The 62,131-nt window shown below is 43.2% G+C and overlaps 3 protein-coding genes across 19 annotated transcripts; all 3 read right to left on the bottom strand.

The window, feature by feature from the left end:
• Positions 1–1,744: 1,744 nt before the first annotated feature.
• LOC139534134 (putative nuclease HARBI1) lies at positions 1,745–10,640 on the bottom strand. 6 transcript variants are annotated; one of them, XM_071332947.1, is made up of 12 exons: positions 8,099–10,640; positions 4,966–7,673; positions 4,602–4,672; positions 4,338–4,514; positions 4,186–4,247; positions 4,017–4,103; positions 3,646–3,929; positions 3,531–3,566; positions 2,878–3,432; positions 2,693–2,808; positions 2,485–2,596; positions 1,745–2,390 (listed from the first exon to the last, which is right to left on the bottom strand). In XM_071332947.1, the coding sequence occupies exons 9-12, from the start codon at positions 3,347–3,349 to the stop codon at positions 2,020–2,022; spliced, it is 1,071 nt and encodes a 356-aa protein (XP_071189048.1). In that variant the 5' UTR covers positions 3,350–3,432; positions 3,531–3,566; positions 3,646–3,929; positions 4,017–4,103; positions 4,186–4,247; positions 4,338–4,514; positions 4,602–4,672; positions 4,966–7,673; positions 8,099–10,640; the 3' UTR covers positions 1,745–2,019. The 6 variants fall into 6 exon arrangements, with proteins under 6 accessions (XP_071189048.1, XP_071189047.1, XP_071189046.1 ...); XM_071332951.1 differs by lacking the exon at positions 2,693–2,808 and having other exon boundaries at positions 1,750–2,390; positions 3,646–3,819; positions 3,888–3,929; XM_071332946.1 differs by having other exon boundaries at positions 3,531–3,929.
• A 122-nt stretch (positions 10,641–10,762) lies between these two features.
• Positions 10,763–33,052, bottom strand: LOC139534130 (lamina-associated polypeptide 2, isoforms beta/gamma-like). 12 transcript variants are annotated; one of them, XM_071332929.1, is made up of 15 exons: positions 32,454–33,052; positions 18,967–19,084; positions 18,612–18,761; positions 18,263–18,372; positions 17,114–17,239; positions 16,571–16,648; positions 16,294–16,449; positions 15,840–16,007; positions 14,204–14,305; positions 13,692–13,787; positions 13,406–13,471; positions 13,048–13,254; positions 12,576–12,707; positions 12,120–12,223; positions 10,763–11,911 (listed from the first exon to the last, which is right to left on the bottom strand). In XM_071332929.1, the coding sequence occupies exons 1-15, from the start codon at positions 32,682–32,684 to the stop codon at positions 11,551–11,553; spliced, it is 2,205 nt and encodes a 734-aa protein (XP_071189030.1). In that variant the 5' UTR covers positions 32,685–33,052; the 3' UTR covers positions 10,763–11,550. The 12 variants fall into 12 exon arrangements, with proteins under 12 accessions (XP_071189030.1, XP_071189029.1, XP_071189028.1 ...); XM_071332928.1 differs by having other exon boundaries at positions 12,576–12,704; positions 16,288–16,449; XM_071332927.1 differs by having other exon boundaries at positions 16,288–16,449.
• Positions 33,053–33,360: 308 nt separating this feature from the next.
• Positions 33,361–51,885, bottom strand: LOC139534135 (serine-threonine kinase receptor-associated protein-like). The gene is made up of 9 exons (XM_071332952.1): positions 51,341–51,885; positions 50,921–51,056; positions 48,871–48,952; positions 48,596–48,668; positions 48,411–48,510; positions 47,933–48,070; positions 47,497–47,633; positions 43,298–43,447; positions 33,361–34,087 (listed from the first exon to the last, which is right to left on the bottom strand). The coding sequence occupies exons 1-9, from the start codon at positions 51,450–51,452 to the stop codon at positions 34,020–34,022; spliced, it is 996 nt and encodes a 331-aa protein (XP_071189053.1). The 5' UTR covers positions 51,453–51,885; the 3' UTR covers positions 33,361–34,019.
• Positions 51,886–62,131: the final 10,246 nt, after the last annotated feature.

Consider the following 62,131-nt stretch of genomic DNA (forward strand, 5'->3'; position numbering starts at 1 on the left):
CATTCCATATGAATATAAAAACACAATGTGTAACATTATGTTCCTTTATTGAATAAGGACAAAACAAAGCAGGTAAACCATCAGCTCCTTTCGAAACTGAAGTCACAGTGACTCTACAAGATGGAAAGCACAGAATCCAAGCATATTATACAAAATGATACATACAGTGAGGGAAAAAAGTATTTGATCCCCTGCTGATTTTGTACGTTTGCCCACTGACAAAGAAATGATCAGTCTGTAATTTTAATGGTAGGTTTATTTGAACAGTGAGAGACAGAATATCAACAAAAATATCCAGAAAAACGCATGTCAAAAATGTTATAAATTGATTTGCATTTTAATGAGGGAAATAAGTATTTGACCCCCTCTGCAAAACATTACTTAGTACGTGGTGGCAAAACCCTTGTTGGCAATCACAGAGGTCAGATGTTTCTTGTAGTTGGCCACCAGGTTTGCACACATCTCAGGAGGGATTTTGTCCCACTCCTCTTTGCAGATCTTCTTCAAGTCATTAAGGTTTCGAGGCTGACATTTGGCAACTCGAACCTTCAGCTCCCTCCACAGATTTTCTATGGGATTAAGGTCTGGAGACTGGCTAGGCCACTCCAGGACCTTAATGTGCTTTTTCTTGAGCCACTCCTTTGTTGCCTTGGCCGTGTGTTTTGGGTCATTGTCGTGCTGGAATACCCATCCACGACACATTTTCAATACCCTGGCTGAGGGAAGGAGGTTTTCACCCAAGATTTGACGGTACATGGCCCTGTCCATCGTCCCTTTGATGCGGTGAAGTTGTCCTGTCCCCTTAGCAGAAAAACACCCCCAAAGCATAATGTTTCCACCTCCATGTTTGACAGTGAGGATGGTTTCTTGGGGTCATAGGCAGCATTCCTCCTCCTCCAAACACGGCAAGTTGAGTTGATGCCAAAGAACTCCATTTTGGTCTCGTCTGACCACAACACGTTCACCCAGTTGTCCTCTGAATCATTCAGATGTTCATTGGCAAACTTCAGACGGGCATGTATATGTGCTTTCTTGAGCAGGGGGACCTTGCGGACGCTGCAGGATTTCAGTCCTTCACGGTGTAGTGTGTTACCAATTGTTTTCTTGGTGACTATGGTCCCAGCTGCCTTGAGATCATTGACAAGATCCTCCTGTGTAGTTCTGGGCTGATTCCTCACCGTTCTCATGATCATTGCAACTCCACGAGGTGAGATCTTGCATGGAGTCCCAGGCCGAGGGAGTTTGACAGTTATTTTGTGTTTCTTCCATTTGCGAATAATCGCACCAACTGTTGTCACCTTCTCACCAAGCTGCTTGGCAATGGTCTTGTAGCCCATTCCAGCCTTGTGTAGATCTACAATCTTGTCCCTGACATCCTTGGAGAGCTCTTTGGTCTTGGCCATGGTGGAGAGTTTGGAATCTGATTGATTGATTGCTTCTGTGGACAGGTGTCTTTTATACAGGTAACAAACTGAGATTAGGAGCACTCCCTTTAACAGTGTGCTCCTAATCTCAGCTCGTTACCTATATGAAAGACACCTGGGAGCCAGAAATCTTTCTGATTGAGAGGGGGTCAAATACTTATTTCCCTCATTAAAATGCAAATCAATTTATAACATTTTTGACATGCGTTTTTCTGGATATTTTTGTGGTTATTCTGTCTCTCACTGTTCAAATAAACCTACCATTAAAAGTATAGACTGATCAATTCTTTGTCAGTGGGTAAACGTACAAAATCAGCAGGGGATCAAATACTTTTTTCCCTCACTGTACACATTCAAAGGTCTGTATATAACACACCCTGCATGTCTGCACACTAAAATAAATGCAGGACAAATCCATACACATCAACTGAACAGACAAATGAATGGATGCAGTAGCCTCCCTGCAGCCTTGTATTACACACAGTATACCGCACAAACATCATAAGAGGCCAAATTCGTCAAAAAACGAACCCAAAAAAAACCAAATTCCTCTGCCACCGCAGGACATATTTAACCAAAATTGAAAGCACACATACTAACTAAAATAATTCAACACATATTGGTCCCTCAGCAGCCGACCACTGTCGTCATCAGGGAAGATTGCCGGATTGTCCCAGTCCATGGCTGGTGGCACTCTGGGGGCCCTCTCCTTCCTCAGGCAGGCCACATTGTGGAGGACAGCACAAGCCACAGTAATATCACATGCCCTAACAGGGCTGACCCTTAATTTGTGAAGGCAGTGAAAGCGTGCCTTCAGGAGGCCAAAGGTCATTTCAACTCTGGCCCTGGTCCTGGCATGGGCATGGTTGTAGGCCTGCTGTGCTTCCTGGGGGTCTGTGAAAGGTGTCAGGAGAAAAGGCTGGCAGCCATACCCCCTGTCTCCCAGCAACACACCAGAGAATTCACCTGTCAACACAAAATCTCATCATTACTACCTCATAAACACAGTGATATTCTTGACACAGCCATGATGGTTATAAATAGGGGTTGTGTGGCTTACCTTGTGATAGGCACTGATAGATTTCAGAGGCCCGAAAGATTCTGGAGTCATGGACTGAGCCAGGCCATTTTGCCACAACATTGCTGATCACACAGTCAGCATTGCAGACCATCTGAAATCATAAGATGAGGAATATTACACCAATCAATGCACATCACTGGCAATGCAGAGTGTTCGTCAATGGACAATATCAAAAAGTTATGTTCACCTGAACATTAATGCTGTGAAAGGATTTCCTATTCACAAAATCGGCCTCATGGGCACCTGAGGGGGCTTTTATCCTTATGTGTGTGCAGTCCACTGCACCAATGACATTGGGGAAACCTGTCACACAAAGTAATGAGTATCCTACTATGTGTTAACAGTTGTCCTGTAATTTGTAGATCCTCTTACCTGCAATCCTATAGAACTCCTCTTTGATGTCACAGAGTCTTCTGTGGCCAGGGAAGGAGATGAAGACATCTGCTAATGCTTTGATAGCCAGACACACACTCCTTATTGTGCGGCAAATTGTGGCCTTGTTCAGCTGTTCTGCATCCCCCACTGAGTACAGGAAGGCTCCACTAGCAAAAAAGCGCAAGGCCACACAAACCATTTGCTCCACACTCAGTGCATGGCTCCGTGCAGTGCGGTGCTTAATCCTGGGACCCAGTAGTCTGCATAGATACCTGATGCCATCTGCAGAAAACCTGTATCTTTCATATAGATGGTCATCAGGGAAGGCCAGTGGGTCCAACCGGTCCCTGAAGACCCTTTCTCGCCTGAAGGCTCTCCTCAGCACAAGTGCTTCTTCATCCACCACATCTCGCACGAATGGGCATGCCATTGTCAGAGCAGAAAGGAACACACAATTTTGGGCCTTCATATAGGCTAGTGGCCACACCTGGTGCTGGGGGGGTGGGCAAAAGAGGGCGATGCCTTATAACGATGACTTGGTTGTACTGATTGCTGGGAAAATAAAAAAAACCTTAGAAAGATGCCACCGTCCTGTGTGCTCACAATAAGAGCTCATATGTCATGGCTCACTTGACTTTACGAGAATATACCTAATTTTTATTTTGAGCTGTGTCATCTTCTTGGAGCTGGGGGAGGAAAGAAAAATAATGATTAATACATTTGTGTTACAGTTAGCATACAGTGTACATTGAAGGCATATCTCACCTCCCTCTCAAGTTTTTTTATTTCAAGGTCCAGTTTCCTAATTGTCCTCTTTTTTATTTCGGACTCCAGTGCAAGATTTTCCATCTTTTTCTTCTTGTACTGAATGTCTATGTCTGCCAGTTCTATTTGGCGCCGGAGGTGGTTGCCATACAACTTTCTGATAGCTTGTGAGCTCTGTGAACACAATACAATTAGCGCAGCTGGAATTTGGCAGGATGTGGTGTCCTTTTATTAATACGCACTATGTTGCCAGGCTGGTTTTCCCACTGTATAGCATCTGGGTCCTGTAAAAGAAATTAGATTTTTTGATTTTGATGAGGACTCCTCACCATTGTAGAGTAAATAGTACTTTCACAGTCTTAACATGATACCTCATGCCTTCTGGAATCCAGAGAGATGGTCTCCTCCTCATCATCGTCTCTATCATGTGCTGTTGCTGCTGCACTGGGGCCTTCACCCTATCACATTTAATCGGATTCATATTGAAGCTAGTAGACAAGACATGCCAGGCCTACAGTATGCCTTTGATGGAGTACTCACTGGATCAGCATCGTCTGGTGCTTGTGCTGGTGGCTCTAACAGGAACACAGTGCTGCCAGACACTGCAAGGCAATAGGTAAACCAAAGTCAGACAGTCCAAATTGATTCAATATGAATGTGGTTGTATCCCATGTAGAGATGGAAGGACATACCTTGAATGAAGCGGGTGGCATCTTGGGAGGAACCTATGCTCGTCTCTTTCCCCCCAGGGATCCCCTCTAAGACGGGCCTGCCTTTATTTAGCTCCAAGGCCATGTCCTCTGCTGGGGTAAGGTCAGCCTTTGGTGACCCACCACCCGTGCCTTGTCTGTGGGTATTCTTTTTCACTGCTAAAACAGTACAGACAATGTGTGAGCAGGCACCTTCTGGGTACAATATATGCTTGTGCTTTGTTAAATATTAGTCAGGGACCATACCATTCTGCAGAATGTTCTTGTATTTGATTTTGACCTGCTGCCATGTCCGTTTTGGCCCGTTCATGTTTAATCTACACACACACACACACACACACACACACATTTAATGGAGTCACACTGCAAAAAATGACTTGGTATTTTTGTCTTGTTTTCAGTAAAAATATCAAAAAATTTATCATAGCTTTATACAGTGTGATGGAGTTACTTTACACAATTTCACTCATATCTGCAGTCCATTTCAATTAAAAATTTAACCGTTTCATAATTACAGTACAACTGCATTTTTGGAGATGTGAATTAAATATTTGAATTGTAATTGTGATGTTTCAGCGGAGCGGTGAGTGTGTAATTGTGCACTACTTACGCATTCAGGCGGTCTGCAATACTTTGCCACGCTTTTTCTCTTTGCTTTATCACTGTGGCGGTGTTGCCTTTCTTCTTAATTATATCTTTTACCTCCTCGTATGCCTCCATGAGGATTTGTGCTTCCGACCGGGAAAAGTACGCGGCTCTAGTTGCCATGGTAAATCAGTTAATCTGTGATCTGTGGCGGGGTCTATTTGAGTGAGCCGTGAGCGCGCACCTATCCAGGATTGGTTTCACCTGGCTTAATGAATCCGTGTCTGCTCATCCTGGCTTGGTCTTTGTGCAACCAATTAAGCCTGGACGCACATGTTTTGGCTTCATTGAGCTCAGCTGAGTCATTTATCCCGGATGTCTTAATTCTACTTTTGTGCAACAGGCCCCAGGACAGGCTTCATCCCTGCAGGTCATCAGTGTCAGGGCAGTCTTGACTTTTGCGGCATTCACGTGCTAGTCGGAACTAGGAAACTCTGACATTGCCAACTTGCTAAGGTTGTAGTTATAGACATGTCACGTTCAACCAGTTAAGTCAGAAATGTCAGAATGTCCTAGTTCCCGAGTAGCATGTGAAGCTCTTATCAAGTGGACCCCTGAATGATTGGACCAGTTTAATAAATATCAAATCAGAGAGCAGAAACCACAGAAAATGCCTTCAAGCCTCTACTACAACTTATATTTAACAATCCTTTGGCAATGGTCAGTCAGTAGGAAGCTCAATCCTGCTTCTGGCTGACTGTTTGTAGGTGTCCGGGTGAAGTTACAATTAGCATCAGGGTCCTATATGAGTGCAATAGGTGAAACTATTCCTGATTTCCACTCTGGGCTAAGTAGAGGGTATTCAGTGGAGCCTGTATTTTTTCATTGACACCCTTACAAAAAAAGACTGCTGTCAGAGTGCAGTGTAACTGCAGTACACTGAAGTATAACTGCAGTTAGAGTCCATTATAACTGCAATATGTTGCAAATACTGCATCCAAAAGAACAGTGTTTTAGAGCTTTTTGCTCTAAACTCCACTCGCCGTGTTTGGAGGAATAGAAGGATGAGTACAACCCCAAGAATACCATCCCAACCGTGAAGCATGGAGGTGGAAACATCATTCTTTGGGGATGCTTTTCTGCAAAGGGGACAGGACGACTGCACCGTATTGAGGGGAGGATGGATGGGGCCATGTATCGCGAGATCTTGACCAACAACCTCCTTCCCTCAGTAAGAGCATTGAAGATGGGTCGTGGCTCGGTCTTCCAGCATGACAACGACCCGAAACACACAGCCAGGGCAACTAAGGAGTGGCTCCGTAAGAAGCATCTCAAGGTCCTGGAGTGGCCTAGCCAGTCTCCAGACCTGAACCCAATAGAAAATCTTTGGAGGGAGCCGAAAGTCCGTATTGCCCAGCGACAGCCCCGAAACCTGAAGGATCTGGAGAAGGTCTGTATGGAGGAGTGGGCCAAAATCCCTGCTGCAGTGTGTGCAAACCTGGTCAAGAACTACAGGAAACGTATGATCTCTGTAATTGCAAACTAAGGTTTCTGTACCAAATATTCAGTTCTGCTTTTCTGATGTATCAAATACTTATGTCATGCAATAAAATGCAAATTAATTACTTAAAAATCATACAATGTGATTTTCTGGATTTTTGTTTTAGATTCCTTCTCTCACAGTTGAAGTGTACCTATGATAAAAATTACAGACCTCTACATGCTTTGTAAGTAGGAAAACCTGCAAAATTGTCAGTGTATCAAATACTTGTTCTCCCCACTGTATATACTGTATGTTACAGGAGAAGGTCAATTTGGGAAATATATACGTTCCCCTTAACAAATTTGAAACAGGAAAGGAGCCAGCATATATTACAAGTTAAATCAGTTGACAGACGGTGAGCTGGTATGGGTCGTATCAGGACAACTTATCTGGGAAACAAATAACACAAAATGATTCAAGGGACCTTATATAGACAGGTGTGCGCCTTTCCAAATCATGTCCAATCAATTGAATTTACCACAGGTGGACTCCAATCAAGTTGTAGAAACATCTCAAGGATGATCAATGCAAACAGGATGCCACTGAGCTCAATTTCGAGTCTCATATTAAAGGGTCTGAATACTTTTGTTAATAAGGTATTTCTGTTTTTGCTTTGTCATTATGGGATATTGTGTGTAGATTGATGAGGAGAAACATGAATTTAATACATTTTAGAATAAGGCTGTAACGTAACAAAATGTGGAAAAAGTCAAGGGGTCTGAATACTTTCCGAATGCACTGTAGACCCCAGACCCGATGACCATCAAACAGGACCCGACCTGGACCCAAGGAAAAAGTGAGAATTTCAGGTTTGGGTGGACCCGTGAAGACCACTAGTCTGGACTACTGCGGTTCTAGTACGTCCAGAACTCCGTTGCCAGGGTCCTCTCACACACCAGACCCTCAGAACACATCACCCCCACTTTGCACTACCTTCACTGGCTCCCAGTCAAATTCTGCATTACCTACAAGATCTTAGTCCTCACCTACAAGGCCCTCCATACCCTTGCAACTCATACCTCTCCGACCTCCTCCATACACACACGCCTTCCCGCTGTCTCCGCTCCCCTGACTCAGGACTACTCACCATCCCTAAAACAAGAATGGGTGACTGGGCATTCAGTACCGCTGCACCCAAATTCTGGAACTCTCTTCCCCCAAGCCACCCACAACTCTGACTCCATCACCACCTTCAAAAGCAGACAAACATTCCACCTGTTCAGTCTGGCTAAGTAAAGAAATAAAAACAACAGTAAAGACAGTGAAAAACAGTAGCGAGGCTATAAAAGTAGCGAGGCTACATACAGACACCGGTTAGTCAGGCTGATTGACGTCGTATGTACATGTAGATATGGTTAAAGTGACTATGCATATATGATGAACAGAGAGTAGCAGTAGCGTAAAAAGGGTTGGCGGGTGGCGTGACACAATGCAGATAGCCCGGTTAGCCAATGTGCAGGAGCACTGGTTGGTCGGGACAATTGAGGTAGTATGTACATGAATGTATAGTTAAAGTGACTATGCATATATGATAAACAGAGAGTAGCAGCAGCGTAAAAGAGGGGTTGGGGGGGGGGGCACACAATGCAAATAGTCCGGGTAGCCATTTGATTACCTGTTCAGGAGTCTTATGGCTTAGGGGTAAAAACTGTTGAGAATACTTTTTGTCCTAGACTTGGCAAATCCGGTACCGCTTGCCATGCGGTAGTAGAGAGAACAGTCTATGACTGAGGTGGCTGGGGTCTTTGACAATTTTTAGGGCCTTCCTCTTCCTGTAGAGGTCCTGAACCTCTTCCTGTAGAGGTCCTGGTCTATAGACCTTCCTGTAGAGGTCCTGGCAGGCAGCTTAGCCCCAGTGATGTACTGGGCCGTACGCACTACACTCTGTAGTGCCTTGCGGTCAGAGGCCGAGCAATTGCCGCACCAGGCAGTGATGCAACCGGTCAGGATGCTCTCGATGTTGCAGCTGTAGAACCTTTTGAGGATCTCAGGACCCATGCCAAATCTTTTTAGTTTCCTGAGGGGGAATAGGCTTTGTCGTGCCCTCTTCATGACTGTCTTGGTGTGTTTGGACCATGATAGTTTGTTGGTGATGTGGACACCAAGGAACTTGAAGCTCTCAACCTGCTCCACTACAGCCCCGTCGATGAGAATGGGGGCGTGCTCAGTCCTCCTTTTCCTGTAGTCCACAATCATCTCCTTAGTCTTGGTTACGTTGAGGGATAGGTTGTTATTCTGGCACCACCAGAGTTTAGCCCTAGCTTAAAATAAGTAGCTTTTATTTATATTTTAATTTCAAATTAGCAGTCTCACTTAAACCCTCATATCCGCCGCCCCGTTTGACCTAGAGACTTAAAACTTTGTATGTATGTGTTTTCTTCATACTGAACAAATTTACCTCAAAGACCCATAAGGTCCGTCAGGATATATTCTCCTACATCTTGGACATTTTTTGAAAACCTTTGAACCATATAACACAAAATTCCAGTCCAAATAACCCCAAATTCGGTATGTAGGCCCACTTAAGAGACTGGTTAAGAGATGGCTATTGATAAAATCAGGAAATCAGACTTTGTGTCCATTTAAATCCACTCCACAATGGCCTGTCAACTTGAAACTTTTTAGGGTCATCAAAGACATGAATCATGTTACGTTTGGCATTGATATCTTATAAAAAAGGAATCTATTAATAATTAACTTTGACTATGTGACACTAAGTAATCAAACAAAATCTTCTTCTCATGGACTAAAAGGCAGATTCACTCCAAATGTGGTCTTTCGACTCATCACAATAGTCCCTAAACAGTTTGAGAAAATAACATTGATGCATTCAAAGATGGCCACACTATAGCAGTGGATACGCTAATATGCAAAACATTCTTGCTCCTATGTTTCTTCTTATGAACCATGGGACCAAATGACACCAAATTTGGAATGTAAGCCCATGGTACATGGTTTGAGTAAAGCTAAGGGATTGGTAAAAAGATGGCAGAGTTATTGACAAATCACAGATTTCACGTGTCCATTTAAACCACTGTCAATTCACTTAATCTGAAACTTGTCATTATCACGGACGTCCCAAAAATGAGATGACTCACTGAATTTGGTATTAATATTTTTTTTAAATAACAAGGAAACTAATCATTCTGTGCATATGTAACGCTAATGCTCAAAATCTGCAATCATCTTTTTCTCATGAACCATACGTCAGATTCACTCCCGATTTTGTATTTAGACTCATTACATCAGTCGAATTAGTTGCTGCATTCATAGTCGGTCACGCTACAGCACTAGATGGCATATCACACCAGGGCTAGAAGAACTAAACCGATGGACATGGGGCAATGAAATTTGGTATGTAAACCTCATGTATACATCTCTTAGAAGCTGTGCGAATATAAAGTCATTGCAACCTTAGACGGCTGCACCAGACCAATTGGTGGCACTAGTGGCGCCATAGGATACTAGAGTAATACTATTGATCAGGTGGACTTGGTCTAATGCAAATGAATGTTAGATTTCAATTATGCAGACACACAATGTGAAATATCATTATTAGTAGATCTGTATAATCACATATTGTTGCCCTAGTATGTGGTCTGAACATAGTGAAATGTGGATATTGTATTTTTGGAAATGTAGAAACCGGAAGTCCTGCCGGTTGCGCAGTCAACGTATTACAGCCGAGTGTATTGACACATTTTGGAACACTAATGTGGAGTGTACCAACAGACTTAAATCATTTACACAAACAAATATTTACACTAAAGGCTGAAAATATTTAACTTACCCTTAACATAAACCATTAGTCAAATTGACCCCAGAATTGGCATATAAACAATACATTATTAATGATAAAGAATGACTACCTGCTGCACTCAAAGATAACCAACCTACAGCACTAGACTAAACTTCACTTGCGTCATTCAGAGATAAACTTGGTAATACTTTCACTGATTCAGAGGGGTTGGGTTAAATGCGGAAGACATTTCATTTGAAGGCATTCAGTTGTACAACTGACTGGTACCCCACCCTTTCCCTTATTGCACATAAAGGAAGATTATCATGTAGAAACAGAGTGCTTGCTTTATAATCCAACCGATCTTGTTTCCTTTCTGTCACGCTGGGAACCCTGTTCATTGCTGTTCACAGCTAATATTCGTTTTGTTTTTACTCTTTGCTGTAAAGTGTCCTTGGGTTTTTTGTATGGTGCTTTAAAATCACATTATTATTGTTTCAAGTTTAGTAAAAAAAAACGTTTAAATCCTCAATAGACATATTATCCTTACATATTACAACAGTTTTATTGAGAGGATATTACATGATTTATTACAATGAATACATACATTACTAAATAGGCTCCACAGACAATTTAAATAAAAAAAAAGACAAAAAAACAGCATAAGAGCTATATGTGTGCATGAGTTTTAAGAATCCCTGTCTCTCACACATAACCGCTGTATAGTTGGTTCGATCAAGAAATAGCTGTTTACAATTGGTTGAAATTCCTTCAGTCTTTGCCTGACTGTTTTTGCTAATAACTGCATTAGATTACATCTAACTGCATTAGATTATAGTGACAGCATTACAAAAGCAAACCGTGTGAAACACAGACACGCACACAGGCAATTCTCTTTCACAGACTCCGGCAAATGCAATCACACGATTACATCATGCAGAGATATAAAACAAAAACATAGACCATATAAAGCAAGTTCACATAATTTGGAAGCCACTGTTTCGGTGTATGTACGTGATCTGTAGATTATTGGTGCGACTGGCTTTCTCTCAGCCTCAAAGATGGGGAAAGGACGGACTGAAACAAACAGAAGACAGTATTGTCATTTTAGAATGAGAAGTGGTCATCTTCAACATTCAATATATCATTTTGGACATTGTCGTCTCCAGGAGGCACCGATACAGATTAGGCTCCTGTACCAAACCATTTAACCAATTATAAGTGACGGAAACAGAAAAAAACAAAAACAAACAAGAATGCCAAGGAAGCGAGGAACGGTGAAAGTGGTGGCAGTAACATTATGCTGCCAGAGCACTGTCATCCAGGCTTCACTTGCGGACCTCATGGCCACTGGTCTGCGTGGAATCTGAGGACCCTCCGAAGGGGGCCATAGCGTTGGTCTCCATGGTCTGGTAGATGAAGAATATGAAGCCAGCTACAATGCCGAGGAGCAGCAGCTTCAGCCAGACAGGCAGGCCATGGGGTGGTGCTATGGTCTTTCCAGCAGGGGGTGCCACTGACGTTGCCTGCCTGGTAGAGGGGGGCAGGGTGGTGACTCTGTGGACGGTGGCGGTGCGGCTCTCTGTGTAGGAAGAGTGAGAGGAGCGCAGGAGGGTCTCATCTGTCCACAGGTCACCAGACTTTAGGGGCCTGCCGGCTGCCCCTCGGATGGGCCGTCGACAGGTGGCGCTAGAAGGATGAGAGAGGAAGAAAGTTGAGATTCATTGTGACATTCCACACATGAGTTGCCATCAGGCAAGTATTATGATCAAACTCTTAAATTAGTTACAGGACACTGCTTTACAGGAATGACAAGACTGGGTGGGAGTCTGCCAGATATAGCAAGGATTTATTAAAGTTGTTAATGTATGCCAATAGAATAAGGCGTATGTATTACTTGATTCCTGTTGGAGTGTTGGTCTCGTAGGGGAACATCTCCTTGAGGACATCCTTCTCATCCACCCTGTTGGGTGTCTGCTCACCAGCTGCTATCTTCTCCACCTGCAACACATATTTTAGTACACATTCCTTAGACTTTGAGGCCAACACGGAGCGATTAAGGTGAGGACAAGACATTTTTCCATTTGCGCGTTACCAAGTCAATGCCAAAACCGCCACCTTCACATAAGGGCTAGAGGGGTATTATTTTTGGGATAGGCTAGAGGGTGTACTCCTAACGACCACTAGATGGCCCTGTTGCAGTCCTATGCCCATGTGACCAAACCACCACTAAACCCAAGGATTGTGACAAACACCATTACCTTGTCTTGTGAATAATACCACCTTGACAAACAAACCAGCACAGACCCTAGGTAATACATGCATAAGGCATAGCAGTGAATTACTTTCGTACCCATGGCTCCTTAGAGATACTCGAGGAGACACTGTCCTGCCCCCTCACTGGGGTCACAGAGGAGAGCAAGGGGATGTTTTTCTGCTGTTTCCACTTAGGTTTGAGATCATTTTTAGACTTACGCTGATCCTGCTGGTCAAAGAGAGGTGAGTGCGTGTTAGTAAGAGTGAGACGGGGGGGGGGGGGGGGGGGTATTGGGGTTAGTCTTCTTTCCCTCCCCTCACATCTTTCAATCTTTCATGCAGCTGTACTAGACAGCTGTGCACCACACACACACACTACAGTAGCCCCATTCATAATCATCACCCATATGTTTACAACTATACCATGTCTGACAAAAAACAGTGTGATCACTTTCACTCCCCAACAACACAATTAAGTTCCAAATTCCAGGTGCCACCACAACAAACCATTGTGAAGAGAACAGAACTCTTGAGGACAACTATAGGACAAAATACTTTAAACTGTATACCCGAGTAAAGCGATTGGACAGCGTGTCAAACTTGGCAGAGAGAGATGGTAGGGATTCCAGTTGTTCCTTCAGGGATGGAGATGAGGGGGTGTGTGAGACGTAGCTTACAGGCCTGACGGTGAAGGAGGCAAAGGGGTCACTTCCAGACAAACGAGGTAGTGGGGAAGGGCTGGCTACTAGGAGCGGGCGGACTTCCTGTGGTACCCCCTTTAACAGGGATAGGGTAAGTAACACACTGGATCAGTATCCTATACTAGAAGAATCTGGCCATCACTTACACAGGTGCATTTAAAATCCAGTGAGCAATATTACAGTAGTGTGTATCCTAAGGACAGTGTGATTAAGATCATATACCCACCAGAGGCCATTGTTTCAGGGGTCTTATGCTCTGTCCTACTGGAGCATGGACACTTGGTGCAGGTTCCTGAGATGACCACAGATATGGATGAGAAATATCAGTTATAGAAGAGGTTGGTTGATATCCATACAGACCCAGGAGAGAGACTGACGGCAAGAGAGTGAGACCAAAACAAATAGCCAGTGATCAGAATATTGAGCAAATTGTGAACAGATCCAAAAATCAGACAAAAACACTCGATACAGAGATGTCCCAAGTACTATAGCACATGAGAGATGTCACAAACCTCTAAAAGAGCTGTATTGAGTAGGGAGTTTAGCTCATGACTGGGAGCTTTAGTAGTCAGAGTGAGAGGAAGACCACCATCCTCCTCACAGCACAGCTAGAATACAAGAGAATGGCTTTATTTCCTCCAGAGGGGAAAGAACAGTTGTGGCTTTCGGATTAGATAAACACACACACAAGAAACAAACAAGAATTGATTTGAGAAGTGGATGAAAAGGTCTTTGTGGCAGATTTTTTCCCCCAGGAAGTTCTTCTTACACCAGAGGTCAAACTTGTCCACTGCATTGAAACAGTCGAGATGTTTGGCTTTGTGCTGCACTCGCCGTTTACACATGGTATGTATTGTTCCGGACCCATCCCGAAATCGTTTAAATCATCCAACCATGCTCAGTAAACCAAATCAGGCTGGCGTCAAGGTATGCCCATTGGAACGAAACATTGACATGTAGCTCATCCAGTTTAATAGGGAGACTAGAGACTAGCTAGAACTATAGAAGGGAGCAGTGAGCATACCTTCCATAGTTCCTTTACCACCAGTTCCCCCCTACTTCCTCTCTGGTTTCCGCTGTCTCTCTTACCACATCTCATCTGGCTTCCTCTGGGTGTCCACCAAATCTGCCCAGAGTAGGTGAAAACACGGTTTGTTGATGAACTTTCACTTCCCTTATTTTGTTAAATACATTTTACCAAGACAAATAAGATTATACATGTTCTGAATCATTCCGTGGGGTCTTGAACATTATATCCAAAAAGTTGGATTTCGTAACCTAATACATCTGATAAGCACCGAACTCTTGACAGAGCGGTGCCGCTTTCTCGCAGGAACATTTGAGGATTTGACATGTTGTGGTGGTAGTCTGCAAGGATGTTTCTGCAAATCGCAAAAAGCTAAATTAGCAGGAATGGGCTAAATTAAATGTAAAAAGCTTTGAAAATAAAAAGCATTTCTAGAGACATGCTTGTTTTTGTGAGAAATCTTGTGTCCCGTCTCAAAATCGATAAACATCTAACTTCTATATTGTTTTATGTCCTTCGGATTCGAGAAGAAAGATGATGCTATTTTCCAGGTTTTTGCCACTTTTTGTCTGACCTCCATTGATTTAGTCACCCCAATTTGGGTCATCTTACAAAGGTAGAAACGGCAATAACCTTTAAACGGATTATGATAGGGACATGAGGTTTGGACTATAGTATCTACACAATTAACATTAATTTACATGTTGGCAAAAATGTGTTTTTGATTGGACACCCTACTTCCGCCATCTGCCTGCCCTCCAGGACACCTACAATACCAGGTGTGGCAGGAAGGCCAAGAAGATAAAATCCCCACCTCCTAAACCACCCCGACAAACATTTACCCCGCCCCCACCCCCAATGGACATTTACAAATGTTACAGCATAAATATGTATATATATATATATTTTTTTATTACAGTTCCATTCACTTCACCCCCCTGCTGCTTTTTTATTTAACTAGGTAAGTCACTTAAGAACAAATTATTATTTACAATGACATCCTACCCCAGCCAAACCCTAACCAGGATGACGCTGGCCCAATTGTGCGCTGCCCTATGGGACTCCCAATCACGGCCGGTTGTGATACAGCCTGGAATCAAACCAGGGTCAGTAGTGACGCTTCTAGCATTGAGATGCAGTGCCTTAGACAACTGCGCCACTCGAGAGCCCCTGTGGTCCCTATTGACATTTCCAAACGGACTCTCCCCCTGCCCCCCACCACCCAGCGGTCATTTATCATTGCTACAGTTGTAAATGTGTATTTATTATTATTATTATCCACATTTATCATTCACTTCTTTTTATTTGACATATTTTTTAAATGTATTTTGACCTGCACTGTTAGAGCCTCAATAAACTCAATCTAATGCCACACCTCACTTGAACCCATTCCATCGTGGAACAGACGTCCCAATTCTGAAGAAGCAGGCTCTCACGAACATATAATTAAATCATCTTGTGTCTACATTGTTAACGTTAAGTCGCACATCAAAACCAACAAAGTTAGAAAAGTATGCTCACACACAAATGTATACGTTAAAATGGAACAAATCATTTCTAGTTCCCAGTGACTGACCAAAAGGCTATTTCTATCTCCCAGTGAGTGAATACGTGAAAGGGGCAAGGAAAGCACCTTCCTACAGGTCTGCAAGGGAGTGAGGGAGTGGGGGCTCTCCAGACCTATGTGGCCCTCAGGGACACCGTGGCTGGGGGTCTTGACTGGGGGGCCGCTGGGTTTGGCTTTGGGGAACCAGAGCGCAGCAGCATTCACATTCAGGGGGAAGGCTCGGTCAGGGACAGACTGATGGTAAGACACAGTAGAGACTTTAGAGTACTAGACTAAATAGCCAAAATGTCAGGTGGGTGGGTGAGTGACTCTCAACATTAAGGTTCAGCAATAAGAAAAAAATATGCAAAATGGCACAGTCCCACATATCTTACTATGACTAAGAGACACCACTGTGAATACGTGACCATTAGCTATGTACACCCATTAAACAACTTCCAATATCAACCTGTGCCATGAACACAATAACTATTCATAGTGACAGTGAGTGACAAGTAACCACAGTGAACCTCACAGGTACCCGAGTCAGTCTGGGTGATGGAGACTCGGCCCTGGCTGTTAGGACAACCTGATGGATAGTCCTAGTGGACTGGGCATGGGCTAGGCCATGAAGTAAGGGAGTGGACTTAGAGCTTGGCTTCTCTGCCAATATAGGCTTAGGTTCCTTCAGGACTTCCTGGAACATGACAGATGGGGGAGAGAGAGGCAAAAGGAAGTTAGAGGGAAGACTGACTAAAAAATCAGTGGAAAGTTTACTCAGGACATCACAAACCCATGTCTATTGATCACAAACCCACCAGAAGCAGAGGTGCCTTGGTCTTTGCCTCTCTTGGAGGTGGAAGAACTACCTCACCAGCTGATAGCGCAGAGACATCCTGGAGCAGGACGAGGAGAATGATGAGGAAGCTGCGTAATAATTGAGGCAATCATGCATCTATGCTTAAGGCGAGACCTGCCACCTGTGTAGTATTCATTGTTCACTATAGCTGAGGAAGACAGTGGCACCAGATGATGTGGTGAAAGGGAGGACACACCCATCCACACAAAAGTAGCTTCCCAAATAAATCCAAACATATAATATTAAATAGTGGATGTAGAGAACCCAGTGAATTAAGACAGCCTATGCCTGTCCTAACTAATTGTATACTACATCACATTTTTACTTATTTAGGCCTATGTATGCTGCAATTCAGCTGTTAGCTGCAAATGTGTACAATTTCAAATAAACCTTAAATATATAACATGACTAACACTATCCACAAAAAAAGGTGATTATCAAGCTAAACACTTCTCCGGTGCACCACAAACCCAAGGAGATGGATAGGCTCAGTGTATATTACAGTATCATCGCTTGCAGGGACCATCTTGTCGACTCTATGAGATGATCTCCTCAATGGTCTCTTTATGTTCAACACAGGATGCTCTTCCTCAAGATCATCATCCTCCTCCTCCTCCGGAGCATAGATCTAAACACACACATTTCTCAGAACACCCGACCTTCCACCTCTTCGCGAACACACCTTACGAAGCCAACTTCAGTGAGTAAAGATGCTTTTAAAGGGACAGTTCGAGATTTTGCCAATGAAGCCCATCGACTTGCCCAGAGTCAGATGAACTCTGGGATACCATTCTGATGTCTATACTTCCAGTATGAAGGAAGTTAGAGGTGCGAGACAACGCTAACTAGAGTTAGCCCATGACTGGAAACGCACAGGAACAGCTAACTTGAGGTAGATAAATCTCAAACTATCCCTATAATGTGGTTACAATATCCACATGACAGGCAGCTTCAGTTGAATAGGTTACCATCTGGGACGTTCAGGATTTCGACACCAGATGTCACCAACACCTCCCAAAGTATCGGGAAAAGAGGAGGAGAAAAGTAAAACGGCTTAAAAATATTTTTTTTAAACCTCAAAGAAAAGGATTTGCAAAAAAAGTAAAAATAATAAGCAGGGGCTTTAAGTATGTTCTTGCGTGGAAAGAATGAAACAGGGATAGAGAGAGCGATAATAGTGGGCTAGAGGCACCCAGTGGCAAAGAAAAAAAATAAGCTAATCCAAGTCATGTGGCCGGTCCTGAAATCAAAGCCTGCTGCACTAACTCCCAGCAGACAGAGACACAGAGAGGGTCCTTCAGACAGACATTTGGTGCTTTGTTTTCCACACACACGTGATTCACAACCCTATAGGCGTCTCATAAAGGACACACTTCCTCTCTCTCAAATCATTTCTTAGAGACTGGTTTAAATCGACCCCAGCTGTGCCGCTGCACATCCTATAGCCTCTAATGGGACTACTAATCATTGCCAAATGTGTAGCACTTGGGGGGCCAAATCAGAAGTTGAGATATGCATGCTATTTAACTCAGATTTTAACACATTCTGTATTGTGAGATTTTAAGGAATGTAAACCATGAGGTTGACCTAGGGTGAGGATGTGCTTTTGTCCACTGATTAAATAAAGATAATAAAATAAAGAGGGACTTACCCGGTTGTGCTGGCTGCTGCGGGTCCTGGTGGTGACTGGGGTCTTCCCTCTGCTTCTGACAGGTCTCTCCACCACGGGGACTGGGACAGGCTCTGGTTCTGTTGTCACCTCTAAACACATACACACCAAAAAATGTCCAGCAATGTCATGCTCTGTCAGTCAGTTTATTGACCAACCAATCAATCCATGATTCGTATTATCCCAGAGGGCCAATTTGGTTTGAAAGTTGGCATCTCCGAAAAAAAGATCTAATGTGTAATCTAATGGGTCAACTGCCAAGATGAATCTGATTTGAATCTGTAATAAACCTGGTCTAATAAAGAGGATGACTGAGTGTTCCATTTCTTACCTTCTTCCTTGTCGCTGTAGCGGTCCGAGTCAGAGTTGCCGTTGTGGTTGCCGTCTACCTGAGTGATGACCACCGGTAAAGCCACGGTCTCAGGAGGACCCTGGTCCAACAGCTTCTGGAGCCTTCTCTCATACAGCTTACGGGTTGAGGCTGCCATGACAAGACATTCAAATAAATTCAATAGAACTTTATGAATCCCTCTTATGGGTGGAGGCTGCAAAAGTTCAGACATTATTCAAATGAATTCAACACAACTTCATTAATAAATGAATGAAGATTATTGTTGCAATGTCCATTATTCAATTCAATACAACTCTTTATTCCCTGAATTCCCAACTCTTACTGACTGACTCACCCACGATAGGTCCGACGTTGATTCCATACTTGAGCAGCTCATCCTTCAGGCCCTCACTAGTCAGCTCAGTCACATCCAGGTCCTCTGACCGAGGCTTGTCTGTTTTCCTCGTGGCTTTCTGTGAAAGAGGGATCAGAGGTCAGATTGGTGTAAAGTGTTGAGATCTAGTCACAGAATTAGCCTACCACCAATCACAGAACCATGACTTGAATGGGAATGCCCGTTCTAGTAATTATATTTCTTTGAGTTATTTTAATGCACTTCAAATAAAAGGTTTGATTAAATTTGTGCTGCAATCCCTTTTCTGCTACTGAACATTACAGGGTTTAACATTTGAAATACACAGATAACACCTCTTTGTAGCGAGAGAGAGAGAGGACTCGCTCCCTGGGCTGCTTTCGCAAGCAACACCACAGACGTTAAACCCCGTAAAAAGGTTTCTAAATCACACACTAATTATCAGCAGAGCTAGTTTAACGACATCTCCTGATCTAAACCATCGTGAGACTGATAAACACCGCTCGTAAATAAACAAGTCTCCGCTCAGATGAATCATCAAAAAGATGTTTAACTAATGCAAGTCATGGATCATACACACAATGTACAAAACATTAAGGACACCTGCTCTTTCCATGACAGAAAGATAAGGTGAAAGCTATGATCCCTTATTGATGTCACTTGTTAAATCTACTTCAAAATCAGTGTAGATGAATGGGAGGAGAAAGGTTAACGAAGGCAAGACAAATGATTTGAGTGCCTTTGAACAGGGTATGGTGGTAGGTGCCATGCGTACCGGTTTGTGTCAAGAACTGCAACGCTGCTGGGTTTTTCAAGCTCAACAGTTTGTGTCAAGAAATGGTCCACCACCCAAAGGTGGGAAGAATTGGAGTCAACATGGGCCAACAAATTGAGGCTGTTCAGAGGGCAACCCAATATTGGGAAGGTGTTCTTAAAATGTTTTGTACACTCAGTGTACATTACACACGCAATTGCCTCTACCAATGTAGTGTGTCCGCCTTGTCCTGAGGACGAAGGGATTTCCTCGTCTAGACATTCAGAGGTAACCAACACAACAATATTCTCCACATTGTGTTGTGCATGCTACACGCTGGCTGAACTACTCAACCATCAAAAAGGTGGTAAACAAACAACCAGAGATCAAACAGAGCGGTATACTACGAAGCATTTTTTATTTTATTACTTATCGTTAATGCCATCTTTGGTGTGCTTATCAATGCACAAGCACCCTTTTCCTTCCATCTATGGAACAGCTTGTTGCGTTGTGGGCATAGACATATAATCCATAGAAAGGGTTTGACTGTTAAACTCATGGGTACACTAGCAATGGCTGCTAGTCTTGACTTGAATGGGAACTGCCATCTATATGTCAATGGTTGGTTGCAGCTGCCAGTTTGCCTTTCGCAAATGTCAAAATACAATTGCGCGAAAATATAGGTTGGAAAGCAAATGCTGTCATTACTGAATGTGTAATGTGAGACATTTTTCTTTTAAGAATTTTTTGACACTGAACAAAAATGCAACGCAACATGTAAAGTGTTGGTCTCATGTTTCATGAGGTACTTTGTTGTTTTTTATAAATCCATACGCAAAAAAAGCTTATTTCGCAAAAATTGTGTGCACAAATTTGTTTACATCCCTGTTACTGAGCATGTCTCCTTTGCCAAAATTAGAAGCTGATTAAACAGCATGATCATTACTAGAGGTGGACCGATTAATCGGAATTACCGACCATTCCGATCGGCCATCGGTATTATAATATATATATTTATTTTTTTTATATATATTTTTACACCTTTATTTAACTAGGCAAGTCAGTTAAGAACACATTCTTATTTTCAATGACGACCTAGGAACGGTGGGTTAACTGCCTTGTTCAGGGGCAGAACGACAGATTTTTACCTTGTCAGCTCCGGGATTCAATCTTGCAACCTTACAGTTAACTAGTCCAACGCTCTAACCACCTGCCTCTCATTGCACTCCACGAGGAGCCTGCCTGTTACGCGAATGCAGCAAGAAGCCAAGGTAAGTTGCTAGCTAGCATTAAACTTATCTTATAAAAACAATCAATCTTAGCATAATCACTAGTTAACTACACATGGTTGATGATATTACTAGTTTATCTAGCGTGTCCTGCGTTGCATATAATCGATGCGCCTACTTCAACAAACAGTGATGATTTAACTTCTTATGGCTGCAATCCCGCTAACGGGATGACATGACAACAGCCAGTGAAAGTGCAGGGCGCCAAATTCAAAAAACAGAAATCTCACAATTAAAATTCCTTAGACATACATGTGTCTTATACCATTTTAAAAGGTAATCTTGTTGTTAATCCCACCAAAGTGTCCGATTTCAAATATGCTTTTCAGCGAAAGCACTACAAACGATTATGTTAGGTCACACCAAACCACAATAAGCACAGCCATTTTTCCAGCGAAAGATAGCAGTCACAAAAAGCAGAAATATAGCTAAAATTAATCACTAACCTTTGATGATCTTCATCAGATGACACTCACAGGACTTCATGATACACAATACATGCATGTTTTGTTTGATAAAGTTCATATTTATATAAAAAAATCTGAGTTTACATTGGCGCGTTACATTCACTAGTTCCAAAAACATCCAGTGATAGTGCATAGCCACATCGTTTCAACAGAAATACTCATCATAAATGTAGATGATAATATATATATAGCCATGCTTTCCATCGCATATCTGAAGACAAAGGAATTCTCCGGTTGAAACATTATTGAAGATTTATGTTAAAAACATCCTAAAGATTGATTCTCTACATCGTTTGACATGTTTCTACGAACTGTAATGGAAACGTTTGACTTTGTCTGACCTGCGCGTCATGAATGTGGATTACTGGACTGAACGCGCAAACAAAAGGAAGGTATTTGGACATAAATGATGGACTATATCGAACAAAACAAACATTTATTGTGGAACAGATTCCTGGGAGTGCATTCTGATGAAGATCATCAAAGGTAAGTGAATATTTATAATGCTATTTCTGACTTCTGTTGACTCCAAAAAATGGTGGATATCTTTATGGCTTATTTGGGCTCTGAGCGCTGTACTCAGATTATAGCATGGTGTGCTTTTTCCGTAAAGTTTTTTTGAAATCTGACACAGCGGTTGCATTAAGGAGAAGTTTATCTAAAGTTCCATGTTTAATACTTGTATCTTTTATCAATATTTATGAGTATTTCTGTAAATTGATGTGGCTCTCTGCAAAATCACCAGATGTTTTGGAGGCAAAACATTACTGAACATAACGCGCCAATGTAAAATACGATTTTTAGATTTAAATATGAACTTTATCGAACAAAACATACATGTATTGTGTAACATGAAGTCCTATGAGTGTCATCTGATGAAGATCATCAAAGGTTAGTGATTAATTCTATCTCTATTTCTGATTTTTGTGACTCCTCTCTTTCGCTGGAAAAATGGCTGTGTTTTTCTGTGACTTGGCTCTGACCTAAAATAATCGTTTGTGGTGCTTTCGCCAAAACGCCTATTTGAAAATCGGACACTGTGGTGGGATTAACAAGAAGTGTATCTTTAAAATGGTGTAAATTACTTGTATGTCCGAGGAATTTTAATTATGAGATTTGTTGTTTTGAATTTGGCGCCCTGCACTTTCACTGGCTGTTGTCATATCGATCCCGTTAACGGGATCTCAGCCGTAAGTTAAACTATCCCCAATTAAAACGGAATTGCAACCCTCTTCATGCACAGTGCACTCTTCCATCACGTGCAGCTGATTCGCAAGATCTTGCACACTAATGAGATGCTATTGAGCCCACACTACTCCACTGTCTGAGCCAAGGACTACATGTTTTCTGGTATATTTTGATTACAATACTGGGTGGGGTGAATATTTTATATGACTTACATGTTTTGTTAACTAGTAAATAGTAGCCTACAGCAAAGTGTGTTTAAATAATTTCTAATTTGTTAATTTCTGCTAGTTAGTTTTTGCTATCATGTGGGTTTTAGCTCGCTTGAGCCTGCTAACTGAGGAGTGTTAATTCACCTGTTTCCATACATGTTTCACTGTAAAGTCCATGGAGAATAAGAGCAACTCCTCCCAGCTGCCCACTGCACTGAGGCTAGGAAACACTGTCACCACCGATAAATCCACAATAATTGAGAACTTCAATAAGCATTTTTCTACGGCCGGCCATGCTTTCCACCAACAGCCCTGCACCGCCCACAGCAACTTGGTCAACCCTCCCCCATTTCTCCTTCACCCAAATAGCTGATGTGCTGAAAGAGCTACAAAATCTGGACCCCTACAAAATCAGCAGGGCTAGACAATCTGGACCCTCTCTTTCTAAATTATCAGCCGAAATTGTTGCAACCCCTATTACTATCCTGTTCAACCTCTCGTATCGTCTGAGATCCCAAAGACTGGAAAGCTGCCGCGGTCATCCCCCTCTTCAAAGGGGGAGACGCTCTAGACCCAAACTGCTACAGACCTATATCTATCCAACCTGCCTTGCTAAGGTCTTTAAAAGCCAAGTTAACAAACAGATCACCGACCATTTCGAATCCCACCGTACCTTCTCCGCTATGCAATCTGGTTTCTGAGCTAGTCATGGGTGCACCTCAGCCACACTCAAGGTCCTAAACGATATCATAACCACCATTGATAAGAGACAATACTGTGCAGCTGTATTCATCGACCTGGCCAAGGCTTTCGACTCTGTCAATCACTGTATTCTTATCGACAGACTCTAATGACTGCCTCGCCTGGTTCACCAACTACTTCTCAGATTGAGTTCAGTTTGTCAAATTGGAGGGCCTGTTGTCCGGACCTCTGGCAGTCTCTATGGGGGTGCCACAGGGTTCAATTCTCAGGCCGACTCTTTTCTCTGTATTAATCTATGATGTCGCTCTTGCTGCTGGTGATTCTCTGATCCACCTCTACGCAGACGACACCATTCTGTATACTTCTGGCCCTTCTGTGTTAACAAACCTCCAAACGAGCTTCAATGCCATACAACACTCCTTCCGTGGCCTCCAACTGCTCTTAAATGCAAGTAAAACTAAATGCATGCTCTTCAACCGATCGCTGTCCGCACCTGCCCGCCCGCCCAGCCATCACTCCTCTGGATGGTTCTGACTTAGGTATTTGTAGTTGTCCACATATTCTAGGTGTCTGGTTAGACTATAAACTCTCCTTCCAGACTCACATTAAGCATCTCCAATCCAAAATTAAATCTAGAATTGGCTTCCTATTTTGCAACAAAGCATCCTTCGCTCATGCTGCCAAACATACCCTCGTAAAACTGACTATCCTGCAGATCCTTGACTTCGGCGATGTCATTTACAAAATAGCTTCCAACACTACTCAGCAAATTGGATGTAGTCTATCACAGTGCCATCCGTTTTGTCACCAAAGCCGAATATACTACCCACCACTGCGACCTGTATGCTCTGGTTGGCTGGCCCTCGTTTCATATTCGTCGCCAAACCCACTGGCTCCAGGTCATCTATAAGTCTTTGCTAGGTAAAGCCCCGCCTTATCTCAGCTCACTGGTCACCATAGCAGCACCCACCCGTAGCACGCGCTTCAGCAGGTATATTCACTGGTCACCCCCAAAGCCAATTCCTCCTATGGCCGCCTTTCCTTCCAGTTTTCTGCTGGGACGAATTACAAAAATCACTGAAGCGGGAGACCCATATCTCCCTCACTAACTTTAAGCACCAGCTGTCTGAGCAGCTCACAGATATCTGCACATAGCCCATCTGTAAATAACCCATCCAACTACCTCATCACCATACTGTTATTTATTTTTTTGCTCCTTTGCACCCCAGTGTCTCTACTTGCACATTCATCTTCTGCACATCTATCACTCGTGTTTAATTGCTAAATTGTAATTATTTCGCCACTATGGCCTATTTATTGCCTTACCTCATTTGCACACACAGTATATATACTTTTTTCCCTCTATTGTATTATTGACTGTATGTTTGTTCATTCCATGTGTAACTCTGTTGTTGTTGTTGTTTGTGTCGCACTGCTTTGCTTTATATTGGCCAGGTCGCAGTTGTAAATGAGAACTTGTTCTCAACTAGCCTACCTGGTTAAATAAAAGTGAAATAAAAAATAATTTAAAATATATATTTTTACATTTATCTTACAAAGAAGTTGTTCAATCTAACTGCTTAATTTATCTGTACATGGAATTGTATGGGTTTTTAAACAAATTTTTTCCTAATCTTTACAGGAAAATGCCACGGCACTATCTGATGTGTGGAGACATTTCACTGCAGCTAATATAGAAGGAGAAGCTGTGTACATTTGCAAATACTGTGCCAAATCATATGTGAAGAATGCACCAAAGATGCAGAATCATCTGGCCAAGTGCATAAAGTTCCCTAAGCACTTACAACAAGCAACCTCTGACAAAAGTCCCTCTACTTCTATTTGAGGTGAAAATGATGAATCAGACACCTTATCGATAACAACAGCTTATGGTCCTCCTGAACTCAATGGAGGAACGTAGTCAGAGAAATGCTGAGGAATGTCTTGCTTGAGCTGTGTATGCAACTGGTTCACCTCTGATGCTCACAGGAAATGTGTATGGGAAGAGATCTCTGAATGTCCTTTGCTCAGCATACACCACTCCGACCAGACATGCATTCCCTACTCATTTGCTGGATGCAGAGATCAACAGAGTTCAAGTGTCAAGGTCAAGCAAATCATAGAAAAAAACAGACTGTATTGCAATCCTCTCTGATGGGTGGTCAAGTTTGTGGGCAAGGAATAATTAACTACACCCACCCCTCAACCAGTATTCTACAAGAGCACAGACACAAGGGACAACAGACACACCTGTCTCTACATTGCAAATGAGCTGAAGGCAATTACCTTGGACCACAGAAGGTATGTGCACTGGTGATAGACAATGCTGCGAACATGATGGCTGCTTGGTCTAAAGTGGAGGAGTCCTACCCTCACATCACACCCATTGGCTGTGCTGCTCATGCATTGAATCTGCACCTCAAGGACATCATGGCACTGAAAACAATGGATACACTCTACAAGACAACCAAGGACATGGTTAGGTATGTGAAGCGTCATAGAGTTATAGCAGCAATCTACCTCACCAAGCAAAGTGAGAAGAATAAGAGCACCACATTGAAGCTGCCCAGCAACACCCGTTGGGGTGGTGTTGTCATCATGTTTGACAGTCTCCTGGAGGGGAAGGAGTCTCTCCAAGAAATGGCCATATCACAGTCTGCCGATATGGACAGCACCATCAAGAGGATCCTTCTGGATTATGTATTTTGGGAGAGAGTGGTAAGCAGCCTGAAACCTATAGCAGTAGCCATTGCACGGATTGAGCGAGACAATGCCATCCTGTCTGATGTTCAGACTCTGCTTGCAGATGTAAGAGAAGAAATCCGTACTGCCCTGCCCAATTCACTGTTGCGCCATGCAGAGGAAACTGCTGTTCTGAAATACATCAAAAAGTGTGAAGAATTCTGCCTGAAGCCCATACATGCCGCAGCATCCATGTTGGACCCCAAGTATGAGATCAACAAGGCCTATGGTGTCATCACTACCATGGGCAAGGTTCTTGGCAGTCTGGCAAAGTACACTTCCAAGCAAGGGCTTTGGGATGGAGATGCAATTTGGCAGTTGTGCCAACATATCTCATCACCCACCTGTTGGAAGGGACTTTGTGGATCTGAGGCTCTTTCCCCTGTTGCCTCCATCATCCTCCAAATCCCACCAACATCAGCCGCCTCAGAGCGCAACTGGTCCTTGTTTGGGAACACACACCAAAGCACACAACAGGCTGACCAATACAAGGGTTGAAAAATTGGTGGCCATCTGGGCAAATTTGAGGCTTTTTGAGCCTGACAACAAGCCATCCTCAACAGCGTTGGAAAGTGACAGTGAAGATGAGGCCTCAGAGTCTGATGTTCAAGAGGTGGACATTGAGGAGGTCCAGGGAGAAGACATGGAAGCCTGAGAGGAAGACAACCGAAGCCTAAGTTTCTAGACTATAATTTTACAGATGTATGTTGAAAACGTTTCTGGGAGATGCAATGGATCATTCAATATTCCCTTTCTTTTGTTGTTCAGTGAAATCACCCCATGTGAAGAGTTAACTCATTTAAAGTTCAATTCGTTACTACATTTTTTTTTTGTTGGAAGGATTTAATCATTTGCAATTATGTCTACTTATGAGGTAAAAGGTTTATGTTTCTGTCTCCATATGATATGGTAAATATATGTAATGCAAAAGAAAATAATCTACATCTAAATGGTATTAATATTAATTTGCATATATTTCCGTTAATTCCCACATTGTTTCCATCTCTGAATATTCCACAAAATGTGCAACCCTAAGTGGGAGTAGTAAAGAGAGGGAAATAATCCCAGACAGACACAGAGGGGGATTTAGCAGCTATCAGTCTCCCACTAGCCTATATTAGACTCCTTACTGTAGGCCTCAGTAAAGTTGGAGCTGGATCTCAGCCCAGCTGAGCACATTACATAATCACAGAGATCCAAGGAAGGGAAAAATTCCCGACTTCCAGTTTGTTCCCTCAGTTATCGTCCGCTCTCTGACCACACACTTTAAAAGTGATATCAAGGCACTGAGCTCATGGCTAGCCCCAAGGCCCAGACAATCCCTGTGCTTTAAGTTTTGCGCTAGGCTACTTGCAGAAGGTTAATACACTAGAGGTTTAAATTACATGGAATGAAGATTGCGTCAATGCATTGCAGAACAATATGGATTAACATAGTTCAGTCGCGTGATCTCCTAGATTTCCATAATGCTCTCAGTCTGACTAAGTTGTTGTTTCTATTCAGACAGAAATCATGGCTTGGCGAAGTAATATTGAAACTGACTATGTTATGTGACTTTAGGGGTAAACTATAACAAACTGCTAGGTTGTGAATTATGTGCATATGGTTAACTACCGTTATGGATGGTTTTGGCAGACATAGTTTTCATATCTGTGGTCCTCATGATGACCGCTGTATGCAAAAAAAAAAAACAACAACAACTCCAAATTACAATAAACCATTCAACCTTAGTTGAACTAAACCTTAGGAGAAAAACAGTACTTCACTTTTATCCCAAAAGGTTTATTTTGATAGCTATGAGTGAAAATGTGTTTAAAGTTCTGAGTGTGCCAGTGGATGACTGCCTCAAATGCTTCATGGTAAACTATAAATCACAGACAGACATGCTTGGGAGTCAGGTGACTATTTGAAAACATCAGGAAGAGCACTGCTACGATAGCATTTAAATTTAATGAAAAAGTACTAGCCTACACACACACACAGTTAACCAAACATCTGTTCAGTGATAGGGGAATGCATGCAGACTTCCACAGAAAGTATTTCCTCAATAGAGAAACACAATAGGAAAATAGCCCTATCCTCCACACCAGGAGCCTCGATTTCCTTCAATTCCATTACCTATTCTTTAATGCCATTTCCAGCACACTCAAAACTCCTTGAAGTTCCTTTCCTCTTCTCTGCATACCTAGGCTTTTCCCCTAACATAACAAAACTTATCCGGTCCAGCTCCATCCCTTCTATGGATTCCACCACTTGTGACACTAGCTGCTTTTAGCAATGCGTGTGTATTTGCATACACCATTGTTGCTTCCTAGCTTATTGGGTTGCACAAAAACAGTCAGAGGGAAGTTAAATAAAATGTAAACTTACTGTGCCATGGGGCAGGATGGTTGGTCATTATGACGGGGAGAATAAGACATTACTAAAATAACATATTAAAACAGACTTTCCAAACGTGGGTCTGTTGTCTTTAGTCTCAAATTCCACCCTTCACAATGAACAACTGTTCTGCCCACCAGGACAGTAAGTTCAAATATAATTTGATTTAACTTCTAGCTTCCCGTGGATTGTGCCCTATAAGCTCATTACACAGCCCTGGGTCTGAACTCCTCCCTATGCAACTGGGTCCTGGACTTCCTGATGGGCCGCCCCCAAGTGGTGAAGGTAGGCAACATTACCTCCTCGACACTGATCCTCAATACAGGGGCCCCACAAGGGTGCATCCTCAGTCCCCTCCTGTATTATCTGTATACCCATGACTGCGTGGCCTCACACAGTTCCAACTCCATCAAGACATGTCAGTAGTAGGCCTGATCACCAACAACACAGCGTACAGGGAGGAGGTAGGCACTCTGATGGCGTGGTGCCAGGTAAACAACCTCTCCCTCAATGTTAGCAAAACAAAGGAGCCGATTGTGGACTTCAGCGGGAACCAGGCTGGACAAGACCCCATCCTCATCAACGGGCCGCATGGAGACGTTAAATAACTTCAAATTCCTCTGTATACACAACTCAGAGAAGATGAAATGGTTTAACCGCATGGTCACTCCACCCCACCCCCTCAACATTCTTTACTCTGCCTCCACCCCAATGGACATTTATTTATTCATTCATTACTGCCACAGTTACATCTATAGTGCTTTTTCTATTGTTTTTATTACCATTTAAATTATTTTATTTCACTAGTCCTGCATGTTGGAGCTCAAAGCCTAAGATTTTCACTGTACCCTGCATTCACACCTGCACTGTACCTGCAACATGTGACTATTAAACAAACAATCTGAATCATCTAGTTTCAGTGTTTTTGTAGGCAGAAGACAAGTGATTGATATTCTCACTGTCCACACCTCTCAATAAATGTCCATGGTTCCCTCCCTAAAACTGAGCAAATACAGGTGAGGTGACCTTAATGTACAAAGACTAGTGTGAACTACAGAAGTTGTGACAGCAAGCTGTTCTTTTCATTCTGTCATTCACAACTGATGCAGGGCAACAAGGTGTACCCACCTGAATACATTTTTCTTTAAAGCACGCATACAATGCATTCCAATTGTGTAGGCCTACTATGCAGTACACTAACCATAAGAGTCTAAGAACAGCTGTTTCTCACAAATGCTTCACACATATCAGTTCATTAAAGCCACCCCACAACTTCCCCAAAGAAGAAAGGGGGGCTTGGTGGATGAGGAAAAACACCCAGACTGTTACACATGAAGGTGACAGCTGTTACCTTGATACTTGACAAAACACTGTAGAGTTGAGTTTTTAAAAACTGCTAATCTAGTCCTACATTACATTGACAGGTACAGTGTCTTCAGAAAGTTTTCACAGCCCTTGCCTTTTTCCACATTGTTGTGTTAGAGCCTGAATTTAAAATTGATTAAATTGAGATGCGTCACTGGCCTCCGCACAATACCCATACTGTCAAAGTGAAATTGTTTAGACATTTTTACAAATTAATAAAAAATGAAAAGCTGAAATGTCTTGAGTCAATAAGTATTAAACCCCTTTGTTATGGCAAGCCTTAAGTACACGAGTAAGTCACATGGACTGTGCAATAATAGCGTTAAAAAATGTTTTATGACTACCTCTCTGTACTCCACACATGCAATTATCTGTAAGTTTCCTCAGACGAGTAGTCAATTTCAAACACAGATTCAACCACAAGGAGGTTTTTCAATGCTTCACAAAAAGGCACCTATTGGTAGATGGGTATCAATAAAAGAAGCAGACATTTGAGCATGAATTTATTAATTAAAATGTGGATGGTGTATCAATACACACAGTCACTACAACGGTACAGGCGTCTTTCCTAACTAAATTGCCGAAGGAAGGAAACCGCTCAGGGATTTCACGTTGAGGTCAATGGTGACTTTAAAACAGTTGAATGGCTGTGATAGGAGAAAACTGAGGATGGATCAACTACATTGTAGTTATTTCACAAAACTAACCTAAATGACAGAGTGAAAAGGAATCCCGTACAGAATAAAAATATTCATAAACATGCATCCTGTTTGCAATAAGTGACTAAAGTAAAACTGCATAAAAATGTGACAAAGAAATTAACTATGTCCTGAATACAAAGTGTTATGTTTGGGTAAAATCCAACATCACTGAGTACCACTTCATATTTTCAAGCATGGTGGTGGCTGCATTATGTTATGGGTATGCTTATCGTCGGCAAGAACTAGAGAGTTTTTTTTAGGATTAACAAAAAAAACATAAGAGCTAAGCACAGGCAAAATTCTAGAGGAAAACCTGGTTCAGTCTACTTTCCAACAGACACTGGGAGACAAATTCACCTTTCAGCTGGACAATAGCCTAAATGCCAACTTAGCTTGATCCAAAAATGTGGTTGGAGGCTCCATATGGAGGGTGTGACGCAATTGCGGAGCTTCCAAAAGCACGCAGAGGCCAAATTGAGATCAGTACCACATCGCTGTGCGGTTCCCAAATAATAAAACAATGCGGAGGGCTCCTTATTGCTCCGCATTGACATGATTGGTTGACGATACGTGGGGGCAGGAGGTCCTGGAGAAACAAACTCACAGCTCTGCACTGCTTGCGAAGCGCAAGAACTATGAATGCCCTAACTTCTGCAGAGGCTGTATCAACGTAAATGCTGTACAGCCAACGCAGACGTCAGATTGACCATGCAGCGCCTTTAAAACACAAGGTCAAACATACAATGAGTTGCTTACCAAAATGACATTGAGTAGCCAAAATACAGTTTTTACTTAAATCTACTTGAAAATCTATGGCAAGACTTGAAAATGGCTGTCTAGCAATTATCAACATCCAACTTGAAAGAGCTTGAAGAATTTCAAAAATAATGTGCAAATATTGTACAATCCAGGTGTGCAAAACTCTTGGAGACTTAGCCAGAAAAACTCACAGCTGTAATCGCTACCAAAAGGGCATTCTTACATGGATCAGCGGTGTGAATAGTTATGTAAATTTGATTTCTGTATTTAATTTAATACATTTGTAAAACTGTTTCCACTGTCATTATGGGGTATTGTGTAGATGGGTGTGAGAGAAATCAATTTAATCAATTTTGAATTTAGGCTGCAACAACAAATGTTTTATAAATCAAGGGGTATGAATACTTTCTGAAGGAACTCTATGTTCTACTATCTATATTTCGAGTTATTATCTCGAACCTTGATTTACATACCTCAATTTCGGTTTAGTATGGACAAGTTAATTTACATATCTCGACATTTCAAGTAGTATGGATATTTACACACAAAACACGAGTGGCGAGAACGGGTTTCCATAAGTGTGCATTCAGCAGTGGCAGATATTTTAAGCGGGAAACTTTAAACTGATTTGTAATACAATACAGCTAAAATGTGTTCATTTTTATATTTAAACGAGATGGAACACACTGTAATTGAAAATATCGATATTTTAATTTTATGCATTTAAAACAATTTTACCTAAAATGTAATTACCTAGAATACCAAATCACATCTGTTTAAAAAAAAAAAAGAGAGATTAAAACACCATACAAAAACAGTAACATCTTTCCTACATTTACTTGTAACATTCACACTGGAAACACTGTTACAAATACTATATTCGCGCGCGGGAAAGAAATCTTAAAACAACTCACCCTGCCCGAGCGACTTTTGTTTGACACTACCGGGACTGGCAACTCCTCGTCGCTGGAGAAGGCGTCTGTAGATAGGATCTTGTTGTTCTGCACGGTCAAGTTTTTCAGATACAGCTGCACATAAACGTCCTTTCGCTGGTCTCCGGTTGGGAGAGCAACATTGTTGACCAAAAGCTCGCTCTTGAGTTTATCTTTGGTGAGAACAGATGGGTCCTCCAGATATTCCGGCATGTTGCTCGCTATGAAAAGCAACTCCGCCTCAGTAACAACAAAATGAAGTATTTAGCTGGCTATGTTAGCTAACTGGCTAACTAGCGCCTCTTGTTGGATTAAATCTGTAAAACTACCCGTGTACGCAAACTTGATACTTCAAGCTTCCAGTTACAATCTTAGCATATTAGCTTACTCGTTTTGGTTCCTCTTTTGTAGAACTCTCATTGACAGTAGAATTAATAAGTGAAAGCGCTAAACACAAGACAAACCTCCCCCTTTGAAGTGCTTGCTATTATACCAATATCTGCTAGGACACCGGCCCTCTGCCAACATTGAAGGAACAAACGCGGTGAGAATGGAACCACTGCCCTGTGAAAGCAGACACTATTGGACAAGAGCAGTAACATCGGGCTTTGCCATTGGTAGAGAGTACGTGCCCAGTTTAGGCGTTCATGAGCTACCGAAATAAATATATATTTCTATTTTCCTTCTTATTACATTTTAAACGTATGTGAGTCAAACCATTTGACAATGCACTGCAAAGCACTATCCTTTAATTTATATAAGAATTTGTCTTGCTGCCACAAAAAGCTTTTTTTTGTGCATTAAAAAAATGAATGTATGTATGATCCAATTTGTAAGTCGCTCTGGATAAGAGCGTCTGCTAAATGACTTAAATGTAAATGTAAATGTAATGATGTATCTCTTTATTTAATTACATAACTGCAAAGTTGCAACCAAGGACAAAAATACAAAGCAAACAACTTAAGTAATTTTACTCTCTGGCCTGTTAGAACGGTACACCTATGGACAAAACACCACTTTTACGGAATAAGATAATTTCATTGAGAAAATTAACATAATTTCTCAAAGATAGCATCAGTTTCCCTCCCCGTGTAACTATGTGTGTCCCTTATTGTAAAATGGAAAAAAAATCCCAGAGAACCAAATTGCCCCTGAAGTCAATACATTTAAAACAAAAATTGCTCATGGGGTCACAGTGTTGAACAGACAAACAGATCAGGGGGGACAGACTGAGCTGATCAGAGAGAAAGCAGGCAGCGATGAGCCTGATGCTCACAGGTCTACTACTTTCCTCTGGAGCCCAATCTCTGTGTGTGTGTGTGTGTGTGTGTTCTTCTAATTACCACTAGAACCCATTTTGTGTGTGTACATGTGTGTGTTGGGTCTGCCTGAACATGTGTGTAAATCGGGAGCTCAACTCCAGATCAGATCCTGGTGAAGAGGAGGGGCTCGGGTCCTTGCTGGGGCTTGGTGTTCTGAAGAGACTGGAACACCCTGCTCTTCTCCTCACCTCCTTCTGCTCTCCTTTATTTCATCTCCTCCCCCGTCTCAGGCCTTGATCTCAGGAGCAGCAGGAGTGCAGTATATTGTGTCAGAGTTCTCGGACACCAGCTCCTCTGTTGAGGAAAATAACACTCAATGACATTTGCATGGTTGATTCCATTTCGGTTTTAAGCGTCTTAACGAAGTCAGTACCCCTTCCGATAAGATATGGTGCATTCGGAAAGTATTCAGACCCATTGACCTTTTCCACATTTTGTTACGTGCAGGGGTGGGCAATTCCAGTCCTCGAGGGCCTGATTGGTGTCACAATTTTGCCCCAGCTAACACACCTGACTCCAATAATCACCTAATCATGATCTTCAGTTTAGAATGCAATTTTATTATTCAGCTGTGTTTGCTAGGGATGGAGAAAAAGTGTGACACCAATCAGGCCTTTGAGGACTGGAGTTTCCCACCCCTGCTTACAGCCTTATTCTAAAATTGATTAAATAATCCCCCCCCTCAATCTACACACAATACCCCATAATGACAAATCAAAAACAGGTCTTTAGAAGAAAAAATATATATATATATATATATATATATATATATATATTCGTTTTTTCAGTTTACCCCTTTTTCTCCCCAATTTAGTGGTATCCAATTGGTATTTACAGTCTTGTGTCATCGCTGCAACTCCCGTACGGACTCGGGAAAGGCGAAGGTCGAGAGCCATGCGTCCTCCGAAACACAACCCAACCAAGCCGCACTGCTTCTTGACACAATGCCCACTTAACCCGGAAGCCAGCCACACATACAGTGGGGAGAACAAGTATTTGACACACTGCCGATTTTGCAGGTTTTCCTACTTACAAAGCATGTAGAGGTCTGTAATTTTTTTTATCATAGGTACACTTCAACTGTGAGAGACGGAATCTAAAACAAAAATCCAGAAAATCACATTGTATGATTTTTAAGTAATTAATTTGCATTTTATTGCATGACATAAGTATTTGATCACCTACCAACCAGTAAGAATTCCGTCTCTCACAGATCTGTTAGTTTTTCTTTAAGAAGCCCCCCTGTTCTCCACTCATTACCTGTATTAACTGCACCTGTTTGAACTCGTTACCTGTATAAAAGACACCTGTCCACACAATCAAACAGACTCCAACCTCTCCACAATGGCCAAGACCAGAGAGCTGTGTAAGGACATCAGGGATAAAATTGTAGACCTGCACAAGGCTGGGATGGGCTACAGGACAATAGGCAAGCAGCTTGGTGAGAAGGCAACAACTGTTGGCGCAATTATTAGAAAATGGAAGAAGTTCAAGATGACGGTCAATCACCCTCGGTCTGGGGCTCCATGCAAGATCTCACCTCGTGGGGCATCAATGATCATGAGGAAGGTGAGGGATCAGCCCAGAACTACACGGCAGGACCTGGTCAATGACCTGAAGAGAGCTGGGACCACAGTCTCAAAGAAAACCATTAGTAACACACTACGCCATCATGGATTAAAATCCTGCAGCGCACGCAAGGTCCCCCTGCTCAAGCCAGCGCATGTCCAGGCCCGTCTGAAGTTTGCCAAAGACCATCTGGATGATCCAGAGGAGGAATGGGAGAAGGTCATGTGGTCTGATGAGACAAAAATAGAGCTTTTTGGTCTAAACTCCACTCGCCGTGTTTGGAGGAAGAAGAAGGATGAGTACAACCCCAAGAACACCATCCCAACCGTGAAGCATGGAGGTGGAAACATCATTCTTTGGGGATGCTTTTCTGCAAAGGGGACAGGACGACTGCACCGTATTGAGGGGAGGATGGATGGGGCCATGTATCGCGAGATCTTGGCCAACAACCTCCTTCCCTCAGTAAGAGCATTGAAGATGGGTCGTGGCTGGGTCTTCCAGCATGACAACGACCCGAAACACACAGCCAGGGCAACTAAGGAGTGGCTCCGTAAGAAGCATCTCAAGGTCCTGGAGTGGTCTAGCCAGTCTCCAGACCTGAATCCAATAGAAAATCTTTGGAGGGAGCTGAAATTCCGTATTGCCCAGCGACAGCCCCGAAACCTGAAGGATCTGGAGAAGGTCTGTATGGAGGAGTGGGCCAAAATCCCTGCTGCAGTGTGTGCAAACCTGGTCAAGAACTACAGGAAACGTATGATCTCTAATTGCAAACAAAGGTTTCTGTACCAAATATTAAGTTCTGCTTTTCTGATGTATCAAATACTTATGTCATGCAATAAAATGCAAATTAATTACTTAAAAATCATACCATGTGATTTTCTAGATTTTTGTTTTAGATTCCGTCTCTCACAGTTGAAGTGTACCTATGATAAAAATTACAGACCTCTACATGCTTTGTAAGTAGGAAAACCTGCAAAATCGGCAGTGTATCCAATACTTGTTCTCCCCACTGTATGTGTCAGAGGACCTGGCGACCGTGTCAGCATGCACTGTGCCCGACCCGCCACAGGTGTAGCTAGTGCGCGATAGGACAAGGACATGCCTGCCGGCCAAACCCTCCCCTAACCCGGACGATGGTGGGCCAATTGTGCGCCGCCACATTGGTTTCCCGGTTGCGACAGAGCCTGGACTCGAGCCCAGAACCTCTTTTTTTTTATTTTATTTTATTTCACCTTTATTTAACCAGGTAGGCTAGTTGAGAACAAGTTCTCATTTGCAACTGCGACCTGGCCAAGATAAAGCATAGCAGTGTGAACAGACAACACAGAGTTACACATGGAGTAAACAATAAACAAGTCAATAACATGGTAGAAAAAAAAGAGAATCTATATACAATGTGTGCAAAAGGCATGAGGTAGGCAATAAATCGAATAATTACAATTTAGCAGATTAACACTGGAGTGATAAATCATCAGATGATCATGTGCAAGAAGAGATACTGGTGTGCAAAAGAGCAGAAAAGTAAATAAATAAAAGCAGTATGGGGGGGTGAGGTAGGTAAATTGGGTGGGTAGTTTACAGATGGACTATGTACAGCTGCAGCGATCGGTTAGCTGCTCGGATAGCAGATTTTTAAAGTTGTTGAGGGAGATAAAAGTCTCCAACTTCAGAGATTTTTGCAATTCGTTCCAGTCGCAGGCAGCAGAGAACTGGAAGGAAAGGCGTCCAAATGAGGTTTTGGCTTTAGGGATGATCAGTGAGATACACCTGCTGGAGCGCGTGTTGCGGGTGGGTGTAGCCATCGTGACCAGTGAACTGAGATAAGGCGGCACTTTACCTAGCATAGCCTTGTAGATGACCTGGAGCCAGTGGGTCTGACGACGAACATGTAGCGAGGGCCAGCCGACTAGGGCATACAGGTCGCAGTGGTGGGTCGTATAAGGTGCTTTAGTAACAAAACGAATGGCACTGTGATAAACTGCATCCAGTTTGCTGAGTAGAGTATTGGAAGCTATTTTGTAGATGACATCGCCGAAGTCGAGGATCGGTAGGATAGTCAGTTTTACTAGGGTAAGTTTGGCGGCGTGAGTGAAGGAGGCTTTGTTGCGGAATAGAAAGCCGATTCTTGATTTGATTTTGGATTGGAGATGTTTGATATGAGTCTGGAAGGAGAGTTTGGAGTCTAGCCAGACACCTAGGTACTTATAGATGTCCACATATTCTAGGTCGGAACCGTCCAGGGTGGTGATGCTAGTCGGGCGTGCGGGTGCAGGCAGCGAACGGTTGAAAAGCATGCATTTGGTTTTACTAGCGTTTAAGAGCAGTTGGAGGCCACGGAAGGAGTGTTGTATGGCATTGAAGCTCGTTTGTAGGTTAGATAGCACAGTGTCCAAGGAAGGGCCGGAAGTATATAGAATGGTGTCGTCTGCGTAGAGGTGGATCAGGGAATCGCCCGCAGCAAGAGCAACATCATTGATGTATACAGAGAAAAGAGTCGGCCCGAGAATTGAACCCTGTGGTACCCATTTAACATTTACATTTAAGTCATTTAGCAGACGCTCTTATCCAGAGCGACTTACAAATTGGTGCATTCACCTAATGACATCCAGTGGAACAGCCACTTTACAATAGTGCATCTAAATCTTTTAAGGGGGGGGGGGGGGGGGGCAGAAGGATTGCTTTATCCTAGGTATTCCTTGAAGAGGTGGGGTTTCAGGTGTCTCCGGAAGGTGGTGATTGACTCCGCTGTCCTGGCGTCGTGAGGGAGTTTGTTCCACCATTGGGGTGCCAGAGCAGCGAACAGTTTTGACTGGGCTGAGCGGGAACTGTACTTCCTCAGTGGTAGGGAGGCGAGCAGGCCAGAGGTGGATGAACGCAGAGCCCTTGTTTGGGTGTAGGGCCTGATCAGAGCCTGAAGGTACTGAGGTGCCGTTCCCCTCACAGCTCCGTAGGCAAGCACCATGGTCTTGTAGCGGATGCGAGCTTCAACTGGAAGCCAGTGGAGAGAGCGGAGGAGCGGGGTGACGTGAGAGAACTTGGGAAGGTTGAACACCAGACGGGCTGCGGCGTTCTGGATGAGTTGTAGGGGTTTGATGGCACAGGCAGGGAGCCCAGCCAACAGCGAGTTGCAGTAATCCAGACGGGAGATGACAAGTGCCTGGATTAGGACCTGCGCCGCTTCCTGTGTGTGTGTACCCCCATAGAGACTGCCAGAGGACCGGACAACATGCCCTCCGATTTGACACACTGAACTCTGTCTGCAAAGTAGTTGGTGAACCAGGCAAGGCAGTCATTAGAAAAACCGAGGCTACTGAGTCTGCCGATAAGAATATGGTGATTGACAGAGTCGAAAGCCTTGGCCAGGTCGATGAAGACGGCTGCACAGTAATGTCTTTTATCGATGGCGGTTATGATATCGTTTAGTACCTTGAGCGTGGCTGAGGTGCACCCATGACCGGCTCGGAAACCGGATTGCACAGCGGAGAAGGTACGGTGGGATTCGAGATGGTCAGTGATCTGTTTGTTGACTTGGCTTTCGAAGACCTTAGATAGGCAGGGCAGGATGGATATAGGTCTGTAACAGTTTGGGTCCAGGGTGTCTCCCCCTTTGAAGAGGGGGATGACCGCGGCAGCTTTCCAATCCTTGGGGATCTCAGATGATACGAAGGAGAGGTTGAACAGGCTGGTGATAGGGGTGCGACAATGGCGGCGGACAGTTTCAGAAATAGGGGGTCCAGATTGTCAAGCCCAGCTGATTTGTATGGGTCCAGGTTTTCCAGCTCTTTCAGAACATCTGCTATCTGGATTTGGGTAAAGGAGAAGCTGGGGAGGCTTGGGCGAGTAGCAGCGGGGGGGGCGGGGCTGTTGGCCAAGGTTGGAGTCGCCAGGAGGAAGGCATGGCCAGCCATTGAGAAACGCTTGTTGAAGTCTTCGATTATCACGGATTTATCGGTGGTGACCGTGTTACCTAGCCTCAGTGCAGTGGGCAGCTGGGAGGAGGTGCTCTTGTTCTCCATGGACTTTACAGTATCCCAGAACTTTTTGGAGTTAGAGCTACAGGATGCAAATTTCTGCTTGAAAAAGCTGGCCTTTGCTTTCCTGACTGACTGCGTGTATTGGTTCCTGACTTCCCTGAACAGTTGCATATCGCGGGGGCTCTTCGATGCTATTGCAGTTCGCCACAGGATGTTTTTGTGCTGGTCGAGGGCAGTCAGGTCTGGAGTGAACCAAGGGCTATATCTGTTCTTGGTTCTGCATTTTTTGAACGGAGCATGCTTGTCTAATATGGTGAGGAAGTAACATTTAAAGAATGACCAGGCATCCTCAACTGACGGGATGAGGTCAATATCCTTCCAGGGTACCCGGGCCAGGTCGATTAGAAAGGCCTGCTCGCAGAAGTGTTTTAGGGAGCGTTTGACAGTGATGAGGGGTGGTCGTTTGACCGCGGACTCGTGGCGGATACAGGCAATGAGGCAGTGATCGCTGAGATCTTGATTGAAGACAGCAGAGGTGTATTTGGAGGGCAGGTTGGTCAGGATAATGTCTATTAGGGTGCCCATGTTTACGGATTTAGGGTTGTACCTGGTGGGTTCCTTGATGATTTGTGTGAGATTGAGGGCATCAAGCTTGGATTGTAGGACTGCCGGGGTGTTAAGCATATCCCAGTTTAGGTCACCTAACAGAACAAACTCTGAAGCTAGATGGGGAGCGATCAATTCACAGATGGTGTCCAGGGCACAGCTGGGAGCTGAGGGGGGTCGGTAGCAGGCGGCAACAGTGAGAGACTTATTTCTGGAGAGATTAATTTTTAAAATTAGAAGTTCGAACTGTTTGGGCATAGACCTGGAAAGTATGACAGAACTTTGCAGGCTATCTCTGCAGTAGATTGCAACTCCTCCCCCTTTGGCAGTTCTATCTTGACGGAAAGTGTTATAGTTGGGTATGGAAATCTCAGAATTTTTGGTGGCCTTCCTAAGCCAGGATTCGGACACGGCAAGGACATCAGGGTTGGCAGAGTGTGTATTCAAGGAATACCTAGGATAGGATAAAGTAATCCTTCTGACCCCCCCCCCCCCTTAAAAGATTTAGATGCACTATTGTAAAGTGGTTGTTCCACTGGATGTCATAAGGTGAATGCACCAATTTGTAAGTCGCTCTGGATAAGAGCGTCTGCTAAATGACTTAAATGTAAATGACTTAAATGTCTAAAGCGGTGAGTAAGGCAAACTTAGGGCGGAGGCTTCTGATGTTGACATGCATGAGGCCAAGGCTTTTTCGATCACAGAAGTCAACAAATGAGGGTGACTGGGGACATGCAGGGCCTGGGTTTACCTCCACATCACCCGAGGAACAGAGGAGTAGTAGGATGAGGGTGCGGCTAAAGGCTAAACTGGTCGCCTAGAGCGTTGGGGACAAAGAATAAAAGGAGCAGATTTATGGGCGTGGTAGAATAGATTCTGGGCATAATGTGCAGACAGGGGTATGGTGGGGCGCGGGTATAGCGGAGGCAAGCCCAGGCACTGGGTGATGATAAGAGAGGTTGTATCTCTGGACATGCTGGTCTCAATGGGTAAGGTCACCGCATGTGTGGGGGGTGGGACAAAGGAGGTATCAGAGGTACGGAGAGTGGAACTACAGGGTCCATTGCAAACCAAAACAATGATAATGATAACTAGCCTGAACAACAGTATGCAAGGCATATTGATATTTGAGAGAGACATACAATAAGGCATAAAGTGATTGCAGGTCTTGATTGGGAGAGCTAGCTAAAACAACAGGTAAGATAACAGCAGCAATAACAGGGTGCTAGTCTAACACAGCAACAACAGGTAAAAATGGCGACGACTAGGCAGAGAGGGTCGGATTAACTACACACAGATCCTGAGTTAAAGCACAGAGCCGACAGATAAAACACAAATAAACAGAATGGAGTACCGTGAATTAATGGACAGTCAAGCATGCATCAGCTATGTAGCCAAGTGATCATAGTGTCCAGGGGGCAGCCGTAGATGGAGCAGGGAGGCCTCCACTAAGCTAGCACGCGGCGTTTAAAGTTAGTAGCCCGGGGGGTGGTCTGCTCAGACGGAGGGGGTCTGCTCAGACGTGGTCGTGTCGACAGAGAATCCAAGCCGGATGGCGAAAGAGAGGTTGTGAATTGTAGAATTGTGTTTGCTAACTGGTGCTAGCTTCGTGGCAGTGGCGCTAGCTGCGCTAGCTGCAAGCTAGCTGTGAGGATCAGAAGTAGTGGCTCAGGGATTACGGCAGGAATCCGGCGTTGTTGTCGAGAGACAGTCCGATGCTGGTAAATTGGTGAGTAATATCCAGGCTAATAACAGGGCTGGTGTCTGTGCAGAAGGTAAAAGCTACTAGCAGCGGCAAAAAAATGGCTAAATTAGCTTGTAGCTGATTTAGACCAGTTGTGATGGATTGGCAGGGCTCTGTGTCGGCAAAAAAAAAGGTCCAGTCCAATTGGCAAAAGAGGTATTGTAGCCCAAGAATTCGCTGGTAGACCTCTTCGGCTAGCCGGCAGATGGGCCTAGCTCGAGGCTAGCTCAAGGCTAACTGGTGCTTGCTTCGGGACAGAGGTGTTAGCCAGTAGTAGCCACTCGGTTGCAGCTAGCTAGCTGTGATGATACGGTGTAATTGTCCAGAGCTTGCGTCAGGAATCCGGTGATGTGGTAGAGAAAAAGCAGTCCTATATGCTCTGGATTGATATCGCGCTTGCAGACTGGCAGGTATTGGCCCGGTATTGAAGCTGGCTGTGTCCGAGTTGAGGGTGAAGACCGCAGCAGTGGCTAACTGACTACTAGCTAGTTATCTGGCTAGCTTCTGATTGGGGTTACGGTTCTAAAGTATAAAAAAATAGCAGGTCCGTACCACATTGGGTGAGGCGGAATGTAGGAATGTATATTCAGTTCCTAGATGGAAAGTGAAATTAAAATATATACGAAATGTATACGAAAAATACGAAGACTATTTACACGGGACAAGACAAGACAAAGACACGTCCGACTGCTACGCCATCTTGGATTCCATGGGAGTAGGAGTAGCTAGTGCCTTAGACAGGTGCCTTAGACCACTGCACCACTCGGGAGGCAGAAATACCTTATTTACATAAGTATTCAGACCCTTTGCTATGAGACTCGAAATTGAGCTGTATCCTGTTTCCATTGATCATCCTTGAGCTGTTTCTAAAACTTGGAGACCACCTGTGGTAAATTCAAGTGATTGGAAATTATTTAGAAAGGCACACACACCTGTCTATATAAGATCCCACAGTTGACAGTGCATTTCAGAGCAAAAACAAGCAATGAGGTCGAAGGATTGTCTGTAGAGCTCCAAGACAGGATTCTGTCGAGGCACAGATCTGGGGAAGGGTAACAAAACATTTCTGCAGCATTGAAGGTTCCCAAGAACAAAGTGGCCTCCATTATTCTTAAACGGAAGAAGTTTGGAACCACCAAGACTCTTCCTAGAGCTGGCTGCCCAGCCATATCGAGCAATCGGGGGAGAAGGGCCTTGGTCAGGGATGTTACCAAGAACCCGATGGTCACTCTGACAGAGCTCCAGAGATCCTCTGTGGAGATGAGAGAACCTTCCAGAAGGACAACCATCTCTGCAGCACTCCACCAATCAGCCCTTTATGGTAGTGGCCAGACGGAAGCCACTCCTCAGTAAAAGGCACATGACAGCCCACTTGGAGTTTTCTAAAAGGCACCTAAAGGACTCTCAGAACCTGAGAAACAAGATTCTCTGGACTGATGAAACCAAGATTGAACTCTTTGGCCTGAACGCAAAGCGTCACATCTGGAGGAAACCAGGCACCGGTCATCACCTTGCCAATACCATGCCATATTGCTTATACCTACCCAGTCATTTCAGATAAAGCTCCTAGGAACCCCTATTAATTATTTGGCATTAAGCATGAAAACTCACCAGGAAGGACACACTTCCACAGGCCATAGGTTTTGCCGACCGCAGTCTGCCACAGCCGGAGCGTACCATCCTCAGAGCCACTGGCATACAGCTCCCCGTCTGGACTGAACCGCACGCAGTGGACTGGCCCAAAGTGGCCCTTGTATGACTCTACAGGAGGAGCGGAAAGAGAGCCACAGCAGTGTTAAACATGACCCTAACCCTAAACATGTCCACACACAGGTTATAAAGCCATACATGTGAGGGAGCCACTCATGTCCAACAGTATACGGTCGATGTCAGTGAATTGGTTAGGATTGAGTGAGCATTTTCTTATATACAGTGCATTCGGAAAGTATTCAGACCCCTTGACTTTTCCCACATTTTGTTACGTTACAACCTTATTCTAAAATGGATGACGTATTTTTTTCTCAATCAATCTACATGCAATACCCCATACTAACAAAGCAAAAACAGTTTTTTAGAACATTTAGCAAATTTATTTTAAAAAACATACTTTTTTTAACTTAAGTATTAAGACCCTTTGCTATGAGACTCAAAATTGAGCTCAGGTACATCCTGTTTCCATTGATCATCCATGAGATGTTTATACAACTTGATTGGAGTTCACCTGTGGTAAATTCAATTGATTGGACATGATTTGGAAAGATACACACCTGTTTATATAAGATCCCACAGTTGACAGTGCATGTCAGAGCAAAAACCAAGCCATGATGTTGAAGGAATTATCCATAGAGTCTGTAGCATTGAAAGTCCCAAAGAATACAGTGGCCTCCCTCATTCTTAAATGGAAGAAGTTTGGAACCACCAAGACTCTTCATAGAGCTGGCCTTGGTCAGGGATATGACCAAAAACCCGATGGTCACTCTGACAGAGCTCCAGAGGTCCTCTGTGGAGATGGCAGAACCTTCCAGATTGACAACCATCTCTGCAGCATTCCACCAATCAGCCCTTTATGGTAGATTGGCCAGACGGAAGCCACTCCTCAATAAAAAGGCACATGACAGCCCACTTGGGGTTTGCAAAAAAGCACCTAAAGGACTAGCAGACCATGAGAAACAAGATTCTCTGGTCTGATGAAGCCAAGATTGAACTCTTTGGCCTGAATGCCAAGAATCACATCTGGAGAAAACTTGGCACCATCCCTACGGTGAAGCATGGTGGTGGCAGCATCATGCTGTGGGGATGTTTCTCAGCTGCAGGGACTGGGAGACTAGTCAGGATCGAGGGAAAGTTGAACGGAGCAAAGTACAGAGAGATCCTTTAACAAAAAACCTGCTCCAGAGCACTTAGGATCTCAGACTGAGCCAAAGGTTCACCATACAACAGGACAACAACCCTAAGCACACAGCCAATACAATGCAGGCGTGGCTTTGGGACAAGTCTCAATGTCCTTGAGTGGCCCAGCCAGAGCCCGGACTTGAACCCGATCGAACATCTCTGGAGACATGAAAATAGCTGTGCAGCGACGCTCCCCATCCAACCTGACAGAGCTCCTCAGAGGATCTGCAGAGAAGAATGGGAAAAACTCCCCAAATACAGGTGTGCTAGGCATGTAGCGCAGTGGTTCTTAACCTAGTTGGAGGTACTGAACCCCACCAGTTTCATATGCGCATTCACCGAACCCTTCTTAATTGGAAAAATTAAATATGATTTTTTCAAATTCAAAACATAGGTATATATTTTACTGGTGCACAAAATAAACCGTGCATCAACATCAACACCGTGTGTTCAAAGAACAAAATCATCAAAACATGATTTTCACACAAAAACAAAAACATAATAATGAATATTTACTGCAAATCAATGTGACTTCTGCTGTTGCCTTTCAGAGACCAGTTCAGAAATGCGTGGCTTCACCTTGGCAAGTGCCACTCTCATGTCATTTTCGCAACAAAGTCTGTTCCTTTTCTTCGTTTTTATGTCCAGCATCCTCAAAGGATTGCTCGCAAAGATATGTTGTAACAAACGGTATGAAAATCTCCAGAGCTTTCATAGCAATAACAGGGAACGTTACCATTTGTTGACACCAAAACGTTGAAAGCGTTGTTGTTCTGAAGAGTTGCTGTTGAACCTGGCTCTACTGAATTTCAATGATTTCATCGAGGTATTCATCATTGACATCTGTTGTCTCAACACTAAACGTGAACGGCTGTCTCACCCATGCTGGATATGACTCTCTTGTAGGGAAGTATCCGTCGAGAGACTTAGCAAGCTCATCTAAGTGCGTGGCAATTGCTTGCTTCAGTTCCGTGGGTACAGAAATGTCTCCGATTCCAGATACATCTTCGATCTTACTTACACAGTCGTCCAGCAGGGGAAAGTTTGAAGTTATCGTTCTCTGTTCGTCGTTTCCATAACGGTAGCTTTTTTTGAAAAGCCTTCAGGTTTTCCTCCGCTTCGATGATGTTGACTCCACCGCCCTGCATCTTTTGATTGAGATGATTGAGAGCTGCGAAGATATCAGCCATGTACGCTAAAATGAGAATGAACTCAGAATTTTTGAAGCAATCTGCATGACAATGTTGGTGCTCTTGCAAAAACAGGGCTAATTCCACACACACGGCAAAAATACGATTCAGCACCTGTCCCCGGGATAACCACCGAACGTTAGACTGGTACAGAAGTTCCTCGAATTCAGAGCCCATTTCTTTACACAGCTCACTGAAGATGCGGTGCCTCAGAGCACTAGTTCGCACATAGTTCATGCATTCCACTACAATTTTTAATACTTCTGCCAGTTTTGGAGGCAAGGTTTGTGTTGCCAACGCATGCCTGTGCAGAATACAATGCGTAACAATGATGTGTGGTGCATCGGCTTTCACTAGCGCACCAAAACCAGACTTTCTTCCCAGCATGACTGGAGCTCCGTCCGAACAAACTGCAGAAACCATATCCCAGGAAAGATTGTTGTCTTTGAAGAAGTCATCCACAAGTTTCTTCACATCGGCTGCCTTAGTTGTTGTTATAAGAGGCTTACAAAATACAAAATCTTCCTTTATCACGTCGTCTTTCACATAGCGCACGAATACAGCAAGCTGGCTTAGATTGGAAACGTCTGTGGTCTCGTCGAGTTGAAGGCTGAATTTTGCCGGGCTTGAAATCAGATCTGCAACTACTTGAGCCAAGATGTCTTTGCTCATGTCCTCTATTCTGTCGCTGATGGTGTCATTTGAAAGAGGAATTTGGGATAACTTAACTTCAGCCTCTTTTCCCAGCATGATATTCGCCATCTTCAACACAGCTGGTTTTATGAGTGTTTCACCAATGGTGTGTGGTTTGCCCTGCTTTGCGATCAGGTAAGCAACTTCGTACGATGTTGTGAGGATCGGTTTGTTGATGGGTACAAAGCCGAGAACAGGCAGAGTAGCCTTTTCATCAAATCTGTCTCTCTTCACCTTGAATTCAGCGAGCGTTGTGTTCTTGTATTTTCCATCTCCATGCAGCTTAAGGAAGTGTTCTCTTAGTTTTGCCGGTGCTAGACTAGAATTGCTCAACTTGGCATTGCAAATCATGCAGTTAGGACGCTGACTCCCATCCACGTTCCGTTATACATGTGAATCCATATTGTACATATTCGTCCGACCACTTTCTTTTTTTGCTCGACATAGTAAGTATGAAGGGATTAAAATATTAAGAAAGAAATCACAAGACGTACCATCACGACAGTCACAAGTCGACTACTGAGCGCACCAAATTCCCTGCAGCACAGATAGGCCAAGCGATGTAGCGTGATCACCTGCAGCCAATGATGGCCAAGCGGGGCGTGTCATCACGAATCATATGAGTCGGATGTGTGTCTTGACCTCCACCGAACCCCTGAGACTGACTGGTTCGATTGAACCCAGGTTAAGAACCACTGATGTGGCGTCATACCCAAGAAGACTCTAGGCTGTAATCACTGCCAAAGGTGCATCAACAAAGTACTGAGTAAAGAGTATACTTATGTAAATGTATTATTTCCGTATTTCCTTTTATACATTTGTAAAAAAAAAAAAAAAAAATGTAAAACCTGTTTTTGCTTTGTCATTATGGGGTATGGTGTGCAGATTGATGGGGGGGGGGAATCATCGATTTTAGAATAAGGCTGTAACATTACAAAATATGGGGAAAGTCAAGGGGTCTGAATACTTGCCAAATGCACTGTAAATTGGTGGGATTTTATTATAATTTTTTTTGTAGTTTAAGCTGCTGCTTACCCAACTCCTCCTTGGTGCCGTAGTCAAATTTGTAGAGCTTGAAGTCATCTCCCCCGGCAACAAAGAACTCCTTATCTGGATGCAGCGAGGCAGAGTGAATGGAGGCAGGGGCATCCACAGTCTTGATCATGTCAAGGCTAGGTAGTGAGAAACACAAGTCAGTAAGGAAACACACAAAGCTTTAGCACTAGCAATTACAATCAAATATAAGATAAATCAAACTATAATGGATGTCATATACTGTATGCTATGACTGCCCCTGAGGAGTAGGTAGAAGTAGTCCCTAACCTATGATACAGGGTCAGATATTTTATCAGTCCCCTAATGGTTTAGGCTAGGTTTGGGGGTGGGAAAATCTTATCCTAGATGTGTGGTTAGTGACAACGTCTACCTCGAGCTATGCCTGAGGGCAATGCCTGGGTTTTGTGTATTGTACCTGAGGGCATTGTAGAACGCGATGGTCTTTCCATAGGTGATGACCAAAACCTCTCCGTCAGGTATGTACTCCATGCTGCTGACTGACATGTCGAAGGAGAGCTGCTTCACAACCTCAGTGGAATTCCTGTCCCACAGTCTACACAAGGGAATATAGAGCATATATAGAAATACATATTTTAGATCAATAGATACAGTACTTTATTGATTGAAAAGTCATCAAGAAATGACAGAAAAAATCTGAGAGTGATGGCCAGACTTATGACCATAGTATGTTTATGACTTTTCAATGTTGATAATCACACACTGCTCTCCTGTGTTCATAGTGTGCAGAGACTTTTTGCCGCAAGGGAAAATGACTGCAAAAGCTTCCAAATGTTCCCGATAGTATATAAGGTGTGTGGTCATCCTATCAGCCTTTTGCCATCATGATAATATCCATGACAAATGTCGAACCAGGTAGATCAAAGAGCACTGACCGTACGGTTTTGTCATCAGCGGCAGAGAGGATCTGTGTGTCGTTCTTACACCACAGGGCTTTCTTTATGGCAGACGTGTGCCCTGTAATCTCTTGCGGTTCTGAGGAAAACAAAACACAATACATATCTCGACACAACCAAACGTTGACACAAACAATTAAACGAGGGCGTGCATTGGTACAAACCTGCTTCCGGTTTGTTGAGGTCGTAGATGCGTATTATCTTATCATTCCCTCCTGTTAACAGACAACTGCTATCCTGTCAGAGAGAAATGGAGGGGGAAGAGGTTGACTGAAATATCCAATATATGAAAGTCCTATAAGAAAGTCCCCAGAACAAAAAAGATATGCGAGACATGTAAACAGGTTTACACTGTCATGACAGAGAGAATTTAAGTCCTCAATCTCATACATTTGATACGTACAGTAAAACCCATATCAATTCCAAGTAACTGTAGTACCTGAGTAAAATTGACTGACTTGACAATGTGCTTGTGTGCCAGCGTGAGGACCTCATCTCCAGTCACGGCATCCCACACCTTCCTGAAGAGCAAAGAGATAGTCATCATCAGTATAAAAAGGGAAAGGGGGATACCTCGTCAGTTGTACAACTGAATGCATTCAACTGAAATGTGTCTTCCGTATTTAACCCAACCCTTCTGAATCAAGAGAGGTGCGGGGGGCTGCCTTAACATCCATGTCATTGGTGACCAGGGAACAGTTAGTTAACTGCCTTGCTCAGGGGCAAAGCAACAGATTGTCTTTACCTTGTCAGCTCAGGGATTCAATCCAGCAACCTTTCAGTTACTGACCCAACGCTCCTACCCACCAGGCTACATCAGCCAAGAAAAATAATACTGTAGCCTAATTACCACTTGCCAGACATTCTTTTGGTGTCACCAACTCTGTTGTTAAAATGACAAAGGAGTTATCTAAAACATACAAACTAGCACCCAGGCTAGGAGAGTAATAAGCTAATGTCAGAAATCTTGGCGATCTCTCATTGAACAATATGAATAATTGAAGACTTTCCACTCATTCTGTTCTGAAGTACAGTAAAGGGTTATAGCCTGGTTCTATACTGTATGTGCCATAGCCAACTCTTAGAGCCTGCCAGCTACCTATGGTTCGTTCACCATTCCTATGGGGGAAATTAATGGGGAAAATAATGGTGTTTTGGGATACATGCCGAAAATAAGGTCTGAGTTTAACACAGGCTTAGGAGATCTTATATGTTTTGTTCTATGAGATAATATCAGTCAGTTAACATGACCTTTATGAATTATGAAGCCTATGTGCTCAAAATAAGTCAGTTGCCAACAAGTCACTCACTTTCAGAGATATGGAACAACAACATTAGTCGCAAAATTACGCTATACTAGTCTGACAAAAAGCCAGTGAGCTTTGTAAGCTACCAGCTCAAACAAAAACACAAGAATGGTATATTGTTTTGCTCCAGGCTGCAACCACATCTCTTCAGTGGAAAGGTGCTTTCTTTATTGGTTCCCGAACAATGTCGTCCAGAATTGACTTTGGGTCCGTCTGACAAGGTAAGCTAAGCCTGTTTGCTAGACATCAAAGGCATGGGCTCCCGAGTGGCGCAGCGGTCTAAGGCACTACATCTTAGTGCTAGAGGCGTCACTACAGACCCTGGTTTGATTCCAGGCTCTATCACAACCGGCCGTGATTGTGAGTCCCATAGGGCGGCGCACAATTGGCCCAGCGTCTTCCAGGTTTGGCCGGGTTAGGCCGTCATTGTAAATAAGAATTTGTTCTTAACTGACTTGCCTAGTGAAATAAAGGTTAAATAAATAGTTTTTTTATCTTTTACATTACATGGTTAGCTTTTTACTTGTTTTGATTACATAAATAGCTCATAATTATCTCATAGAACAAAACGCATAAGATCTTCTAAGCCCTTGTTTACGACAGACCTTATTTTCGGAGTTAATCCCCCTAAAAACATTAATTTCCCCATAGGCATTGGCCAACGAGCCATAGCGAAGTTAGCCTCCATTATAGCCCTCAAACTCTAGTCAGCATTCTGCCTTCTCCCTACAGTTTTCAGCCATAAGCGGCGCACACGACTGGAGTTATTCTTATACACAGGTGTTCGGAGAATGCTAGATAGCCAATTAGTACAGTTGGTCGCTGCTTGTCTTCCATCGGTTTCCCATAAGCAAGTGCTGTAATATGGCCGTGTGGCAACACTAACCCTATCAAGGTGTATCAATTTAACCTTCTGTATTTTGAAAATTATTTCTCGCTGATATGAAAGGTCCTTATTCTTCCAAAACCGTACCGCAAGCGACGCGTGTTAATGTTCAGATTGAGCATGCTGCTCTTAACAAAACGCCTTCGTCCAATGACTCTTATGTGTAATGGAACTGAGAGTCATGATCAAGGAATAGCCTCCATTAGAGCCTACAAAAAGAAACAATTACCATTGCTCTCTATATTGTTGTCATAGCCTGGCCATGACAATGTTATGTTGTAGGCCTAAATACATACGCAGTGAAATCTGCAGCAGCAGTGGCTGCCTTGGTGGCTTCATTATTTAGAGTGGCCCCCCAGACAGCACCCTTGTGACCCAGGAACGTTCCGATCCAGTCCCCTGTGTCTCCCTGGCGCAACATGGGTTTGCCATCTACAAGAAGGAACAATCATAAGTGGTTAGTACATTCACAAGTGGCTTTAGACAACTACAGTACCTGCAACTGTAGCACATACATAACTGAAAAAGTCTATGACGATAATTTCCTAAATACATTATTAAATTCCCCTCTCTATTCTGACTCCCACCTGAGAAAAAGGGGTAATATAACTTTGTTAACCTCTACTTTACATTCAATATTTTCTAAACAATGATCTATGGTTATCTACTTAAACAAGGACCGTATCTAGAAAATATATCTAGAAAATATATCTTACCTTTGCAGGCACTGATGAGAAAATACCCGTATGGGGTGATGCCACTGAAGGCTAGATCCACCACAGGTCTTGTGTGGCCAGAGCAGGTGAGTGGTGTCTGTCTCATTGCCATGCTCTCCTTTGTTTCAGACTGACGAGCTAGTAAACAATACAAAATGCAAAATAAAATCGCCAAAAGTTTGGAGCTAGTTAGTGAATATAAATGCCAGCTTGTAACTGGCTAGCTAATGTATGGAATGAGATTGCTAAAACTCTGGCTAGTGCTGAATAGCCTGGCTAGTGCTGAATAGCCTAACGTTAGCTTCCAATGGTACCAAAGTTAGCTTGACAAACATTAGCTAGCCAACGATTCTAGATAATTTGAAGATAACGCAACCACCGTTAACTAGATGTTATGAAAAAAAGAGAAGGAATTAAGCGAAGATATTGATGTTTCTGTGAAGGCAAAGGGCTTCTCTCCCAGCTAGGAAATAGCGCGCTAATAGCTACAATATTGCAACTAACTAGCAACGTGCAGTTAGCGACCTTAGGTATTTAAAAAAAACATTGTAAATATAGAAATACTTCCGGTATCATGAAAGCTGAAGTCCTTTCTAAATAAAAGTCCCAGATCTAAATTAATGGTCAAGACTCAAGATAATTGGTGGTACAATGAAATAATCTATCATCAAGACTCTTATTTTAATGTGCTACATTGAATATGATAATATTGTACAATTTACAGAACTTTTGGGGGGACCTGTGGAAATTTAGAGCATCAGGCGTGTGAGGGGTACAATTTGTGCAAAGAAAGCTCTTATGGTGTTGAAAATAACATGTAGGCTTGCCTTACATGGTTTTGTCAAACACAGATTGTACATGAAACAGAGGTAGAAAGAAGGCTCTGGATTAAGGCCACCAGGGTTCTGGTCTAGAAGCACACTTTCCACCTGTGGTGGAAAAAATACCCAATTGAATAAAAGTAAAGATACAGTTGATGTCGGAAGTTTACATACAATTTAGCCAAATACATTTTAACTCTGTTTTTCACAATTCCTGACATTAAATCCTAGTAAAAATTCCCTGTTTTAGGTCAGTTAGGATCACCACTTTATTTTAAGAATGTGAAATGTCAGAATAATAGTAGAGAGAATGATTTATTTCAGCTTTTATTTCTTTCATCACATTCCCAGTGGGTCAGAAGTTTACATACACTCAATTAGTATTTGGTAACATTGCCTTTTAAATTGATTAACTTGGGTCAAACGTTTCGGGTAACCTTCCACAAGCTTCCCACAATAAATTGGGTACATTTTGTCCCATTCCTCCTGACAGAGCTGGTGTTACTGAGTCAGGTTTGTAGGCCTCCTTGCTCGCACACGCTTTTTCAGTCCTGCCCACAAATTTTCTATGGGATTGAGGTCAGGGCTTTGTGATGGCCACTCCAATACCTTGGCTTTGTTGTCCTTAAGCCATTTTGCCACAACTTTGGAAGTATGCTTGGGGTCATTGTCCATTTGGAAGACCCATTTGCGACCAAGCTTTAATTTCCTGACTGATGTCTTGAGATGTTGCTTCAATATATCCACGTAATTTTCCATTCTCATGATGCCATCTATTTTGTGAAGTGCACCAGTCCCTCCTGCAGCAAAGCACCCCACAACATGATGCTGCCACTCCCGTACTTCACGGTTGGGATGGTGTTCTTCGGCTTGCAAACCTCCCCTTTATTCCTCCAAACATAACGGTGGTCATTATGGCCAAACAGTTCTATTTTTGTTTGATCAGACCAGAGGACATTTCTCCACAAAGTACAATCTTTGTCCCCATGTGCAGTTGCAAACCGTAGTCTGTCTTTTTTATGTCGGTTTTGGAGCAGTGGCTTCTTCCTTGCTGAGCGGCCTTTCAGGTTATGTCGATATAGGACTCGTTTTACTGTGGATATAGATACTTTTGTACCTGTTTCCTCCAGCATCTTCACAAGATCCTTTGCTGTTGTTCTGGGATTGATTTGCACTTTTCGTACCAAAGTACGTTCATCTCTAGGAGACAGAACACATCTCCTTCCTGAGCGATATGACGGCTGCGTGGTCCCATGGTGTTTATACGTACTATTGTTTGTTAAGATAAATGTGCTACCTTCAGACATTTGGAAATTGCTCCCACGGATGAACCAGACCTTAACCAGACTCTTTTTTTCCCGAGGTCTTGGCTGATTTATTTTGATTGTCCCATGATGTCAAGCAAAGAGGCACTGAGTTTGACGTTAGACCTTGAAATACATCCACAGGTACACCTCCAATTGACTCAAATTATGTCAATTAGCCTATCAGAAGCTTCTAAAGCCATGAGATCATTTTCTGGAATTGTCCAAGCTGTTTAAAGACACAGTCAACTCAGCGTACGTAAACTTCTGACCCACTGGAATTGTGATACAGTGAATTATAAGTTAAATAATCTGTCTGTAAACAATTGTTGGAAAAATTACTTGTGTCATGCACAAAGGAGATGTCCTCCTAACCGACTTGCCAAAACTATAGTTTGTTAACAAGAAATTTGTGGAGTGGTTGAAAAACAAGTTTTAATGACTCCAAGCTAAGTATATGTAAACTTCCGACTTCAACTGTGCCTTAATAGAAAATGATTCAAGTCACCCAGTAAAATACTACTTGAGTAAAAGTTCAAGTATTTGGTTTTAAATATACTTAAGTATCAAAAGTAAAAGAAAAAATATAAATAATTTATAATTCCTTATATTAAGTAAATTTACAGATAGCCAGGGGCATGCTCCAACACTCAGACATCATTTACAATCTAAGCATGTGTTTAGTGAGTCCGTCAGTTCAGAGGCAGTAGGGATGACCAGGTATGTTCCCTTGATAAGTGTGTGACCAGTTTCTCCTCCTGCTAAGCATTAAAAATGTAACCAGTACTTTTGGGTGTCAGGGAAACTGTATGGAGTAAAAAGTACATACTTTTCTTTAGGAATGTAGTGAAGTAAAAGTAAAAGTAGTCAAAAATATAAATCGTAAAGTACAGATGCCCTAAAAAAGTACTTAAGTAGTACTTTCAAGTATTTCTACTCAAGTACTTTACACCACTGCTTTCCACTGTACCCAGAGGACAAATAAAATCTAATTTCATTTGTCACATGCTTCGTAAACAACAGGTGTAGACTAACAGTGAAATGCTAACTTTTCTAATAATGCAGAGTTAAAGATTTTTATTTTTTTTTAAATATAAATAGTGACACGAGGAATAAATACACAGCGAATAATGAGTACAAATAACATGGGTATAGACAGGGAGTACCAGTACCGAGTCGATGAGCAAGGGTACAAGTTAATTGAGGTAGCTATCTACATATAGGTAGAAGTAAGGTGACTAGGCAACAGGATAGATAAGACAGTAGCCGCAGCATATATGGTGAGTTTGAAAATGTGTGTGTGTGAGTGTGTGTGTGGCGTCAGTAAGCGTGCGTGTGTGTGTTGGGGTGTCAGTGTAAGTGTGTCAGTGTTTGGGTAGTCCAGTGTGTACAAGAGAGTTAGTGCTAAAAGGGTCAGTGCAGGCAGTCCGGGTAGCCATTTGATTAGCTATTTAGCAGTCTTGTTTAGAAGTCTTATGGCTTGGTAGTATAAGCTGTTCATGGTCCTGTTGTTTTCAGACTTGGTGCACTGGTACCGCTTGCCATGTGGTGGTAGAGAGAACATATGGCTTTGGCAATTTATTTGGCCTTCATCTGACATCGCCTGTTATAGAGGTCCAGGATTGCATGGAACTTGGCCCCAGTGATGTACTGGGCTGTATTCATCACCCTCTGTAGAGCTTTGCAGTTGGGTGCCTTGCAGTTGCCGTACTAAGCGGTGATGCAGGCAGTCACGATGCTCTCAATGGTGCAGCTGTAGGACCTTTTGAGGATCTGAGGGCCCATGCCAAATCTTTTCAGCCTCCTGAGGGGGAAGAGGCGCTGTCGTGCCCTCTTCACAACTGGGTGGGTGTGTGTGGACCATATTCATTCCTTAGTGATGTGGACACCGAAGAACATTAAGCTCTCGACCCTCTCCACTGTAGCTCCAAAGAATGTGGATGGGGGCATGCTCGCCCCTCCATTTCCTGTAGTTCCCAATCAGCCTCTTTGTCTTGCTGGCGTTGAGGACACTTTCAGGATTGCAGTTTAACTATAGTCCGGCCCAGGAAGACAATTCCCAGAGACATGGAGAAGTCAAATTTGAAAATTCCTAATAAGACACTTTAATCATCACCTTTGTGCACAAAACACCCATTGAATTATTCAAATAATTGTTGCAGATGCCAATTTATTTTTTCATCCCTCACAGCCAAAGCTATTAAGGGGATAATTCACACAAATTACTAAATATCATATTGGGTTTCCTTCCCTGTAACCAGTTTATGGACAAAGTATGACATGCTTTCCCATTCAAGTCATGAAACCGATATTATAATTGTTTGTGCATCATGTTCAAATCATCTATAAGTGACTGTTGAGCTTCACAATACATTTGATATAGTTTTGGATGATTTGGACATGATGCGTAAAAAAATGCTAATATTGGTCCCATGTCTTGGACGGGATTTGTGCCACAAATGCTAAAACGTTACCATGTGGAAATGGTGCCAGGGAAACTAACATACCGAGAACATACAAAAAAAGTTTACGTTTAGACTTTTTCTCCTTAAAAGGTTTGAGGCCCCCTCATGTCAAGCTTTGTTGTTAAAGGGATACTTCAGGATTGCGCTAGCGCTAGTTAACAACTTCCTTCAAACTGCAAGCAGTTAAAGGGCATTACCATTACTCATTACCAAAATCCCAAAGTATCTCTGGAAGGAAAAAAATGTTCACTGCTGGTCGTCGAAGTTCGATTCAAATAACACATATGTGACAAAGTGGATGATTTTAATGCATAGGACACTCAAGGACATTCAGAGACTTGTCCCAAAGCCACTCCCGTGTTGTCTTGGCTGTGTACTTAGGGTCGTTGTCCTGTTGGAAGGTGAACCTTCGCTCCCAGTCTGAGGTCCTGAGTGCTCTGGAGCAGGTTTTTTACATTTTTACATTTAAGTCATTTAGCAGACGCTCTTATCCAGAGCGACTTACAAATAGAGAAAGAAAAAAGAAAAAAATGAAAACCTTTAAAAAAAAAAAGGTTTTCATCAAGGATCTCTCTGTACTTTGCTCTGTTTATCTTTCCCTCGATCCTGACTAGTTTCCTGCCACCACCATGCTTTACCTTACGGATGGTGCCAGGTTTCCTCCAGACTTGACGCTTGGCATTCAGGCCAAAGAGATCGATCTTGGTTTCATCAGACCAGAGAATCTTGTTTCTCATGGTCTGAGAGTCCTTTAGGTGCCTTTTGGCAAACTCCAAGTGGGCTGTCATGTGCCTTTTACTGAGGAGTTGCTTCCGTCTGGCCACTCTACAATAAAGGGCTGATTGATGGAGTGCTGCAGAGATGGTTGTCCTTCTAGAAGGTTCTCCCATCTCCACAGAGGAACTCTGGAGCTCTTTCAGAGTGACCACCAGGTTCTTGGTCACCTCCCTGAGCAAGGCCCTTCTCCCACGATTGCTCAGTTTGGCCGGGTGGCCTTGTTCTTGGGGACATTCAACGCTGCAGACATTTTTTTGGCACCTTTCCCCAGATCTGTGCCTCGACACAATGCTGTCTCGGCACTCTATGGACAATTCCTTCAGCCTCATGTCTTAGTTTCTGCTCTGACATGCACTGTCAGATGTGGGACCTTATATACACAGGTGTGTGCCTTTCCATATTATGTCCAATCAATTGAATTTACCACAGGTGGACTCCAATCAAGTTGTAGAAACATCTCAAGGATGATTAATAGAAACAGGATGAACCTGAGCTCAATTTCGAGTCTCATAGCAAAAGGTCTGAATACTAATCAGTTTTTAATTGTTTATACAATTGCCAAAAAATATTTAAAAAACTGTTTTTGCTTTGTCATTATGGGTTATTGTGTGTAGATTGATGAGGACATTTTTGGGGGGAATAAGGTTGTAACTTTTAAAAAAATTGGAAACTGTATGTATGCCTAATAAACTTGATTATTAGCCAGCAGTGTGATTGTCTACAAGGCTGAAGAAAGATGCAGTACTATAAGAAAGATACATGTAGGCTATTTTAGTCTTCATTTTCAATGTGTTGGCTGAATTTCCCTTAGTAACACATTTCAAAGGAAAAACTTACATCTCAACTTCCGGACTTGTCTCAGTGCTGTTATGCTGTTTGTTGCTACTTGGCTAGCTGCCAAATTGTTTTTACTTTTATAAAATTTTACCAACGTCTTTTCCTTGCTCTACTTTTTTCATTCAAGTAAACTCAGCAAAAAAAGAAACATCCTCTCACTGTTAACTGTGTTTATTTTCAGTAAACTTAACATGTGTAAATATTAGTATGAACATAACAAGATTCAACAACTGAGACATAAACTGAACAAGTTCCACAGACATGTGACTAACAGAAATTGAATAAATGTGTTCCTGAACAAAGGGGGGGTCAAAATCAAAAGTAACAGTCAGTATCTGGTGTGGCCACCAGCTGCATTAAGTACTACAGTGCATCTCCTCCTCATGGACTGCACTGATTTGCCAGTTCTTGCTGTGAGATGTTACCCCACTCTTCCACCAAGGCACCTGCAAGCTCCCGGACATTTCTGGGGGGAATGGCCCTAGCCCTCACCCTCCGATCCAACAGGTCCCAGACGTGCTCAATGGGATTGAGATCCGGGCTCTTTGCTGGCCATGGCAGAACACTGACATTCCTGTCTTGCAGGAAATCACGCACAGAACGAGCAGTATGGCTTGTGGCATTGTCATGCTGGAGGGTCATGTTAGGATGAGCCTGCAGGAAGAGTACTACATGAGGGAGGAGAATGTCTTCCCTGTAACGCACAGCATTGAGATTGCCTGCAATGACAACAAGCTCAGTCCGATGATGCTGTGACACACCGCCTCAGACCATGACGGACCCTCCACCTCCAAATCGATCTCGCTCCAGAGTACAGGCCTTGGTGTAACGCTCATTCCTTCAACGTTAAACGCGAATCCGACCATCACCCCTGGTGAGACAAAACCCTGACTCGTCAGTGAAGAGCACTTTTTGTCAGTCCTGTCTGGTCCAGCGACGGTGTGGGTTTGTGCCCATAGGCGAAGTTGTTGCCGGTGATGTCTGGTGAGGACCTGCCTTACAACAGGCCTACAAGCCCTCAGTCCAGCCTCTCTCAGCCTATTGCAGACAGTCTGAGCACTGATGGAGGGATTGTGTATTCCTGGTGTAACTCGGGCAGTTGTTGCCATTCTGTACCTGTCCCGCATCCTGTACCTGTCCCGTGATGTTCGGATGTACCGATCCTGTGCAGGTGTTGTTACACGTGGTCTGCCACTGCGAGGACGATCAGCTGTCCGTCCTGTCTCCCTGTAGCGCTGTCTTAGGCATCTCACAGTACGGACATTGCAATTTATTGCCCTGGCCACATCTGCAGTCCTCATGCTTCCATGCAGCATGCCTAAGGCACGTTCGCGCAGATGAGCAGGGACCCTGGGCATCTTTCTTTTGGTGTTTTTCAGAGTCAGTAGAAAGGCCTATTTAGTGTCCTAAGTTTTCATAATTGTGACCTTAATTGCCTACCGTCTGTAAGCTGTTAGTGTCTTAATGACCGTTCCACAGGTGCATGTTCATTAATTGTTTATGGTTCATTGAGCAAGCATGGGAAACAGTGTTTAAACCCTTTACAATGAAGATCTGTGAAGTTATTTGGATTTTTACGAATTATCTTTTAAAGACAGGGTCCTGAAAAAGGGACGTTTCTTTTTTTTGCTGAGTTTAGTAACATTAACACTATGCCATCTAATTGCAGTCGCTGTACTCATAATATACAGGAGAACTATCGCCTTATTGTGAGGAAGCCGTGTTGCAAGCACAGCTTCAGATGCAATCGTTAGGCAAGGGCAATTTTAAGTGTAGGAAAGGATGAAACAGCGTCTGTGCTACCAGTAAGTATAGATAGTAGTATAAATGCCCCCCCGCACAGTCCCCGCACAGTCCCCGCAGCCGTACAATTTTCTCCAGGTTTCTGGAAAGAAATGCTGTCGGCATACTCAACCTTGTCGTTTATTCAGCCGACAGAAACTTTTAACCGGTTCTCCCCATTAAGCAATGAGTCGGCCAGAGGCCAAGCCTTCCCAGGTCTCTCCTCCACCCGTTACGGGGTTTGAGCCGCCGAAGCCTCCCACCATTAGCTCTGACAAATTGAAAACCCTAGTCATTGGCGACTCCATTACCCGCAATATTACACGTAAAAATAATCATACAGCGATCATACACTGTTTACCAGGGGGCAGGGCTACCGACAAAAAGGCTAATCTGACGATGGTGCTGGCTAAGGCTAGAACTGGCAAGTGTAGAGATATTGTTATCCACGTCGGCACCAAGAAGTTAGAATGAAACAGTCAGGGGTCACCAAACGCAACATAGCTTCAACGTGTAAATCAGCTAGAAAGATGTGTCGGCATCGAGTAATTGTCTCTGGCCCCATCCCAGTTAGGGGGAGTGATGAGCTCTACAGCAGTCTCACAACTCAATCGCTGGTTGAAAACTGTTTTCTGTCCCTCCCAAAAGATGATAGAATTTGTAGATAATTGGCCCTCTTTCTGGGACTCACCCACAAACAGGACCAAGTCTGGTCTGCTGAGGAGTGACGGACTCCATCCTAGCTGGAGGGGTGCTCTCATCTTATCTATGAACATAGACAGGGCTCTAACTCCTCTAGCTCCACAATGAGAGAGGGTGCAGGCCAGGCAGCAGGCTTTTAGCCAGCCTGCCAGTTTAGTTGAGTCTGCCACTAGCACAGTCAGTGTAGTCAGCTCAGCTATCCCCATTGAGACAGTGTCTGTGCCTCGATCTAGGTTGAGCAAAACAAAACATGGCGGTGTTCGCCTTAGCAATCTCACTGGAATAAAGGCCTGTCATTATTGAAAGAGATTGTGATATCTCAAAATAGGGTTACTTAATGTTAGATCCCTCACTTCCAAAGCAGTCATAGTCAATGAACTAATCACTGATCATAATCTTGATGTGATTGGCCTGACTGGAACATGGCTCAAGCCTGATGAATTTACTATGTTAAATGAGGCTAAGAACAATCCCAAATGTATATTTGATACTGTGGCAAAGCTAACTAAAAAGCAGCATTCAACAAGAGAGGATATCTTTCACTTCAGCAGTGATAAATTCATGAACTTCTTCGATGAAAAGATCATGATCATTAGAAAGCAAATTATGGACTCCACTTTGAATCTGCATATCTTTCCGAAGCCCAATTGTCCTGAGTCTGCACAGAACTGCCAGGACCTAGGATACATGGAGACACTCAAGTTTTTTAAATTCTGTATCTCTTGACACATTCATGAAAATAGTCATGGCCTCTAAACCGTCAAGCTGCATACTGGACCATATTCCAACTAAACTACTGAAAGAGCTACTTCCTGTGCTTGGCCCTCCTATGTTGAACATAATAAGTGGCTCCTTATCCACCGGATGTGTACCAAACACCCTAAAAGTGGCAGTAATAAAGCTTCTCTTGAAAAAGCCAAACCTTGACCCAGAAAATATAAAAAACTATCGGCCTATATCGAATCTCCCATTCCCCTCAAAAAAATTGAAAAAGCTGTTGCGCAGCAACTCACTGCCTTCCTGAAAACAAACAATGAAATATGAAACACTTCAGTCTGGTTTTAGACCCCATCATAGCACTGAGACTGCACTTGTGAAGGTGGTAAATGACCTTTTAATGGCGTCAGACCGAGGCTCTACACCTCATGCTCCTAGACCTTAGTGCTGCTTTTGATACCATCGATCACCACATTTTTTGGGAGAGATTGGAAACCCTAATTGGTCTACACGGACACGTTCTGGCCTGGTTTAGATCTTATCTTTCAGAACGATATCAGTTTGTCTCTGTGGATGGTTTGTCCTCTGACAAATCAACTGTAAATGTTGGTGTTCCTCAAGGCTCCGTTTTAGGACCACTATTGTTTTCACTATATATTTTACCTCTTGGTGATGTCATTCGGAAACATAATGTCAACTTTCACTGCTATGCGGACGACACACAGCTGTACATTTCGATGAAACATGGTGAAGCCCCAAAAGTGCCTACCCTGGGAGCCTGTGTTTCAGACATAAGGAAGTGGATGGCAGAAAATATTTTACTTTTAAACTCGGGCAAAACAGAGATGCTAGTTTCTAGGTCCCAAGAAACAAAGAGATCTGCTGTTGAATCTGACAATTAATCTTGATGGTTGTACAGTCTCAAATAAAACTGAAGGTCCTCAGGACCTCGGCGTTGCTCTGGACCCTGATCTCTCTTTGGACGAACATATCAAGAATATTTCAAAGACAGCTTTTTTCCGTCTTCGTAACATTGCAAAAATCTGAAACTTTTTGTCCAAAAATGATGCAAAAATGCTTTTGCTTTTGTCACTTCTAGACTAGTCTACTGCAATGCTCTACTCTCCGGCTACCTGGATAATGCACTAAATAAACTTCAGTTAGTGCTTAACTCGGCTGCTTGATTCCTGACTAGAACCAAAAAATTGGATCATATTACTCCAGTGCTAGCCTCTCTACATTGGCTTTCTGTTAAGGCTAGGGCTGATTTCAAGGTTTTACTACTAACCTACAAAGCATTACATGGGCTTGCTCCTACGTATCTGTTGTCCCTAGAATTTCTAAGCAAACAGCTGGAGGCAGGGCTTTCTCCCGTTGAGCAAATTT

Source organism: Salvelinus alpinus, chromosome 11 (assembly GCF_045679555.1).
Source record: "Salvelinus alpinus chromosome 11, SLU_Salpinus.1, whole genome shotgun sequence".
Lineage (NCBI taxonomy): Eukaryota > Metazoa > Chordata > Actinopteri > Salmoniformes > Salmonidae > Salvelinus > Salvelinus alpinus.

What these genes read in the sequence shown, in the direction of transcription:
- LOC139534134 (XM_071332947.1), bottom strand. Translation starts at nt 3,349, where the DNA reads ATGAAGGCCCAAAATTGTGTGTTCCTTTCTGCTCTGACAATGGCATGC. An exon ending in TTCACAGCATTAATGTTCAG is followed by an intron (nt 2,597 to 2,692) that starts GTGAACATAACT and finishes TTATGATTTCAG; the next exon opens with ATGGTCTGCAATGCTGACTG. An exon ending in CTATCAGTGCCTATCACAAG is followed by an intron (nt 2,391 to 2,484) that starts GTAAGCCACACA and finishes TTGTGTTGACAG; the next exon opens with GTGAATTCTCTGGTGTGTTG.
- LOC139534135 (XM_071332952.1), bottom strand. Translation starts at nt 51,452, where the DNA reads ATGGCAATGAGACAGACACCACTCACCTGCTCTGGCCACACAAGACCT. An exon ending in TCTCATCAGTGCCTGCAAAG is followed by an intron (nt 51,057 to 51,340) that starts GTAAGATATATT and finishes TCCTTCTTGTAG; the next exon opens with ATGGCAAACCCATGTTGCGC. An exon ending in AGTCAGTCAATTTTACTCAG is followed by an intron (nt 48,669 to 48,870) that starts GTACTACAGTTA and finishes TCTCTCTGACAG; the next exon opens with GATAGCAGTTGTCTGTTAAC.
- LOC139534130 (XM_071332927.1), bottom strand. Translation starts at nt 32,684, where the DNA reads ATGCCGGAATATCTGGAGGACCCATCTGTTCTCACCAAAGATAAACTC. An exon ending in GCAGCAGCCAGCACAACCGG is followed by an intron (nt 17,240 to 18,262) that starts GTAAGTCCCTCT and finishes GTGTGTGTTTAG; the next exon opens with ATCTATGCTCCGGAGGAGGA. An exon ending in CCAAGGCACCTCTGCTTCTG is followed by an intron (nt 16,450 to 16,570) that starts GTGGGTTTGTGA and finishes GTCATGTTCCAG; the next exon opens with GAAGTCCTGAAGGAACCTAA.